This window comes from Phaseolus vulgaris, chromosome 8 (assembly GCF_000499845.2).
Source record: "Phaseolus vulgaris cultivar G19833 chromosome 8, P. vulgaris v2.0, whole genome shotgun sequence".
In the NCBI taxonomy this organism is placed as follows: domain Eukaryota; kingdom Viridiplantae; phylum Streptophyta; class Magnoliopsida; order Fabales; family Fabaceae; genus Phaseolus; species Phaseolus vulgaris.
In genome coordinates this window covers 15,178,516-15,250,604 of record NC_023752.2, presented here as the reverse complement: position 1 = coordinate 15,250,604, position 72,089 = coordinate 15,178,516, and the positions used below count along the sequence as shown (strand labels likewise).

Here is a 72,089-nt window from a genome sequence, read left to right as displayed (position 1 = left end):
TCTGTTGAGCATTGGCCTTCCCAACAGTATGTTGTACGCTGACGGGGCGTTTACAACAAGATACCTGATCTTCTCCGTTCGTGAGGCCAAGCCGTCAGTGAAGGTCGTCCTCAGCTCGATATACCCCCTCACCTCCACTTGGTCACTGGCAAAACCGTACAAGCAGCCCCCATATGGTCTCAGTTGATCGGGGGACAGTTGTAACTTCTCAAAAGTTGGCCAAAACATCACATCTGCTGAACTTCCTTGGTCGACCAGCACCCGGTGGACAGTCCTTCCCGCCGTGACAAGCGAGATCACAATAGGGTCGTTGTCGTGAGGCACCACGTTCCTAAGGTCCCCCTTGGTGAACGTGATGTCCACGTCGGGCGAGTGATCCTCTAAGATTTCCACTGACATTACTGACCTCGCATACCTCTTACGTTGCGACACAGTGCACCCCCCGCCGGAGAATCCGCTAGCTATGGTGTGGATCTCGCCGTGAACGGGCACCTCGTGCTGTTGCCCTCCGCTGCTTGCCGGTTGACACCCTGACGCTTGGTCCGCTTGCTTCTCCAGCAAGTAATCCTTCAGGAAACCACATTTGACTAGCTCGGCGAGCTAGTATCCCAGAGCTAAACACGAGTTGATAGAATGGCCAAAACTCTTATGGAACTCGCACCATGCGTCTGGCTTTGGCCCCAAAACCTTCTTCGTCGTTTTCTCAGGCACTTTGAGCCTGGCAGCAATGTTTGGGATGGCGATCAAATCAGCCAAACCCATTACAAACTCATACCTCGGGGGGCGATTACTCTCCCTGGGGCGCCCTAGTCCCTTGCTCTTACTTTTCTTAGGGTCGTAAGGATGGCGCGTCCTTTGATCCCTCTTTCCCGCCGCCGCCTCCATTACCCTCTGCGGTTGTACCCTTGCTTGGGCGCGAGGTTTAGTTGGGGCCACGTTTCCTCTCTTCTCGGTGACCTCGCTCTCGACGGCGATGTGAGCCACAGCACGTCGCCGGATTTCAGCAAACGTGGCGGGGTGGCTCCTGATGAGCGACTCGCTAAAAGGCCCAGGTAACACGCCCTTTTTGAAGGCGTGCACGAACATCTCTTCGTCCTTTCCTGGCAAACGGACTATCTGAGCTCTGAATCTGTTCAGGAAATCCTTCAGGGACTCCCCTTGGTACTGCCTTATATCAAACAAGTCGTAAGACACCAAAGGTGGCGCCTTGTTCACTATGTACTGCTCAACAAACATCTTGGAAAACTTTTGGAACGTGGTAATGTGGCCAGTGGGTATACTGACGAACCAGTCCAACGCTGTTCCGCTCAAAGTGCTTATGAACACCTTACAGTACACCGCGTCTGAGCCCCCTGAGAGCATCATCTGAGTATGAAACGCCGTGAGATGGGCTTCAGGGTCCTCCACCCCAGTGAAAGACGCTTTCACCGCCACAGTGTTAGCTGGGACCACCGAGTCCATGATCTCTTGGGAAAATGGCATAGGAAAGCTGCGCGGTGGGGATGGGGGTGCAGATCTGTCCCCAGTCGCACGTTCCTCCCGCTCCTGAAGTGTGTTGCGCAGCTCTTTGTTGATCCTGTTGAGCTCTTCATTTCTTGCTTGTGAGGCTACCAACGCCTCATGCATCCTTTCCTGTTCAGAACGCGATGCAGCCACGTTCTCCTGCAGCGTCCTCATCATGTCCATCACTTGTGTCATGGACACAACATCTTCGTCTGTTGATGGTGCGACTGAGCTGGAGCGCGTTGTCCTCATCCTTCCTCAGCAAGCTCAACAACTCAAAGACTCCAAACAAACGGTGAAAACTCCAGGAATCGACTGCGATAGCGAGCAGTCGAACAGAAAACACCAAAAACACCATAAACACGAACTATGGTTGGAAATCACCTTTTACACGGCCCCACGGTGGGCACCAGATGATCCTGCCAGTTGACTTAGTGCAAGAGCGTTGCCTCGTCACAGTCTTCCTCACCAGCTTGTCACCACGTGCCCTCCAAGTCCACACAGCAGATAGCCTCTCTGAGAACCTGAAAAACACACAGTGGCGCCTCTGCGGCCGGTGGCGCTCCGACGCTCAAGTCAGTGACAAGAACACCCAAAAAACTAAGAGAAAAAATGAACTGTAGGACCGTACTAAAGGCACACAACCCTAGCAGAATGAGCCGTATGAAAAACGTACCTCTGCAAATTTTGTTAAGGTTACCTTTATAGCTAGGTTTCTTCTCTCTCCAGGCCGTTATGCTTTTGGACGCGTGGCTTGCATCCAGCCCTGCACGTGTCGCCATCTGGGCTGGGATAGCAAGTAGCGCCCAGCCCTACACGTGTCGTCATCTGAGCTAGGACAACTTGAGCGTCATTTCTCAATTGCACCCAACCCTACACATGTCATCATCTAGGTTGGAGTAACTGGTGACATCCAATCCTACACGTGTCGTCATCTAGATTGGGGCAACTTGAACGTTATTTCTGTGTAGTAACCAGCCGCACAACTAAGTCTTCTACTCAAGGAGCAAGTTAGCGCGCAATGCGCTGTGAAACACCACCTAACAAGGCGAGTATCGGATGCAACAAAGTGCATCATCTCTGTGATACCGCTCGTCGCAAGCGGCACCTTTCTTATTGCTGCGCCGTGCATGTTCTAGCTGGGGAAACCTTGCCACCAACGAATGTCCACTCTGGGAACCCTGTCGCTGATGAGCAAGGTGTTCCCCCCAACCCACTCGACCTTCATGCCCCATGCTGGTGCAACAATTGTCTTACTGAACTTACACGCTTGAAATTACCCTTCTGAGCCTTCAACAGCTTTAAGTAAGTTTACTGGGAGATCCGACGATGTGCTCCTTGTGGCGGCGTGTAAACCACCCAATCTCCTAGCATTCCCCGGCGATCTCTGATCATCTGATCTCCTAGCACTCTCATACGGCGACTGTGACGTAACTCTGGTGACCGTCGGTTACGCACACTAGAGATCGGAGAACGCCAATTCAGCGATCGGCGACTATGCCCACTTCTGAACCATTCATCATTTCTAGCCTACGTGTTCCACTGAGCACGCCCCACCCGAGCCCATGCAAGACACGTCATCACACCCGATGACCTGGTCAGTAGATGTCTCTTCAACACCAGTTTTTTCCTTTCTGGGGCGGGTAGGGCCCCAGAAGAAGTTGGACCTCGGGGAGGAATTTTTCCTTGGGAAATGGCGATCTCCACAACCGAGTTGGGCACAGTTTGGGAGCCCGCCGCAAGTTTGTGGGATCGGGCGATCGCCCTCAATTATGCCAGTTTTCCTTTTCCCAACATTGCGTCTGCACAAGGTAAAAAATATATGAGTATGCCCCAAAGCAGAAGCAGAACATGCAAGTATATACATACAGAAGTCACATAAGCAAATAACACATGGATAAATGATCAAGACCAATACGGAACAAACGGAATGCCAAAGACAGAATGGTAGAAATGCTAAGTCAGTTTCAACACAAAATGAGAGTCTTGGTGTTGGGGGAGGGGGTAACCTATGTGCATTTCAAGTTGGCCCTCGAGGAATTCGAAGGAGATTATTGAAGCAGTGGGGAAGGTGATGTTGGCAGAAGCCACGCTTTTCCAGAAGAGACAAAGGTCTTTGTCCAACTCCCCCATGTTGTCAGGACTTCTTGCTCTCCTGAAGTTGTCCCTGGAATCCTTGTTCCCCTTGTTTACCCAATACAAGGGGAAGCCATCAAGGAGCGAAGGGTCTTGGTCGTTCGGGCACACCTTGACGAACTTCCCCTTTCAGTCTTTGTAGGATTGCTGGAAGATGGAGAGGATTGACCTCCCAGCAATTCCATTCAAGCTGACCCAGAGGCGATCTCCGGGATTCTTTGCCTCAAATAGAAAGAGGAAGACATCAACCAAAACCGGCAGTCCCAAGTGCGCGCAAAGAATTTGAAACGCCCTCACGAATGCCCAGCTGTTGGGATGGAGCTGGGCAGGGGCGATGTCGAGCTCGGTCAACAACTCCCTCTCGAAACGAGTGAAAGGAAACCCAAGTTTCACTTTCTTCAACAGCGTGGCGTAGACGAAGCATAACAACTCGCCGTTGTTCCCCTTGTCATCCGCACAGATTGGTTCTCCAGGGAGGCAAGGCAGCACCGTGACGTTGTCATCGTGCTCCTTGTGAAATGAAAGGTTGGGTCGTTCCCCTTTCTTCAAACGAAGCACCCCCGCCTCAGTATTTATTGACGAAGTTTCCTTCAGTAGAGTTGGGGTGGCCCAAGGGTAGAGCTCTTTGTAGTCTTGTGAAGGAAGGGAGACTCCCCCGGCCTGTGGTGGAGTTGCTTGGGTAGGATTGGCATGGGATGAGGCAGGCCTCTCAGCCTGAGAGGAAGGAGCACCAGAGGCTCGTGGGGGGTTGCGTGTTGGTGGAGGGTTTGTCCCAATGGTAACACTACGAGTTTTGGGAGGAGGGTTTCGCGATGAGGAAAGAGGATTAGCGGTGGACTTTGTCTGAGCCATCGCAGGAACTGCAAAGGAAAGAAAAGGGAGGAGATGAGGATAGCAAGAGAACGACTCGATTGAAGGCGAAGAAGATAGAACGAACGAGTGAGAGTTCACTGGGGTAGACGTTATCAGGAATGAAACTCTAAGTTACGAGAAAAGAGAAACAACCCACAACGTATGCTCCAGACAGTTAATGGATGATGCAAACCGATTAAAATGCAACAAATATCAGTAGAAGGACTAAGGAGTTACCTTTTGATGATCTGGTAAATGTTGAAGGAAGTTGAAGATTGAGGGAGACGAAGGTTTCGTAGTTCGCAGAGAGAGCATTTAGAATGCTTGAAGATGAAGAAAGATAATGAAACGGTGAATAGCGCGAAGGGTTTAAGGGTTTCGAACATTGTAGGAAGCGCAAACGACAATTAAAAACAACCGTTGATGAAGCCACGTGTCGTTTGATCAAAAAGGGGTTGGTGCAGCGTCAGAAAGGAAAAGGAGTACGAACGTACGGAAGTCTGTACAAGGGCCACGTAGATTGAGGATGATTTGACTTCTTAGTCTTTTCGCTGGTCAAGTCTCAGGTTAAGACTGGGGGGCTTGTGTACCGATCAGGTCATCGGGTGTGATGACGTGGCAGCAAGCGATAATATAGGCGTGTTAAACGAGACACCTGGCCGACAGAAGGGAAGTAAATCGGGAAGTCAGTATACTCGCCGATCGCTGAATTGGCGTTCTCCGATCTCTAGTGTGCGTAACCGGCAGTCAACAGAGTTGCGTCACAGTCGCCGTATGTGAGTACTAGGAGATCAGGTGGTTAGAGATCGTCGGGGAATGCTAGGAGATCGGGTGGTTTACACACCGCCGAAAGGGGCACATCGCCGAACGATCAGGAAAGCTTATTTAAGGTTTTCAAGAGGTACAAGTAGGGAAGACGAGTGATATGTTTGTCTCGTAGTAGCGGAGGATGAGGTTATCAGATGATCACACCCTAGCCAGAAGTCGGGTCGAGGGAACAGTTTCCCAGAACATGCATGGTGTGCAAGTGAGGCAGATCGTAATGGCGGCAGGCGAGACTACAGAGATGGTGTACGTGGTGGCACCCAGTACTCGCCACTTAAGGGGGTCGCGCTCCAAGGAAAGCTGTGCACCAAGTTACTCCCTGTATGGATAACTTAGTCGAATGGCGAAAAGAGTAGAAGTAACGCTCAAGTTGTGGAAGCTCCAGATGGTGACACGTGTACAGCTAGATGTGAGCCACGTGTCTGGAGGCGTAACCGTCAGGAGAGAGAAAAAGCTCAGGTATATAAGGAACACTTAACAGACTTTTGAGGTACGCTTTCAGAATACTTTTAGTACACTGAGATTCACTACGCACGGTTCCTTGAGTTGAGATATTCTCTCTGAGTTTTTGGTGATTCTTCCACTGACTTGAGCGTCGGAGCGCGATCGGCCGCAATGGCGCCACTTTGTTTTCTTCAGGTTCTTGCGAGGAATTAAGACGTGAAGAGCAAAAGCTAACATGGAGCGAAGCTGATCCAAAGGAGAGATCTTTGACGTGGCAAGACTCTTGCACTCAAGTCAACCGGCTGGATCAAGTTTCATTATCGGAGAAACTAAGAAAGTTTGGTTCCACTCTTTGTTGTTATAAGTTGCATGCATGAACCATTTGAGATTCAGTTAGAAGTATATGTGTTGTCGCATGCATGTATTAATGATGAATGTATGTGATTATGGTAGATATTATGTTAGAATAATGTATAATTGGTGTGTGAAAATATAGGTGGAGCAGAATCAACGATGAAGGAGAGTGATATGAAGGATTTAGGTGAATGGATGAACATAAAAGATATAGAAGAAAAGAATGTGTATTGTTGTTCAGACAATCGTGTACGAAGTTGCAACCCAGGAACACAAGACGACAAACATTGTAATTCTCTTTGTCTAAACCATCTCTGCGGAAAAGGTGGTCGTTGCAAAGTCTTTGGCCATAAAAATCCAAGACACTTTTGTCATTGTTTTTGTTAAATCTATGCAACATATCAGATCAGATGATGACGAAGATTCTAAATCTTGATATATTATATATATCTTCACTTTATGTTCATTTATATAAATCAGCCACAAAATGTATAATTTTCATTAATGTGTAATTTATATGAAATGTATTTTTAATATCTAATTATAATTTTACACTCTAGAACTTTGTGAAAGTGAATTTTGTGACAGTGGTAACTAATGAACGTGCACCATTTTGAATCCCCAACACATTGAATCAAATTCAAAAAAATATTAACATAATTTTAAAAACAAAGGTACCTTTAATCATTTTATAAAAACATAGGTGTACCGGTCGGCACCACGAGTTAGGGTGTAATTGGGTCGGCTCCACATGTCATCGAAGGGAAGGGTGATACATAAGACTGAGAAAAATGTATTATAAACAAAAAAGAAATCGTGAGATGTTTTTTCCCACCCATGGCAGACTTGGTCGGTGTAGCCGCAGATATTAGCCATTAGTGCATTCGAGGGTGAATCCGGTTTTAAGAAAGCAACTTTGGATAAAAAAATTATCTAAATTGTTGGAATCTCTGAAGCAAGTAGAGATATTCAAGACACGTGGGTCAACCCACTCATAACTCAACCTTCTTACCTCCGATCGACCGAATGGTTCAAGTTACTCATATTTCCCACACTTCCAAATGTAGTATGGGTAACCTTAGAAGACTCAAGATTAACAACACTATCAGAGGAACTGGTAGAAGAAGACATCACTAACCTGAATAATGCACGAAGAGTGAAAGTAAGTTGGAAGACTCGACACTCAGAGCATACGTGGTAAACCTTATAAGCAACAAAGAAAGCGTAAACCTCTCCTCAACCAAATGAAGCCCTATTTATAGGAAACTAATGAGGAGAGAGGTTATCGTGCATACGTCTCAGAACCGTTAGATCCATATCTATCTAACAATTAACACCACTCAGCATACGAAACGACAGACAATGTCAACCATTCGATCCATCTGATTAAATAGTGTCATGTGAAATGGCAGTTTTACTCTGAAAAGTAAACGTCATTTCCGACAGTCACATCTCACCTCGGGAACTCCAACGGTCATTTCCGACTTTTTAAAAATAATTTTTTCTAGCCTGGGGCCAAGTGTACCGGTCGATGCCGAACGAGCTAATTTTTGTACATCGACAGACCACTCGAGTCAAATAACACATAAAGGTACATAATAAATAAACAAGTAACAATAATTATGATGGCGTTGAATGAGTCAATTCATTCCTCAAAATATACAGGAAATATCTCCAACATAACAGATAAAACTGATTAAACTGAAAGAAACACGTTCCTAGTATTAAGGAACCACTATGCATGTCAGTTAACGACTGATATGCGGCCCAGAATGGGCAGGACCCATAAACCGACACTATAAATAGAGTCGTGTGTGGAGAAGTAAGGTACGTTTTTTACATTCTATCAAAACACACCTAAACTAGAGTACTCACTTGAGCGTCAAAGTACCTTCTGCAGGTAACCCCCGACTAACCGAGCATCAACATTGAAGGAAGGAGACTTGAAGGAATTTGGAGATCACCAACACATCAACAATTGTACATCCAGTCATAGGTACTATTTGGACCCTCAGCTTATACATGTACAATAGGAATATGACCAATTAAACTAATCAACCTATCTTCATAAACAAAATCTAATATAAAAAGTACTATGGACAACAATGGTGCGTAGATGCGGAGGAAGTTGTCCATATGACTCAACTTAAAACATAAATACACTACTAGAACATCATTAAATAGAAATCAATTTTAGAAACAAAAAAATAATTAGTTGTTATATTAACTAAATTATATACTATCTTAGAGACTAAAATATTGATTGGTATCTAAATTAGTTTCTATTATTGATAAATAGTTTCAAAATTGGTATCTAATTTTTAAAACTTAGGATACCAATTTAGAAACTATTTATCAATAATAAAAACTAATTTAGATATCAATGATATTTTTAGTGTCTAAAATAATATTTAATTAAGTGAATATAGCAACTATTTATTTTTGTGTTTAAAATTGATTTTTTTTAATGATTTTCTTGTAGTGATATAGTTAAAGAGTAAGAAGATATCACCTATAAATTTCTCCTCTTGTTACAAGTACATGTATCGTTTACTTTGTCACAATCACCTACTTAGCTTTTTACGTTTTATTTCCTGTTCCTGAAATTATGATAGACATGTAATATGTTCCTTTTGTCCATGGTGTTATATGGTTTCTTGAAAGAAAATCATTATAGTGCAAATTAGTTGGGGAAGGTTATTTGTTTTGATGTTATAGAAAAATAGGAAGAAACAACAAGAATACAATGTTGTAACATATCAAACTCAAACAAAAAAGGCGCTTTCAGAGCTTCAAACCTGCTTCTATCTGCAAAAATATGTTCAAGTTTGCTTTGAATCCTAGGTGGAGTGCAGTAGCGAGTGAAGAAAGTAGAGAGAAAATTCTTGAAAGTATAAAAGAAATGATAGTGTCTGAAGCAGTTTATCCTTGTATTTCAGCAATTTCTCCAAGACTTAATGTCGTCAAACACAATCTAAGGATGTGGAAGATGCCGAGTTAACTGCAAAATAATATCATTCATTCATAGACTTGTGGTGGTTAAATTATGTTGATGACTCACAATAGAGGACGTATTATGCATGATCCAATCGTCTAACCTCAACCATGTTTTTTGTATAATTTTAATCAAACAATGTTAAATGGCATTTAAAATCATAGTATAAATGACATTCAAAACTAGAATTAAAGGCAATAATAATTGGCTATTCAAATATCAAAATAAAATTGAAGAAGGCTTTGAGTTTAATGCTAACAAATTCCCCCCTTAAACTCAAACCTTTCATATTCTTCATTCACCATACTCTTCTGGATTAGAAGCAACTTCAGTTTTCTTCACTGCACCAATCCATGCAAAATTTTGATAGGTAATGCCTCAACACCATTCCATACCACTATTTTCAAGTAAAATTGAAAACTTATAAGGGGCTTCTAATTTGGACAAGAATTCATTCTCCTTTTCTTTTTGTGCCAAAAGCAACAAATGGAGTTCTTCTACTTGATTGACTCTACTTTCTTTTTCTTTCTCCATATCAACATATTTTTCTTCAAATTTTGTAAACCTTCTTTCTAGGTTACCAAATTTTTCTTCAACACTCTCCAATGGAGATACCAGGACACTCCTTTCATTCAGACGATTATGCTTTTCATTAGTTAATAAATTGCACAATTCTTCCAAGGTACTTGATTTTGCCCTTGAAACTTCAAGTTCAATTTTTTTCATGACAAAGGACTTCTCCGACAATGTACTCTTTAAGTTGAGTTTGAACATTTGATTCTTTGTCATCTCCACATTTGCAAGAACATGTCCATTTTTGGTCCTTCAAGTTCAAAATTTGGTCTTTCATGAAAATCGAATAACCTTTCTCCAATAGTTGTCCCATACTGAGAATATTATTCTTCAAATCTGGTACATAATAAACATCCTTCATTATACCTTCTTTTCCGTCCTTTTGGGAAAAACATATTTTTCCCCGGCCTTTGATTAGAACTTTTGTTGAGTCTCCAAAGGATATCGGCAGGTCGAGTCGGCTGTCACGGTCGTCCGAGCGAACCTGACCAGGCATGACTCTTCGTCCATCTCGGTCTCCCACGGAGGGAGTCTGTCTCTCGCCCCTTCGGTCGGCCCTGGGTTGGGGGGAGAGGTGTAGGAGCTGCTGACAACGTTGGTCGGCACAGTAAAAGGTCCTCCCTCCCCAGCTTCTTTTTCATCTCTTCGTTCTCCCTGCGGAGAACCTGTAACTCCTGCTCGTTCTTCTGAGAAGTCTCCTCGGTCTTTCTCTTCATCTCGACCATCTCTCTTCGCAGAGATAACAACATCGTCTGGTCGGCTTCAATCATTCTCTCCATACTTCTGGTTGAGACCATCTACTTTCTTTCTTCAGCTAGTTTCTCTCAGCCCCACGGTGGGTGCCAATTGTTCCTATTAGGTAGATGGGACCTAGAGAACTATTGAAGTCTTTGTCTTCCTCCTTCGGTCGGGCAGGTTGTTGGGTGCTTGACTGGGATCCTTCTCGTCTTTGCGCCTCTCCTTCGGCTCTCAGTCTCGGGTGAACACCGAATGGGGGTGGGATACCTCTGGAAGGCACTCCGACGCTCAAGTCAGTAAAGCGGGTGATCAATATTCGGGTAGGTGCACAGTAATAAATTACGTACCTTCGTCATTGGGATGTGTGCTATTTATATTATTTTAATGGGCTTACCTTATTAGGCCTGATTAGCTTACCGTAATGACAAATTAGCTTCACTGACCTGGTTGGAGCGTTAATGGATGTATGGGTCGGTCGACCATGGCGATTTCGCTCGTCTTGGCAAAGTTTTCTTGGTCTCGACTAGGTTTCCCCGGTCTCGGTCAGTAAGCCCGAGTCTCGGTCAAGGTGACCGGATCTTTGGTCTCGCCCATACCAGTACACTTGCCCCCTAGGCTCGAGGACGGTTATGTCCAATGAGTCTTTAATGGTAGGGTGTCGGTCATCTTGGGCAGGGAGACGGAGACACGTCATGGTGTCGATCGTTAATGCTAGGGTATCGGTCGGCCTCCCTTGGGCGCATGACTACTGGGCTTCCCGAGGTGTGATGTCATTTTCGACGGTGTGATGTGACATGACGTGCATTGATGAGGGGTTTTCGGGGGGAAGCGTTGTGGATCGTTGGATCCAAGAGGTCTAACGGTTGAGATTTATCCAATGTTTCGAATTCCGAGGCCCTTGGGCCTTATAAATAGTGGTCCCATTAGTGCCAATACGTTGTGCTTTTCATTTGTGAGTTTGTCTGATAGCCGAGCATTGTCTCGCTCATTGCTCTGAGAACCGAGTGATCTCTCGCCCTCAATCTTGCCTCTCTCTCTTTTTGTAAGGTTAGTTATGTCGATCCTGTCTCGGCCTACGTCTTCTTCTTCCGGTCACCCCTCTTCTCCCCTCGGTCGCCCCTTTCCTCCCCTTTAACAATCTTCCTCCTCTTCTTCTTCTTCTTCTTCTTCATCATCTACCACCAACTCCTTGTCGGTCGGGGTGGCCGAGGCGCCACCCCAGGTAAAGGTCGTAATGGGGGACGATCCGGCCAATGCCATTGACCGGTCGGACTCTCCCCCGACGGCCATTCCTCTGGTGGACCTTAGTTGGGTAGACCCTAAGGTAGTTGAGATATCGTCCAACTATAACACTGAGGCTGCTGTGATCGAATTCTTGGCCAAGCACCCGGTTTAAAGGCAGGCGGGCATTCTTGCTACTTTAGCGTTTTTCCCTGTGAGCCCACCGAGAGGGTGTGCTTGGGGCAATCAGGCATTGGTCCCCTTTTTTTTATATGTATACGTGCCTTTTCTCAGACCTCCATGTGTCTCTTCCCTTTGATGAGTTCACGATGGGCGTCCTTCGGGCGCTCAATGTGGCTCCCACCCAGATTCATCAAAACACCTAGGCGTCCCTTCAGGCCTTTCGCATGTTGTGTGATGTAATGTGCCTGTCGTGTGATGTAACGCCTCTCACTCCGCCCAAAAGGCCTATTGGCACTTGTTGGTCGGTCAGTCGGGGAGCGTGTTATTTGACTCTTTCGCCGTCTCTTATAAGAGGTTTAAAGAGAGGTTTGTGAGGGTGATATGATTCCAATAGCAAGATATAAATGATTCTTTGACATTTTATGGAATCAACTTGAGTTGGAATTTGAATAGGCACTTTTCTATAATTGGATCAATGTTCTATGTTTCCAGAACTCACCAAAACTTGAGCCAACACTCCAAAACTCATATGGAAGTCCATTTCTTATCAATTGAATCGGTTAAAAGGCATAAGAATTGAAATGAACCGATTAAAATGCATAACAATTGAAATGCACCGAACAAAAGCAAGAAAGAAGAGAGATGAACCGATTAAACTCAGCAAGGAAGAAGATGAACCGAACAAAACATGATTTAAAGCTAAAGCACCGAATAGAATTGCAAGAAAGGAACCTAAGACATGTTTAGGAGTTCATATGAGCACGGAAATGGAAGAAATAGATGGATAAGAGAGAAGACTTATGTGGTTGAAGAACTTGGTTGATGAACACGCCACTTGAAGTGTGAATGCTCCAAGATAAGTGTGAATTGCCGCCACTTGAGGAACCAAGGCACTCAAGATGAGACTAGGAAGGGGAGAAGGCAAGTTCTCACTACACTCAATCACCAATTTGGGAGAGTTTTGTTACTTCAAAAATCAATTATGAATTTAGAAGGACCCAAGCCCTCCTTTTACAGGAGCAAGGGCCAGTCATGAGGCTTACAAAACTTGTACCACAAGCTAACCAAAAGTCTCCTAAGCTAACGCCTATAGTGACTCATGAAGAGTCACCTTCTAGAAAATTCTAAACTAAAGCCTAAAGATGCTTTACAAAAGAGGCATCTAATGTTTCCCTCTAAGCACCTTCCTAAAAACTATGTATTTAAACATTATACTTTTTATACAAAAGACACTATAAAAAGAGAAAACAATCTACCACTACTTCCTAATTCTTTAAAATTGCTCCTTGTAAGCCTTTGAGGTAAACTAATGAATTCTTGAGCTTCTTCAACTTCGGCCTCTACCTCCTCTTGTCCTTGATCTTCGGCCTCTATCTCTTCTTGATCTTGATCTCCATCAGAGGGTCATTGTTCGGTCGGAGGCGACGCCCCTTTTTTTTACGAGGCCGGTCGGTCGAGGTTTCCCCTCTACTGGACTCGTAAGCCTTGTGACTTCAAGGTCTGGCCGAGGCTAACAAAGGGCGCCAATGAGCTGGAGGTCCTCTTGCTCTTTGATGCCCTCCCGAGGAAGCTTCCATGCCAGAGGCTGATCGGTGCCTATGCCAAGTCGGCGTGATGGGCGACCGTAAGGGGTATAGGTCTTTGTTTATACTTTTTTGGTCGGTCGTTCCGTTGTTTCGGTCGGTCTTATAACGCTTCTCACACTTGTTTGTTTTGCAGATATCATGGTGTAAGAACGATCGGCTGCTGTGAGCGGTCGTGACATGCACAGACAGCACGCGGCCAAGCAAAAGGATCGTCGTAGCATCGAAGTGATGCCTGCACACAAGGGCTCGACGTCCCGACCCTTTCCAGAAATCCAAAAAACGCCCAAGAGATGGTGGGAACGTTGCCACCACCACCCGTTCCCCTGGGTCCATGCCGACACCTCCCCCGGCTCGCCCTCGCCCAGGTGGGTGGAGAACGTGGTCGGGCCCCCTGAGGCTGGTGCTAGGGCTTCGCCATCGCCCCTCCATCTTCTAAGGGGTGGCCTCCAATTTACGCGAAGAGTTTGCATGGCCCTCCCTGAGGAGACTCGGGAGTCGATCCGAGGCGTCTCCCCTTCGGACTTGCTGAGGAGCGGTTTGGAGCTGATGTGCCGCTCGATCGTCCTCATCGAGCACGGGATTCAAGGCCGAGACTGTCGTGCTGAGGATGTGTCGGCATGGAGCATCAGCTGGTCCAGGCCTCTAAGGACCTAAAGCAGTCTTTGGCTACTAACAGGGAGCTCTCGGCCAAGATTGCATAGAAAGGGGTGAGAGGGAGCTCGCCCAGCAAGACGCTGCTGAGACGAGGCAACATTTGGCGGAGGAGAAGGTCGAAGCGCTGAGAGCAGCGACTGAGATCGTCGAGCTAAAGAAGATGCTTGAGGAGAGAGATGAGAAACTCTCGTCCTCGGCCACAGAAATGGTCGACCTTCGAGCTGCAATGGACGAGGCTGAGGCTGAGCTCGACCAGAACTACGAAGACTCGAAGGGGCTATTGAAGCAATGATTTGACTGAGCCGTGTGCCAAACCCACGTGCTTTATGGGGGGCCACAGGCCACTAGTGGCTTTGACCTCGATTATTAGGTTTACCAGGGTCGGTTGGTGGCGAGTCTTGAGGTGGCTGCTTTGGCCGCACAAGAGGTTGGGTCGGCCGAGGTCGAGGAGGGAGAATGCATTGAAGTTAATCTAGAGTAGGTTAGCCCTTGGCCAGGGTGTGGCCTCCCCTTTTGCAATTATCAATGTATCGCCCTTCCTTTTTGTATCTAAGAAGAATTTTCACAAGTTAAAATGGTCGATCGGCCATTAACTGTGATTGCGTTATTCGAACAAGTTAATATGTGCGATCGACCATTAATTGTGATTGCGTTTGTACTGTTCCGTATCCGGGCGTTAACAAAGTCAAGGTCAAAGTCAACGTCGGGTTCAAAGTCAACATAAGGCGCCGCCTAGGTGAGGAGACACCAAGTGCAAGCATCGCCGAGGCAAGGCGTCGCTGAAAGGAAGCGTCGCCAAGGTAAGGCGTCGCCTAGGTGAAGGCGTCACCAAGTCAAGGCGTCGCCCAGCTAGGGCGTCGCCAAGGCCAAGTGTCACAAAAGCAAGGCAATCACAGTGTCGCTCCCCGATACCCATGGGTAGGAAAGACCATGGAGGGAGCGACGCCATGGGAAGGCCTCAAATCCCGATAATCCGGGGTAGTAATAAAGAGAAGAGAAAGGTGGCTTCAAGGGCATAGTAATAGCGCCAGTGTGGAGCAACCTGACTCGTGAAGTGCCCCTGCCGCCCCAGAGACGCCCTTGGGATAGATACGACTCATGAGGAGGGTCACGCCCAGGGCAGCCGGGTGCAGGGTACGAGAGGAAGGTAGATACGCTCTCAAAGTGAGTGACTAGATGTTTGGGGGCATGTGTTGGCACCCAAAGGGTCACCCCTTGCGCAGATGCACTCCCAGGTAGGAGGACTCACACGAGGAAATACCCTCAGATGGGGTCACGGCGCTGTGAGGCCCTCCACGTGTACAACAGCCAAGTCAGAATAGAAACGCCATTTTGTCAGGTACAAGGTAATTAAGGTTATTTAATACAGTTTCTGTTTCGAGCGTTTAAGGTACTATAAATGCTCCCAAGCGGTTTAAACGTCTTAAATGCGCTTAACGTTTTATAATTAAATGCGCTTTAAGGCGCTTTGAATGCTGGAGTAGCTTAAATAGCGCTTTGAATGTTGGAAACGGGGTTCGAACTTTTGGCAGACTTTCCCAGAGTACACTCTAGTTGCTTGCTCGAGTCTTGAGATTACGGACAAGGGACTAGAGAGAGAGAGGTTGTTTGCCAGAGGGAGAAAATAGACACTAGAGACAGTTTCTTTGACCACCTTCAGAGTGCCATTCACGGTGCTCCGATACGGAGGTGCATAGTTTTGGTGTTTCTTGCTAGCTGACTTGAGCGTCGGAGTGCAAACGGCCGCTAGGGCGCCCTTTTGTCCTTCTTTGCAGGAATCCACAGGTCAACCGGCCGGAACATTTGGCACCCACCGTGGGGCCGATTTAAAACATCAGTCCCATCACAAGAAACGAAAACCTATCAAGCCACCACAACGTTGGAGGAAGTTTGAGGAAACAGTGAAGAATGAGGGCTACCACTAGACAAGGTACCGCACGCGCTGCAAGTGAGGAAATGTCCATACAGCAGGTCCTGGAGATAATGCGGGGGCTGCAGGATGATATGGCCTAGTCGAAGATGGAACAAGAATGCATGCAGGCAGATCTCGAAGCCTCGCATGTGAGGAACGGAGAGCTCCCTCGTGTAAATGAGGAGTTGCGTCGGGGTTTGAGGAACAACCAGGGGCAACGTGAACAAGATGAGATGGAGCACCTCACCCCGTCAAGGGAATTTTCCACTCCCTTCTCGCAGGAGATTCTGGATGCGGCGATCCCCAACACGTTCGCAGGACCCAAGGCGATTTTCACTGGGATGGAGGATCCCGAGGCGCATCTCACTGCGTTCCACACGCAGATGGTGTTAGTAGGCGGCTCCGATGCCGCGAGGTGCAAGCTCTTTATGAGCACGCTGACAGGGATGGCAATGGACTGGTTCATCAGCCTTCCAAATGGCCATATCACCTCCTTTCGGCAGTTGTCGCAGCTGTTTAGGGAGCAATACTTGGCGAACAAGGCCCCGCCGCCGGTTTCCTACTATCTGTTTGATGTGAAACAGTATCAAGGGGAGACCCTAAAGGAATACATCAACCGCTTCGGGGCCTAGGTGGTAAAAGTTGGTACGTCAGAGGAGCCTATGATTGTGTACGCCTTCAGGAAAGGCGTGTGTCCCGGCCCTTTTTGCGAATCTATTATTCGCAATCGCCCAAGGACTTTTGCTGAAATACGGCGTCGGGCAGTGGAACATACCGCCTCCGAAGGAGAGGTGTGCGAGAAGCGAACCAGCGTTGTGCCCTCCCGCTCGAGGGCGCAGACGCGAATTCAGCCCGTCAGGGTCAACGAGACTACGACGGGGAGGAAGAAGCCGGAGGGGAGACGCCCTTATGAGACCAGAAAAACCCAGCCCCGGGGTCCAGCAGGAGGCGATCGCCCCACCAGAGAGAGGGCAAGGCCGGCAAGATACAACTTTGTGGTGGAGTTGAAGGACCTGATCGCCGTGCCTAACATAGCCGAGAGGTTGAGGCGACCGACGAAGACTGATAAGGTGTTAGGGCCTCGGAAAGACTCTTGGTGTAAGTTCCACGAGGCTTTTGGTCATCACATCGACAACTGCCTGTCGTTGGGTTACCAGCTAGATGAACTGGTGAGAAGCGGGTTTCTGAAGGATTACGTCGCAGAACCCGCCACGACCGCCGCCCTGCCGGCGCCAACGGAAGAACAAGCACACGACATGCCTGTTCTCGGCGAGGTCCACACCATCGCTGGAGGTTTTTCCGGCGGAGGACCCACCGCCTCCCAGCGAAAGAAATACGCGAGGGGGGTCAACTCGATTGAGGAGAGAATCTCAGGTGATCCGTGGGAGTCGGACCTCGTGTTCACGAGGGCGGATCTGCGAGATGTCGTGCCGCACGACAATGATCCCGTGGTAATTTCGGTTGTCACGACTGGAAGAAAAGTGCACAGGGTTCTAGTCGACCAGGGAAGTTCTGCAGACGTCATGTTCTGGTCGACATTCAACAAGTTGCGGTTGTCTCCCGACCTTCTGAGGCCCTGCACAGGGTGCCTATATGGGTTTGCTGATAACCAAGTGGAAGTCCGAGGCTACTTGGAGCTGAGGACAACGTTCACAGATGGAGAGGCCTCGCGTACCGAAAGCATCCGGTACTTGGTCGTAAACGCCAACTCCGCCTACAACATTTTATTGGGCAGACCGGCGTTGAATAGGCTGATTGCAGTGGCCTCCACGCACCACATGAAGATGAAGCTGCCAGATCTCAGCGGCAAGGTGATTGTCATCAAGTCGGATCAGGAGGAGGCGCGAAAATGTTACGAGAACAACCTGAAAACGAAGAGAGGCGTGTTCATGGTGTTTGAGCGTCCGCCAAGTGTAGACACGACGATGATTGAGGCGACGCCCGCTGGGTCAACGCTTGACGAGGCCATACCCGTGAGGGCAACGCCCGAGGCAGATACACTCATGGAGGAAGGCCCCGACGATGCGGCGCCCGTGGAAGAGGCGGCGCCCGTTCAGGATAATAGCAGGGATCAGCAGGCAGCTAACGTGGTGGAGCGGGAGATTGGCGGCAAAACGTTTAAGCTAGGGCGTTTGCTGAGCCAAGAGGAGCAGGAGGAGGTGGCAGGGGTGATTTCAAGCCACTTGAATGCTTTCGCATGGTCTACCTCGGATATGCCCGGCATCGACCCTGATTTCCTATGCCATCACCTTAGCATGGACGCCACGATCCGCCCCATGCACCAAAGAAGGAGAAAGTTTAATGAAGAGAGGCAGCTGGTGGTAAGGGAAGAAACGCAGAAGCTGCTGAGTGCTGGTCACATCAGGGAGATTCAATACCCTGAATGGCTGGCCAACGTCGTCCAGGTGAAGAAGGCGAATGGGAAGTGGAGGATGTGCGTGGACTTCACAGCGAGATGAGAGTAAAACTGCGTTCATGACGGAGACCAGCAGTTACTGTTACAAGGTGATGCCTTTTGGGCTGAAAAACGCGGGCGCCACCTACCAAAGGCTGATGGACAAGGTCCTAGCGCCCATGTTAGGAAGCAATGTGTACGCCCACGTGGATGATATGGTAGTAGCGTCGAAGGATAGGGCACAGCACGTGGCGGACCTAGAGGAGTTGTTCGTCACTATATCCAAGTACCGCCTCAAGCTAAACCCCGAGAAGTGTGTCTTCAGGGTAGAGGCCGGTAAGTTCCTAGGTTTCATGCTCACGGAGAGGGGAATAGAGGCGAACCACGACAAATGCGCAATCATCGCCAGGCGAAGCCCGACGTCAGTAAAGGAAGTGCAGTAGTTGACGGGGCGGATGGCGACGCTCTCAAGGTTTGTTTCTACTGGAGGAGAGAAGGGGCACCCATATTTCCAGTGCCTCAAGAGGAATAGTTGTTTTGCATGGACTGATGAATGCGAAGCGGCTTTCATCAAGTTGAAAGAATACCTGGCAACGCCACCGGTCCTCTGCAAACCGGTAGCGGGTGTGCCCCTCTGGCTGTACTTCGCGGTGACAGAGCGAGCTATCAACTCTGTGCTGGTCCAGGAGCAGGACCAGATTCAAAAGCCCATCTATTTTGTGAGAAAGGCCTTACAAGGCGCGGAGACGAGATACCAGGCGCTGGAGAAGGTAGCTTTGGCCGTGGTATTTTCGGCCAGGAGGCTCCGCCATTACTTCCACAGCTTTATAGTGGTGGTGATGACGAACCTCCCTATACAAAAGGTATTGCAAAAACCTGACGTAGCTGGACGAATGGTGCGCTGGGCGGTGGAGTTGTCGGAGTTTGACATCCAGTATGAGCCCAGAGGATCCATCAAAGGGCAGGTGTACGCAGATTTTGTGGCGGAACTCTCGCCCGAAGGTGAACAAGAGGTGGAGGCGGGCTCACAGTGGTTGCTCTCGGTTGATGGCTCCTCCAACCAACAAGGAAGTGGTGCGGGAATAGTCTTGGAGGGACCCAATGGCGTGCTGATCGAGCAAGCTCTGCGCTTCGCCTTCAAGGCAAGTAATAATCAGGCTGAGTACGAAGCTCTGGTTGCAGGGATGCTCCTGGCTAAGGAGATGGGCGCGCAGAACCTTTTGGTGAAAAGCGACTCCCAGCTGATTACGGGGCAGGTATCAGGCGAGTTCCAAGCAAAGGACCCGCAGATGGCGGCGTATCTGAAATACGTCCAACTGTTGAAGGGAGCATTTAGCGCTCTTGAGCTAGTACATGTCCCAAGGGAGCAGAATGCCAGAGCTGACCTGCTTACCAAGCTGGCCAGCTCAGGCAAGGGGGTAGGCAGAGGACAGTAATCCAAGAGACACTCAAAGCTCCGCGTAAATTCATGGAGGATAACAGGGTGGACGTCCTTCAGATTTGTACAGCGAGAGGGAGGCCAAGGAGTCATCGTTCTTTGACTCAAGATACGGTGAAGACACCCCGCATTAGCACATACGCGGACACGCCCGAAGGAGGAAGGCACGCGCAGATTTGTGCTTTAGCCGTGGGAGACACCTGGATGATGCCATACAGGCGGTATCTGGCGGATGGGGCTCTCCCAGCGGAGCCTGAAAGGGTAAGAAGGTTAAGAGAAATGCCGCAAGATACACTCTGGTGGACGGAGTATTGTTCAGGCACGGGTTCACTCACCCTATCTTAACGTGCGTAAGTGGCGACGAGTGTACCAGAATAATGGCGGAGCTCCACGAAGGCATTTGTGGGAGTCACGTAGGGGGAAGGTCCTTAGCCTCTAAGGTGGTACGCGCAGGTTTCTATTGGCCAACAGTAAAGGAAGATTGCGTGTGACACGCCCAGCGTTGCAAGCAATGTCAAAAACACGCTGACTGGCACAAGGCGCCGCCAGAAGAGCTGCGGTCCATATACAGCCCGTGGCCTTTCCATACGTGGGGGATTGACATCCTAGGTCCATTCCCATTGGCGATAAGGCAGATGAAGTACTTGATCGTTGCCATTGAGTACTTCACCAACTGGATAGAGGCGGAGCCCGTGGCCCAGATCACTGCGCACAAGGTGCAACACTTTGTTTGGAAGAACATTGTGTGCCGCTTTGGCGTACCTAGGCGGCTGGTATCCGACAATGGAACCCAGTTCGCCAGCCAGTAGTTGAGAAACCTGTGTACTGAGGTAGGCATCAAGCAAGTGTTCGCATCAGTCGAACACCCCCAGACTAACGGGCAGGTAGAGTCAGCGAATAGAGTTTTGCTGAGAGGGCTAAAGAGAAGGCTAGAAAAGGCCAAAGGAGCGTGGGCGGAGGAAGTGCCAAGGATCGTATGGGCATACCACACCACGCCCCAATCTTCCACCATGGAGACGCCTTTCAGCTTAGTGTATGGGTCGGATGCGATGATCCCGGTCGAGATACACGAAAGCTCGCCACGTTTCCAAAACTTCGTGGCTGAGGAATCCAACGAAGAAAGGCGGGTGAACCTGGACCTACTAGACGAAGCCAGGGAGGAAGCCAGAATAAAGGCTGAAGCAGTAAAGAGAAGAGTAGAGCGACAATATAGCTCTAAAGTGAAGCCACGGGTGTTTCAGATTGGCGACCTAGTTATGAGGAAGGCTCACCCATACGAGCTGGAAAATAAGTTGTCTCCCAAGTGGACCGGACCCTTTAGAGTCACCGACGCTAAGGGAAATGGTTCGTACAACCTAGAGACCTTGGAAGGGGGTCCCATTCCGCGCAGCTGGAATGCAGCCAACTTGAAGTTTTATTTTAGTTGACTTATGTAAGCAGCCATGTAACAATCTTGTTGAAGGGGACACTCTTTTTCCCTTTCGGGGGTTTTTTAACGAGGTGACCCAAATAAAAAGAAAAAAGAAGTTCGAGAAAAACCTTGCCTTGGTTTTTAGTCTTTATCTTTTTCCCGTTCGAAGTGGCGACAGGCATCGCCAAGAAACATAACGGAGAAAATACGCACAGTATATGACAAGCGTGTGCAAAAGTAAAGCGGCGTTACAGAAACCAAGCATGGTACAGTGGAGTCAATTTTACAAGTAGTGTGCGAGATAAATGGGAGTAAGGCGAATGGGGCAAACACTACATGCCCTGTGCTCATACAAAGAATACAAACGAACCACTCTTCAGTGGCCTCCGGAGTCGGGATGGGAGGAAGACGAAGCTCCGCTCTCAGCCCGCAGGGCCCGGGTAAGTTGTGACCTCCGCTGCTGGTTTATCTTCGAACCTGCACCAAGGAAAATGAACATGTTAAAGACACCATAAGGCAAAACATGCAAAGATTTAGAAAGCATCAAAGGCGGAAGTTTGTAAGGCAGCCACTCGTACATATATACTTCTCTAGGGTTCCGGCGTTGAACTCCAAGCTGATCAAAGTGGCGGAGTAAAAACCCCCCGCCTCAGCCAGGATCCGGCCAACCACCTGGTCGTTCGGGGTTAGTTTCTTGAAGGGTTTGGACTTTAGGGCTCTCGTCTCCCTCACCCAGTACAGTGGAAAACCATCTAGGGCGGAAGGCACGAGATCAGAGCAACAGATTTTGAAAAACCTACCCTTCCACCCAGTGAAGGAGTTTTGGAAGGGGGTCAGGAGAACCCTGCCGGGAATATTACTGAAGGTCACCCAGAGGTTGTTCCTTTGCCTCTTCACCTCAAAGAAGTGAAGAAAGATATCAACCGAGGGTGCACACCCCAGAAAGCCAAAAAGTATATCAAAGGCCTTGACGAAAGCCCAGCTATTAGGATACAACTGGGCTGGAGCAGCATTAATCTCCGTCAATAGTTCCCTCTTAAACCTGGAGAAGGGCAGGCGCACGCCGATGCTCTTGAATACCACCTGATAGAAGTAAAAGAAGGGGACCCCGTCGTTAGCCCGTTCGTCCCCGCACACCGGCTCCCAGGGTGCAAGGGAGTACGACAATGTCGTCATCATGCCTCCTAGTGAAGGCACGATGATCGTAGGAACACGAATCCCCTTTGTGTTCCCTTATGGCCCTGGTAGAAAGCAGGCATGAGCACTCGTCAAGAAGCTCGCGCGAGGCCCACGCATACAGGTCCTTGGGGTTAACCCTAGGGGGAGGAACGTAGGAAGACATGGCGCTACGAGAGGGGAACAAAGAGCAGGGAGTTCAAAGAAGAATGGCGCGCTAGGAATACGGGAGGTAAAGCGCCAACCAGGAGGAATGCAGAAGGAACTCTGTGTGTAGCGATGCAAGAAGGGTGCAAAAGGCGGGGTGATAGATGCAGGTTCAAGATTGTAAAGATCTAGATATTGCAGTTAGAGCGCCAAACGACGCGAATGGGAGCACCGTGCGATCGAGCCACGTGGCAGAGGATGGGAGGATGATCCTGGCACCACTGGTTAACATTCAGAAGACGTCGTGTCGACAGAATGCCCGAGGGTACGACGCGCCGTCGAGAATGGGTCAGAAGCTCAAAAAATGTCAGGATCAAGTCAAGTGAGGGAACGTCCCATCAGCCATACGAGAAATGCCACGTGGATGGCGCGGGCGAGACCTTGAGCTCTTCGCTACCCCAGGCGTCGACCAGAGTCAAAGTCAAAGTCAACGCCAAGGTGAAGTCAACGGCTTAACCGCACCAGGCGTCGCCAGTAGAAGGCGTCGCCAACATGAGAGGTCGGGGGCATCGCCATTGCAAGTTACTAGCGGCGTCGCCTCCCCGGCACCCACAGGTAGAAAAGACTGTGGAGGGAGACGAAATCGAAGAAGTCAAAAACAGTCACCAGCGGCGTCGCCCCCCCCGATACCCACAGGTAGGAAAGACTGTGGAGGGAGACGAGATCGCCAAATGCTGAGCAGACCACTGCCGGGTTGTTCCCCGATACCCATGGGAAGGAAAGACCATGGAGGGAATGACCCCCTGGGGGGCTTCGAGCCTTCCCAGTGTTTGGCGTTTGTAGACACCCTGAGGACGATACGGCGCTACTGTAGCAGGCCTCTCCTTGGTCGTGGGCGCCAAGCACCAAGAATCAAGGGACAGATCGCCTCGGTGCGTAAGACACCCCAGGGACGATACGGCGCTGGCAGATAGGCCTCTCCGCGAGCGTGGGCACCGAAGCGCGACCTTGTCCCAAGCGTTCAAGACCCAGAGTAGGTCTCAGCTTTCGCGTTGCAGCAGTGGCGGGGCTGCCATCGCCTTCACGGGGCAGAGGCCTCAAAGGCACGAAGGCGGAACAGGTTTCGAGGCACACGTTAGAAGTAAGGTGCCGGGCGTACACAATCGCCCAATGCAGCGTTGAAACAGGTAAAAGTACAGGCAAAACGATTTGAGCACACAAAAATGAAGAACGAATATGAAATGGCTATACAAAGCCTATTACCCCGACAAAGTGCAAATATTCCGAAAAATTTACAAGTTCAATAGAAGATGGCAAGAGCAAAAATAAAGCGTCTAAGGTAAAGGAGACAGTTGAGAGCCAGCGTGTCAATCATCCAACTCAAGTGGCACGACGCGTCCATCAACGACATGGTGGGTGGAATCGCAGTTAGAAACGTCGATCCCCGGATTCTCGCAGACGGCCTAGGCCAGAGCGTCTTTGAATCCCTCCTCGAAGGTGCCCGCCATGTCGTCGATAAGTACTTTCTTGGCCTTCTCCAACTCCTCGATGGTAGAGTCACCGGAAGCCACCTGTTTCTCCAGAGCCTCCTTCTCCACTCGGAGCCGGCTGACCTCGATTTGCAGTTTTTCGTGGTCAACCTGGAGAAGTTCCAATGTCTTGGCCTGGGTAGCCATCTCCTCCTCCATTCGCTCCAGGTTTTCAGCCTGCCCACAACATTGATCCTTCAAGTCATTCTGAAGCTCTTCGGAGGCTTCGACCATGTCCTAGAGGCCTGTTATTTGAACCTGGAGAGTGACTTCCCGAGCGTAGAAATCAGCTTGAAACTCCATCGCCTCGCCCAACCGCCTTTCAGCCTCCTCCTTGGCCTCTTGCGCCAACTTCAGAGAGGCTTGGTAGGCCTCGTTTTGGTGTCCCAGAGCTTTTTTCTCCTCCTCCAGGGCAATCACCCTTGCTTCCAGGGCCTGGAGGGCTTGTGTGTTTAAGTTCGCATTTCTAGCTTGAGCGCGCCAGTCAAGGGCCACGGCCAAGAAGGCTCCCAAGTAGAAGGGCATCCCTTCCCTCCGGTCGGAACCTTCTGGCATTAATCCCCCATGGAAGCCACTCATCAGGTGCATGATTGGAGGAGGAATAGCAATGAGATTGGGAGCGGCAGAGACGGAGGCAGGATCGGCGGGAACCTCAGCTGGTGGGGGAGGCGGAGCAGACTCGGCCCCTTCACCTTTCTCTTCTTGGACTATACTGGGAGGGGGAGAGGTAGCACTAGGGGGGCTATCCCTGAAGGAATCCCCTCCCGGAAGCGATGCTGCTGGAAGGGAGGGAACTCTCGCAGCTTTCCTCCTCTTGAAGGATACCACGCCATCAGAGTCCTCATCATCGGAGAGGATCTCCAAAACCCTTTTTCCTTTGTCAAGGGGGGTTGGAGCCGGTGATGAAGCCACAGCCAGTGGGACTGCGGCGATGGGCGGAGGTGATCCAGGTGTTTGAAGTGGTTGGGGGCTATGTGGGGGTGGTGAAGATGAGCCTAGTGGGGCTTCGGTAGTGGTCGGTGTTGGTAAGGGCAAGGTTAATGAGAGGTTTGGGTCGGCAGCAGGGGCGGAGGAGGCGCCAGCCTTGGTGGCACGAGCAGCCTTCAGTGCTTTCGCCAAGACCATCCTCTTGGAAGCATCCATCACCGATCCTACATTCATACGAACCAAATAACAGAAGTTAAGGCCAATGCAGTTATACAAATTCACAAAACGCGCAGATGAATGAGACCTAAGGCACTTAGCACAGAGGAAAACAGGTGGAAGAGGCCAACAGAGCAAGCATGATGCAGTAAAACACAGATAACAGAGGGCAACAAGAGAGGAGGCTCCCTACCAAAGTAAGTGGACAGGGAGTGTGCGTTGTACTCGCACGCGATGAGCTTCAGCGTGTCGAAAATGATCCCCAGGCCAGCCAAGGCCTTGCACACCTCCCTATCACCAGAGGACAGCTCATCCAGGGCCTTGGCCTTGAGCAGCTTGGGATGCTCTGTCCAATATAGAGGGAAGCCGTCCAAGGCTGTGGGGTCATGCTTGGCGCAGCACACCCTGAAGAATTTTCCCTTCCAGCTTTTGTACGAGTTCTGGAAGAGGGAAAGAAGGATCCTGCCAGCGATCCCGGAAAAGCTTACCCAGAAGCTTTTCCCCTGCTTTTTCACCTCGAAGAAGTGTAAAAAGACATCCACAGAAGGGAGGACGCCTAGATACCCGCAAAGAATCTGAAAGGCCCGAACGAAGGCCCAGCTATTGGGATGTAACTGGGCAGGGGCCGTATTGATCTCCGTGAGGAGTTCCCTCTCGAAGGGTGTGAAGGGAAGGCGTACCCCGATGCGTTTAAATACAGTTTGATACATGAAGAATAAGGGGTTCCCTTTCCTGGGTCTGTTCTCCACACAAATAGGTTCCCCTAGCCTGCCGGGACGAACGGAAATGTGGGCATCATGGGTGCGGCAGAAGGCATTGAAATTGTACAAATGGGGATCACCGCGATGGTTCTCCAAGTCCTGAAAGGTCGTCAGACTGGTGCACTCATTTAAAAGCTCGTCAGGGGCCCGTGTATAGAGGGCCTTATATTCGGTCTTGGGGGGAGAACCGAACCTTGGTTTCAGGCGCACCATGATGCAGATAAATAACTGGAAAAAGAAGAAAGGAAAAGGGGTTTAACAAGCGATGCCAAGGCAGAAAAGGGAACAAAACCCTAGAAAATGCCACCCACACGAAGAAACCCAGAAAGGAGGAGAAGAGAACGGAGGAGTGAAAGGATGCAGAAACGCAGAAACATAAACAGTCCCAGGCAGTTCAATACACAGCGATGCAATGCGACGAAGAAGAAGAGTCATGGAGATGGAAAAACCATACCTTTTAATGTCGAAGTGTGGAAGGAATGGAAGTGCGAAGGAAAGAGTAGAGATCGCAGAGTAAGAGCTCGAAGGCGATGAACAGTGCGGAAATGCAGAGAGAATGGATGAAACAGTGGTTTGTGCGCGGGGTTTTGGGTAACTTAAACGTTACATTTGCAACCCCAAAGGCGCTAATTGGGGACCGTGTGATCGAGCCGCGTGTCAAAGGATTAAGCGCTCAAGGGGAGCGCAAGGAACTTTAGAGGCTGACTGTGTGATGAGCCACGTGGCACGTGATTAAGCGTGGCCCCAAAAGGTGTTACCTTCCCCGCTTCAGAGGATGTCCAATCAGCCATTAAGGGCACCCCAATGGTTCAGAGAATGTCACGTAAATAGTTTCAAGAAGTGTCACGTCAGCAAAGAATGACACGTCACCAGGGTGACACGTGGATGGCGTGGGCGAGACCTTAGTCTTTGCGCTGAAGACAAGTCTTCAGCTTAAGACTGGGGGGCTTGTGTACCGTTCCGTATCCAGGCGTTGACAAAGTCAAGGTCAAAGTCAACACCGGGGTCAAAGTCAACATAAGGCGTCGCCTAGGTGAGGAGACGCCAAGTGCAAGCATCGCCGAGGCAGGGCGTCGCCGAAAGGAAGCGTCGCCAAGGTAAGGCGTCGCCTAGGTGAAGGCGTCGCCGAGTCAAGGCGTCGCCAAGGCCAAGTGTCACAAAAGCAAGGCAATCACAATGTCGTTCCCCGATACCCATGGGTAGGAAAGACCATGGAGGGAGCGACGTCGTGGGAAGACCTCAAATCCCGATAATCCGGGGTAGTAATAAAGAGAAGAGAAAGGTGGCTTCAAGGCCATAGTAATAGCGCCAGTGTGGAGCAACCTGACTCGTGAAGTGCCCCTGCCGCCCCAGAGACGCCCTTGGGATAGATACGACTCATGAGGAGGGTCACGCCGAGGGCAACCGGGTGCAGGGTACGAGAGGAAGGTAGATACGCTCTCAAAGTGAGTGACTAGATGTTTGGGGGCATGAGTTGGCACCCAAAGGGTCACCCCTTGCGCAGATGCACTCCCAGGTAGGAGGACTCACACGAGGAAATACCCTCAGATGGGGTCACGACGCTGTGAGGCCCTCCACGTGTACAACAGCCAAGTCAATATAGAAACGCCATTTTGTCAGGTACAAGGTAAATAAGGTTATTTAATACAGTTTCCGTTTCGAGCGTTTAAGGTACTATAAATGCTCCCAAGCGGTTTAAACATCTTAAATGCGCTGAACGTTTTATAATTAAATGCGCTTTAAGGCGCTTTGAATGCTGGAGTAGCTTAAATAGCGCTTTGAATGTTGAAAATGGGGTTCGAACTTTTGGCAGACTTTCCCAGAGTACACTCTAGTTGCTTGCTCGAGTCTTGAGATTACGGACAAGGGACTAGAGAGAGAGAGGTTGTTTGCCAGAGGGAGAAAATAGACACTAGAGACAGTTTCTTTGACCACCTTCAGAGTGCCATTCACGGTGCTCCGATACGGAGGTGCATAGTTTTGGTGTTTCTTGCTAGCTGACTTGAGCGTCGGAGTGCAAACGGCCGCTAGGGCGCCCTTTTGTCCTTCTTTGCAGGAATCCATAGGTAACCAGTGGGAAGGAGTCCCTAGCTGACGGGTGAGGTTGCGCACAAAGACGTCCCAGGTCAACCGGCCGGAACAGCGTTATTCGAACAAGTTAATATGGGCGGTCGGCCATTAACTGTGATTTTGTTTGTGCCAAGTTACGATGTTAACTTGGGTGTGTATCGATCGGTCTCGGCAGGGTTGTGCCGGTTAGGGCTTCATCCAGACCGAGCCAAGTGTTAGGTGTTGGCAGGGTATGCCAGATAAGGCTTCCTACAGACCAAACCTGGTTGATCGGTCTCGGCATGGTATGCCGGTTAAGGCTTCATCAAGACCAAATCTGGTTGATCGGTCTCGGCAGGGTATGCCGGTAAAGGCTTCACTCAGACCAAACCTAGTTGATTGGTCTCAGCAGGGTATGTCAGTTAGGGCTATATCCAGACCAAGCCGAGAGAGGTGTTGGCAGGGTATGCCAGTTAAGGCTTCATCCATATCAAACCTGGTTGATCGGTCTCGGCAGGGTATGCCGGTTAGGGCTTCATCCTGACCGAGCCGAGGGGTTGCGGGAGAATAGTGCTAGTACTTTGATGAAAACGCCTCATAAAAACTCCCTGGTAGGGTGAGGAAAGAGTGCGTGACTTTATTAAATTCATATGTAATAAAACTTGAGGTGCGTGGCATTCCACGTCCTCGGTAGAATTTTGCCCGAAAGCCACTCTAAGTGATAATCTCCCCCCTTTGCGACTTCTCAGACTTGAAAAGGTCCCTCCTAGTTGGACGAGAACTTCCCTTCGTTTTTTCTCGCATTGTGCGCATTCTCCAAACAAGGTCTCCTTTCTGGAAGCTCTTCGACCAGAAGGGATCTCCTTGACGCCCGGATCTTGCAGGCGACCTCCTCAATCCCGCTTTTTGTCACGAAACTCACTTACCAAATCAAGGTTGACCGCTAGGCTTTCCTCGTTTAGGGTGAGGTCGAACATCTGTCTTCGTATGGTGGGTTCAGCCACCTCGACTGGGATCATGGCCTCGACCCCATATGTCAGGCTGTAGGGTGTCTCCTGTGTGGTAGTCTGGAGGGTGCATCTGTACGCCCAGAGTACTTCTATCAGCTCCTCGGTCCATCGACCTTTTGCCTTGCCCAGGCGTTTTTTCAACTCATTGAGTATGACCTTGTTGGCAGCCTCGGCCTGCCCGTTGGTTTGCGGGTGTTCTACCGAGACCGTAACAGACTTGATGCCTAGGTCGTCATAGAAGGATTGCAGGCCTCAGTCAATAAACTATCGACCATTATTAGTGATTATTGCGTGGGGGACGCCGAATCGGCAAACAATGCTTTTCCATACGAAATTTTGGACGTTTTTGGCCAAGATGGATGCAAGGGGTTCGGCCTCGATCCATTTGGTAAAGTAGTTGACTCCCACAAGGAGGAACTTGGTCTGCCCTTTTCCTGGAACAAAGGGACCGATGATGTCCATCCCTCAGATGGTGAACGACCATGGGAAGATGATACTGTGCAGCTCTTCCGTCCTTCTGTGATGGAGAGGGTCGAACTCCTGAGACTTGGCACATTTCTTCACGTACTCGGCACAGTCACCCTGGACGGTCGGCCAGTAGTAGCCGGCCCGCAGGACCTTAGCGGCCATCGTCCTCGCCCCAGAGTGGTTTCCGCAGATTCCCTCGTGAATCTCAACCAAAATGTACTCGGCCGTTTGTTGGTGATGCATTTCAGTAGGAGGGTCGAGTATCCTCTTCGGTACAAGTCTTTGTTGATCATGGTGTATCGGGAACACTGTTGTTTCATTGACTTTTCTTACTCTAGCTTGCAGGTGTCGTCCTTCATGTACTGGATGATGGGTGCCATCCAGTTATAGGTCTCAACCTCGACCTCGTCTATTGCAAGACATTCGGTCTCGGACACACTGGGGTGCCTTAGCCATATCTGTATGACTGATCTCTGGTGGCTCTTCTTCTTGGTGACCGACAACTTAGACAAGATGTCGGCCCTTTTGTTGTCCTTTTGTCGATTCCCTCTCCACAAGCCGTTTTCTTTGACGAGCCGTCCACATAGGCGTCCACCCGCCCGAGAGGGGGGGCAGTGGTTTCAGTTCGACCGAGAAGTCGGCCAGGCACTGAGATTTGATGGCGCCCCTCGATTCATAGCGTATGTCGAACTCGGACAGTTCGACCGACCAACCTATCATTCTCCCTGAAAGGTCCGGCTTAGATAAAATTTTTAAAAATGAGATAGTCGGTCGTTAGAGTTATTAAGTGGTTTGGAAGTAGGGGTGCATCCGTCTTGCTGTGAGGAATAGGGCAAGAGCCACCTTCTCAATCATCTGGTATCTCGTCTCGGCGCGTGGAAGGTTTGGCAGACGAAGTATATCGACCATTCCTCGCCCTCGGCCTCTTGCACCAAAGCAACACTGACTGCTTCCTCCGAGACCACCAGATACACCAGGATTGGGTGGTCGGGTCTCGGCTTCTGGATGACAGCTGGGGATGTCAGGAACTCCTTGAACTGTTTGAAGATTTCTTCTCATCGATCGTCCCAGCTGATTTTTGTGGCCTTCCGAAGCAGCTGGACCATGGGTCTCGTCTTCTCGGCCAGACGGGGAATGAACCTGGAGATGGCGGTCAGGCGCCCTAGGAGTTGTTGTACCTCCTTGATGTTCTTCGGACTTCTCATGGAAAGTATGGCTTGGCATTTGTCGGGGGTGGCCTCTATCCTCCGGTGGGTGAGCATGAAGTCTAGAAACTTCCCTCCCTCAACCCCAAATGTACACTTCTCGGGGTTGAGCTTCATGTTGACCCCCCTGAGGGCCTTGAACACCTCGTCGAGGTCCTTCAGATGTTGTTCGAAAGAGTCGGACTTTACGACTATGTCGTCCATATATACCTCTATCGCCCGACCGATTAGGCCTTTAAAGATTTTGTCCATGAGGCGCTGGTAGGTCACCCTTGCGTTCTTGAGGCCAAACGGCATAACCTCGTAGTGGTAGTTAGCGTCGGCCGTCATGAAGGACGTCTTCTCCTTGTCCCTCGGGTGCATGCTTATCTGGTTATAACCAGAGTAAGTGTCCAGAAAGATCAGAATTTTATGGTCGGCCGCCCCATCCACTAGGCGATCGATATTTGGGAGGGGATAGGTATCCTTTGGGCATGCGCTGTTGAGGTTTCTGTAGTTGACACACATCCTCCAGTTACCATTCGGTTTGGTGACCATGACGACATTGGCCAATCAAGTCATGTATCGGGCCTCCGGTATGAATCTGGCCGACAGAAGCTTCTCGGATTCTCCCTTTACTGCTAGGTGTTTTTCATCGCCCAAATCCCTCTTCTTCTGGGAGATCGGTCAGGCTTCTTTGAATATCGACAGTCGATGGGTGATGACGTCAGGGCTCACCCCTGGCATGTCGGTCGGTGTCCATGCGAACATGTCCATATTCTTCTTCAGCGCGTCGTGCATGATCTCGGCTTCGGCAGCGGCCATGGTCGTCCCTACAGAAGTGTTGTGTCTTCGTCCAAGAGGGGTACTCTCCTCAGCTCTTCTCTTGCCTCCAATCTATCCTCAGTCGCACGGGGATCAAGGTCTACCAACACGACGGTTGGCTCGACTGACATTGGTCGAGCCCCCCCTGGGTGAACGGTGCTTTCAGGAGGACTTTCTCTTGGGAGAGGTGTCGTACCTTAAGGGTTCCACCCGGAGGCTTTCGGCATAGCACTCTCGTGCCTCCTTCTGGTCCACATGGATCGTAAGAATGTCCCCCGTCTTGGAAGGGAACTTCATTGCCAGGTGAGGGGTCGATACTATGGCCATCAGCCTGTTGACCGAGGAGGATGTTGTAGGAGGTATTGGCATTGATGACCAGATACCGGATCTTTATAGTCTTGGTGTTCTTCCCCTCGCTAAAGGTGGTGTAGAGCTCAATGTAGCCCTTGGTACCCACCCTCTCACCCGAGAACCCTACTACATGGTCGTCGTAAGGCATCATCTCAGTCTCGGTCATCCTCATGGCCTTGAACGTTTTCCAGTAGAGGATGTCTACTGAACATCAGTGGTCCACGAGGGTCTTTCAGATGGTGAATTAGTCTTTGTCGACTGATATTACCATCGGGTTGTCCTGTTGGCAATAATCCACACCCTTGAAGTCCTCGTCCGTAAAGGTGATAGGTGGCATCCTCGATCGAAATGCCACCGCGTTCACCTGGTGCACCGCCCGCAGGTGTTTCTTCCGGGTGTTGTTGGTGCTCCCTCTCCTGGCAAAGCCGCCAGCTATGGTTTCGATAACTTCTCGGTTACCTCTTCTATCAGTCCTAGGCTGTCGGTCGTCTCTGTGATCTCCATCATTTCGACCGCGCTGTGGTGACCTTGTTCGCCTAGGGGGTTCCGTTGGGTCTCGGCCGTTCCTGACGAATCGGCGGAGGTGCCCAACCTGGATAAGTTCCTCGATCTTATCCTTTAGAGCCTGACACTCCTCGGTCGAGTGCCCGTTGTTTTGATGGTACCGACACTGCTTTCTTCGGTCGACATTATTTGGGTTGGCCACTTTCCTTGGAGGAGGGATCAACTCGGCGTTGAGAGCATCGTCCAGAATTCTTCCCCTCTCGGCCCCAGTTGTCTTTGCGTCGGTCGTTCCTTTGACTCGGTCGGCCTTGGAGGTCTTTCTCCTCCTTGTTCTTATCTCCACTGGCCTCGACACGGGCCTAGTTACGGAACTCTCTGATTTCTTCCAGCTGCATGTACTTACCAGCTCTCTTTCTCAGCTTGTCCAGCCTATCGGCCGGTTGCATGCACAGGTTGTCAGCAAAGGGCCCTAGACGTAGGGTTGTCATCATGTGATGCATGGCAACGTCCGGGCTCAGATTCTGGATGCTCATTGCCACCTTGCTGAACCTGTCAACAAAGGTTCTCAAGGACTCTCCCTTCTTCTGGCGGATGCCCACCAGGGCGATGGATGTCAGGTGGCGCGGCCGGCTGGTGGCGAACTGGGTCTCAAACTTCGCCACAAGTGAGGCAAAACTGTCAATGGAGTTGGGTAAGAGCTTGGTGAACCAACTAAGGGTTGCTCCCTTCAAAGACGTAGGAAACACTCGGCATAACACTGCGTCATCCGAGGTATAGACACACATGTGGGTAGTGTATGCATCAATATGCTCGTCCGGGTCGGTAGACCCGTCATATCGGTCTCGGTTGAAACCCTTCCACTTGTCTGGTAGTGGGACTTCAAAGATAGTGTTGGTAAAAGGATGTCGGCGGGTCGAGTCGGTCGTAACGGTTGTCTGAGCGGACCGGACCCAGCATGACTTGTCGTCCATCTCAGTCTCCCGGGGAGGGAGTCTGTCTCTCGCCCCTTCGGCGGCCCTGGGTTGGGAGGAGAGGTCTAGGACCTGCCGAGCTTCTTTTTCATCTCTTCGTTCTCCCTGTGGGGAACCTGCAGCTCCTGCTCCTTCTTTTGAGCGGTCTCCTCGGTCTTTCTCTTCAAGTTTTCTATGCAAGTAACGCATGTCCCTCTAGCTATACATATCACAATGCTTCTATTATTCCTAAAAAGAAATTAAATAAAAATACTGAAAGATAACTTTTTTTTATTAGTAAGTAATAAAATTAAATAGACCCACTTCAGGGGTGGTTTAACCCTTATACAAAGTAGTGAGTTCAAAGAGTATCCTTCGATATACATATCAAACCACAATATAACCTCCTACTGTCTACCCAACACTACCAACTAAATTAGAAATAGAAATATCAAGGTTCAACCACAACTCTTCTACCCTTGTTGTCATTCTTCTCATCATTTTATAACCACAACTCTTCTACCCTTGTTGTCATTCTTCTCATCATTTTATAACCACAACTCTTCTATCCTTGTTGTCATTCTTCTCATCATTTTATTATCTAGTAAACTCATTTTCATGATTCAGGAATATACTATGATTTCAACAATATATTGATGAATGTAATTAGGGTGAAAACTAAATCTATCAAAATTTTATTCAAATAAAAACTTATTACTCTATTTTATTTTCGAAATATTTTTAAAAAGATAAATATGAGAAATTAAATCATTTCTTAAGTTAATGTGATTTTTTAAATATTAATAGGTGAAATATTTAATTTTGAAAAAAATTTATTGATGAATCATGGTATAAAATTATATCGGTTGATTGAAAAAATAATTATTATGATTATAATAATATTAAATTGATTAAAAATGGATTTTTTCTTATTATGATTTTAAAATATAAAAATGTGATGTGAATTTGGTTGTGAGCAGTTTGTATTACTATTTTTTATTTATTTTGTTTCTAAAATAAAGGGTAATTTATATGAATACATTGAAGATTGTATTAATATGGTTATCAACAACAATAATTTTCCATTATATATATGAATAGTTTTTAGAAGAATTTTAATACACAGAAAACAATTGCTCGTATTTTCTTCTCTTATTGTTTGAGTTTGAAAGTGGGTGAGATATAGTGATAGAATAAAATAAATATGGCAATAGCAGCAAAAACACGTTTACCACTCCTTTCTTGCATTCTGGTCATCGTTTTATTTTTAGGTAAATTGAGTTTCATACTGGAGAAACTAAAAACGTTTGGTTATACTCTTTGTTGTTATAAGTTGCATGCATTAACCATTTTAGATTCAGTTAAAAGTAAATGTGTTGTTGCATGCATGTATTAATGATGAATGTATGTGATTATGGTAGATATTGTGTTGGAATAATGTATAATTGGTGTGTGAAGATATAGGTGGAGCAGAATCAACGATGAAGGAGACTGATGTGAAGGATTTATGTGAATGGATGAGCATAAAAGATATAGAAGAAAAGGATGTGTATTGTTGTTCTGACAACCGTGTACGAAGTTGCAACCCAGGAACACAGGACGACAAACATTGTAATTCTCTTTGTCTAAACCATCCCTGTGGAAAAGGTGGTCGTTGCAAAATCTTTGGCCATAAAAATCCAAGACACTTTTGCCATTGTTTATGCTAAATCCATGCAACATATCAGATTAGATGATGATGAAGATTCTAAATCTCGATATTATATATATATATATATATATATATATTCACTTTATTTTCACTTATATAAATCAGCCACAAAATATATAATTTTCATTAATGTATAATATATATGAAATGAATTTTTTATATCAAATTATAATTTTACACTCTAAAATTTTTGAAAGTGAATTTTTTGAGAGTGGTAGCTAATGAACGTTCACTATTTTCAAGAAGATCTTTCCTATTTTTAAAGATGCACCCTACAATATGGTGCAAAAAGAACCAAAATAAACTATTTTAGTCCCCATAATATGAGACAAATATTTAAAAAAAAAACTATATAAAAAAAAGTCAAAATCCGATTTAATTTATTGTAATTGATTGTTAAATTTGTTTTATTCAACTCTTAAAAAAACAGTATACCACTTTTAAATGTATAAGTTTTAAGTATATAAATTATGCTCCCAATAATTTTATTAAAAAAAATCACATTTAAAAAGTAAAATATTATTATAGTTTATTTTTTTAATATATTTATACCTATTATTGTTGCAATTTTAATAAATATAATATATTTTATAAAACTTAAACATTTTAAACTTACAACAACAACATTTTGTTTTCATTTATTTACGTCTAGTTCTAATGTAATAACACTTATTATAATGGTATACACTAAACATTTTTATCTATTGATTTTGTTTTTCATAAAACAAGTGACACTGTTATAAATAATTAAATAGAAATTAATTTATCGAAAAAATAATTAATTGTTATATTGACTAAATTATATATTATTTTAGAAACTAAAAAAGTTATTGATATCTAAATTTGTATCTAATTATCTACCCGTTATTTAGATTATGAGGTTGGTAGCTAAAACTTTGATAGTTAATTAGATATCAATTTAAAATTTATTTATCAGTAATAGAAACTAATTAAGTCTCTAAAATAGTATCTAATATGGTACATATAACAACTAATCATTTTTTATCTCTAAAATTGATTTTTATTGAATAATTTTCATATAGTGTGTGTCAAATTTATTATACACACATTTATATTTTTTCTACTAATTAAAATCGTATGGACCAAATAAACTTTCATCACAAATGTCATATGCATAGAATTTAGTCAGAATTTGTATATGTCATATACTATTTTTTGAAATTTTCAAAAATCATGAATATGATTAAAGATTTCTTTAAAAAATTTTGAACTCTCCATGTAAACCAAATTCTAAAATAAAAAAATAATTTATCCATTTAAAGTAATATGAAATTAAATTACATACTTCTAATACTCCACTTTTAATTTTATTTATTTTTTATTGATAAAAATATTCATACTTTTGTATTTTTTTTTCATTCAATTGAATATTACCTCATAACTATTAATATGCTCTTTATCTTTCTTATGAGTATGATCTTAGTCCATTTTATGGGAACAGGATGCATGACTGAGTCCACCATGTTCCTATCTCTATGTGCAATCATATTTGTGTTGAAAATGGATGAAGCTTCCTCTCAGCAAGTCTTAGTGTGTGTTTGATGTAGAAAATTGTATTATTTGATATGAAGTTAGTGGTGATGTTATTAGTGGTCATAATAGGTTAGAGTGAGATTAAGGTGACCTTTTGCTTCGTGACCTACTTCATATCCTTAACCAAGGTGGTAAGATCAAGCACAAAAAGTTTTTCAAAACTCTTTTATCAACTACCTTAAGTTTTCTCAAAATCAGGTTACTGCACAAAATTAAATTTATTGATTTGTAAAACAATAGATTTATTTCTGAACTGGTTAATGGTTTTCAAAATTCTGTTACGGCACCAAAGAGTTTGTTGCAACCCGTTGATGAGTTGGAAGTGGTTTTAAAATCAACTTGTGTATTTCATAAAAACAATCCATTTATTTTAATTTCAACTTGTTCTTTTTATAACAGCTTTCAACTATTTTTTGAAAAATTCTTATGAATTGGTTTCTATATAAAGAGAGACACATCTCACATGAAAAATTGACTGATCACGTTTTTGAACACAGATAAAAGAGTTTTCATAGAGAGACAAAAAGCTTTGAATGTTTTCTTGAAAGGTTCTCTCAAAGAATTCAAGTGTGCTTGTTCATTGTGTGCCTTGGTCAAGGGTTGAGGTTTTGTCATTGCTAAACTGCAGAAAAGTGTTGTTGTTTTAGGTTTCTTGCATCTTCTTTTCAAGTGCTTTCTTTCCTTATTCTTTCTTGTGTAAAGGTGGTTGTTGTTCCTGCCGGTTGACTAGATCACCTTTGTACATGTCTACGAGTTGCATTTCAAGGACTCCTTTGCCTTCGTTCCAAAAGGCAAAGGTCTCCTTAGTGTGTCTAAATACTTTGGGACAAAAGTTGCGCTCTGGTGCCCACGCCCATGCAGAGATCTAAACTATAGTACCGTATCGTCCATGGAGTGTCTAAAACACCAGGGTAACTCAGCCCTTATCTTTTTGCATTTGGTGCCCACGACTGAGGAGAGGTCTGCTATTGCAACACCGTATCATCCTCAAGGTGTCTGAAAACACCAAGGTGTAACGTTTTAAACATCAGACGCTGGGGCTAGCTGTTCCTACCTGAGGAGGGGGTGTCCCGAAGGAATCCCTTGACCCCTGCTCAGGGACTAGGCACCCAGATTTTAGCTTGCATCTATCGTCTGATACCGGGGCCAGCTATTCATACCTAAGGAGGGGGCGTCCCGAAGGAATCTCTTAACCCCTGCTCAAGGACTAAGCGCTCGGGTTTTTAACTTATGTCTAGCTGTTCATACCGGAGGAGGGGGCGTCCCGAAGGAATCCGTTAACCCCTGCTCAAGGACTAAGCGCCCGGATTTTAATTCATACTGATATCTGGTACCGGACTAATTGTTCATACTTGAGGAGGGGGCGTCCCGAAGGAATCCTTTAACCCCTGATCAAGGACTAGGCTCCCGAATTTTAACTTACACTAAACATACCTGTTATCTTGCCCTGAACTCGACTTCTGCTCAGTTATCTGGTGGCGACACCTTGTGCTGGCGACGCCCTGTTCTAGTGACACCTTGTCTTGGCATCGCTATCTTGGCGACGCCTTGTCTTAGCGATGCCTATTCTTGGCGACGCTTCATCTTGGCAACGCCTTATCTTGGCATCGCCTTATCTGGGTGACGCCTCTTCTTGGCGACGCCTCATCTTGGAGACGATTCTTCTTGGCGACGACTTGTCTTGGTGGCGCCTCAAGTTTTCGTCTTTGTTTCTTTAACCTTTGATCTTACATTCTAATGAGAGAAAAACTAAAGCGAAAATATCTTAAAGTTCTCTTTTCTTTATTTGGGTGACCTCATTAAAAAACCCCCGGGAGGGAAAAAGAGTGTCCCCTTTACAAACTTCAACTGGAATAACATCGACTGAAATAAAACTTTAAATTCGCCGCATTCCAGCTACGTGGGATGGGGCCCCTTTCTAAAGTCTCTAGCTTATACAAACCATTCCCTTTGGCCTTGGTTATCATGAACGGTCCAGTCCACTTGGGGTGGGCCTGGAACTGTCGCAGCTTCACCTGGGAGCTGTACTGACGCTCCACTCTTCTCTTCAAGGCCTCAGCCTTAATTTTTGCTTCTTCTCTAGCTTTAACTATCAGGTCCAGGTTCACCCTACTTTCTTCGTTGGGCTCTTCCGCCACGAAACCAAGGAAACGAGGCGAGCTCTCGTGGATCTCCACTGGGACCATGGCGTCCGATCCATATACTAAGCTGAAGGGCGTCTCTATGGTGGAGGATTGAGGCGTGGTGTGGTAAGCCCATACAATCCTTGGTACTTCATTTGCGGGCGAGGCCTTTCCATGTGCTCCTTCCATCGGCGAGGCCTCGCCGTTTTTTCCTTCTGCATGTGCGTCTTCTATAGGTGTCGCCCTAAGGTGGCTTCGAGTGGCGTGGACTCTGCGGGCGTCGCCTCTCCCAATGATTCTAATTCTGTAGGTGAATCTGAGACTGGTGGTCGCTCGATCACCATGACTTCGCCTCTCTTTGTTTTTAAACTATTCTCATAGCACTTTCAGGCCTCTTTTTGGTCTGACTTGATGACTATCACCTTGCCACTAAGGTCTGGTAACTTCATCTTCATGTGGCATGTGGAGGACACCGCCCTTAATCTGTTCAAGGCGGGTCTGCCTAACAGAATGTTATAAGATGAGTTGGCGTTAACCACCAAGTACCGGATGCTTTCGGTACGCGACGCCGTTCCATCAGTGAACGTCGTCCTCAGCTCCAAGTAGCCACGTACCTCTACCGGGTTATCTGCAAATCCATACAAGCATCCATTATAGGGTCTCAAGAGGTCAGGGGATAATTGTAGCTTGTTGAAGGTCGTCCAGAACATGACATCTGCGGAACTGCCCTGGTCGACGAGAACCCTATTACCTTTCTTCCCGTCGTGACTACCGAAATGACCACCGGGTCATTGTCATGTGGGACGACATCCCGCTGGTCAGCTCTTGTGAAAACGAGGTCTGACTCCCACGGGTCGTCCGGAAATTCTTCTGCAACCAAGTTTACTGACCTTACGTATTTCTTTCGTTGAGAGGCAGTGGGTCCTCCCCCGGAAAAGCCGTCAGAGATGGTGTGCACTTCTCCGTGAGTTGGGACTTCATGCGCTTGACCTTCCTCTGGCGTTGCCGCGTCTGGGGTTGCAGTTGATCCAGCGAGAAAATCCTTCAAGAAACCATTCTTCACAAGCTCATCCAACTGATATCCCAGCGCCAAACAATTGTTAATATGGTGCCCAAATGCCTCGTGAAATTTGCACCATGATTCCTTGTGAGGTCCTAGTATCTTGTCAGACTTCACTAGTGGCCTCAACCTGTCAGCTATATTGGGCACCACGATGAGGTCTTTGAGTTCCACTACAAAGTTGTGCCTTAGTGGTCTATTTCCCTCTTTCCTCCCTTCTGCCCGACCCCTAGGCTGGGTCCTCCTTGTCTCGTAGGTGCGCTTCCTGTCTGGGTTTCTTCTCTCTGTGGCAGCTTCGTGGACCCTAGCGGGTTGTGTGCGTATCTGCGCCCTTGGTTGCGCAGGTGCAGCAGTCGTGCACTTCTCGTACACCTCGCCCTCTGAGGCAATGTGTTCTACCGCTCGACGCCTTACTTCAGCAAAGGTCTTGGGGCGGCTGCGGTTTAGCGATTTACTAAAAGATCCAGGACACACCCCCTTCCTAAATGTGTACATGATCATGGGCTCGTCTGTGGTACCCACCTTCAACACCTGTGCCCCAAAGCGGCTTATGTACTCTTTCAGGGTTTTCCCTTGGTATTGCTTCACGTCGAAAAGGTCGTACGAAACTGGGGCTGGGGCCCTGTTGGCTAAATACTGCTCTCTGAATAGTCGTGAGAGTTGTGCGAAAGACGTGATGTGACCCTCTGGGAGGCTGACGAACCAATCCATAGCCATCCCAGTCAAAGTGCTCATAAAGAGCTTGCACCTTACAGCATCAGAACCGCCAACCAACATCATCTGTGTGTGGAACGCAGTGAGGTGCGCCTCAGGATCCTCCATCCCTGTGAAGGTTACCTTGGGCCTCGTGAACGTGATGGGGATCGTAGTCTCTAGGATCGCCTGTGAGAATGGTGTTGTGAATTCTCTAGGCGGGGAGTCGGTCTCAGGCGCGTCTACATCGTGCCATCCACGGCGTAACTCCTCGTTGGCACGGTGGAGCTCATCATTTCTCGCCTGAGAAGCTGCGAGGTCCGCCTGCATGCGCTCTTGCTCCGCTTTCGATGCTGCCATTGCTTCCTGCCAGCCTTGCATCATGCCCGCTAGTTGTTGCATGGTCATCTCTTCACTCCTAGAGCGCGCAGGTCTCATCTTCGTGACTTTCTGGAAACCTTCTTAACTTATCTGGGCTTTGAGAACTGGAACTGAAAAACTTGTGTAGTGGGACTGACGTTTTATATCGGCCCCACGGTGGGCGCCAAATGTTCCCGCCGGTTGACCAGGGTCGTCTTTGCGCGTGGCTTGTCCTCACGAGCTAGGGCACCTTCGTTCCGCTCCGTCTGTGAATACCTGAAAAGAAGTGAACAAAGGGGCGCCCTCGCGGCCGTTTGCACTCCGACGATCAAGTCAACTAGCGAGAAACATCAAAGGTGACACACCCTCTCAAGTTGGTCAAAAGCTATCCTGAATAACTAAAACTGTACTGCCCTAATTGTCTTGTGCTCACAGTGGGTGCGCAACAAAAGCAACTAGGGTTGTGTTCTTTGTAAGACTGTGAGAATTAGGTTAAAACTCGGATCCCCTCAAATGACCCAAGGCCCCTTCTTATATGCCTTATGCATTTAAAGCGCATTGAAAGCGTATAAAAATGTTCCTTGGGACGTTCGAATCTTAACTGAATTAACGCGTACCTTGGCAAACTTTCACTGAAACATTTAATCAGCACGTGCTAATTGCCACGTGTCTTTCTGACTTGATCGTTACTCTGTGTGGAGGGCCTCACAGCGCCGTAACCCAACTTAGGGTTAATCCATTGTGTGAGTCCTCCTTCCTTGAAGTGCATCTGGCGCGTGGGGTGACTTTCTGGGCGTCAACTCATGCGCCCAAGGCTCGAGTCACTCGCCATGGGGGTGTATCTACCTTTCTCTCGTGCCATGCACGTGGTTCTCCCCTGGTCGTGGCCCTCTCATGGGTCGTATCTGTCCCAGGGTCTCCCAGCAGTGGCATGGACACTTCACGAGTCAGGTTACCCCCTACTGGTACTAGAACTTATGGCCTTGAGGCCACCTTTCTCTTCTCTTTGTTACTGTTTTGAACTATCGAGGCCCGAAGCCTCCTTGTGGTGTCTTAGCTTGGTGCTTTTGTCTTGGCGACGCCTTTACTTGGCGATACTTTAACCTGGCGACGCCTTAGCAAGGCGACGCTCCCTACTGGCGACGCATAAAACCGGCGATGCCTCAGGCGGTCAATCTGTTGACTTTCTTCTTTGGGTCCCACGAGGGGTCATACCACACGTTGACTTTGACTTTTAGTCAGCGCCCGGGGACGGGACGGTACAGAAATTGATCATTTTTGTTAGGCGGTCAGGATGGTGTATAAGGGTTGGACCACTCTGGAAGTGACCCATATTTATTTATTTTTTCTTGTCGATAAAAAAAGCTTATGTTAATAAAGCTAGTTTTTTTGCAGGTAACGCATGTCCCTTTAGCGATATATATCGCAATGCTTCTGTTATTCCTAAAAAGCAATTAAATAAAAAAATATAGAAATATGACTTTTTTTTATCAGGTAATAAAATTAAATAGACCCACTTCAGGGGTGGTTCAACCCTTATAGAGAGTAGAGACCTCAAAGACTATCTTTCTATATACATATCAAACCATAATATAACCTGTTACTGTCTACCCAACACTACCAACTAAATTAGAAATAGAAATATCAAGGTTCACCCACAACTCTTCTACTCTTGTTGTCATTCTTCTCTTCATTTTATTCTCTAGTAAACTCAATTTTCAAGATTCAAGGAATACACTATGATTTCAACAATACATTGATGAATGGAATTAGGGTGAAAACTAAATCTATCAAAATTTTATTCAAATTAAAACTTATTACTCTATTTTATTTTCAAAATATTTTTAAAAAGATAAATCTGAGAAATTAAAACATTTCTTAAATTAATGTGATTTTTTAAATATTAATAACTGAAATATTTTATTTTGAAAAATAAATTATTGATGAATAATGGTATAAAATTATATTGGTTTATTGAAAAATAATAATTATGATTATAATAACATTAAATTGATTAAAAATAGATTCTTTCTTATTATGATTTTAAAATATAAAAATGTGATGCGAATATGGTTATGAACAGTGTGTATTACTATTTTTGATTTAGTTTGTTTCTAAAATAAAGGGTAATTGATATGAGTACATTGAAGATTGTATTAATATGGTTATCAACAACAATAATTTTCCATTATATATATGAATAGTTTTTAGAAGAATTTTAATACACAGAAAATAATTGCTTTTTTTTCTTTTATTATTTGAGTTTGATATTGGGTGAGATATAGTGATAGAATAAAATAAAGATGGCAATAGCAGCAAAAATATGTTTACCACTTCTTGGTTGCATTCTGGTCATCGTTTTATTCTTAGGTAAATTGAGTTTCATTATTGGAGAAACTAAGAAAGTTTGGTTATACTTTTTGTTGTTATAAGTTGTATGCCTTAACCATTTTAGATTCAGTTAAAAGTAAATGTGTTGTTGCATGCATGTATTAATGATGAATGTATGTGATTATGGTAGATATTGTGTTAGAATAATGTATAATTGGTGTGTGAAGATATAGGTGGAACATAATCAACGATGAAGGAGACTGATGTGAAGGATTTAGGTGAATGGATGAGCATAAAAGATATAGAAGAAAAGGATGTGTATTGTTGTTCTGACAACCGTGTACGAAGTTGGAACCCAGGAACACAGGACGACAAACATTGTAATTCTCTTTGTCTAAACCATCCCTGCGGAAAAGGTGGTCGTTGCAAAGTCTTTGGCCATAAAAATCCAAGACACTTTTGCCATTGTTTATGCTAAATCGATGCAACATATCAGATCAGATGATGATGAAGATTCTAAATCTCTATATATTATATATATCTTCACTTTATTTTCATTTATATAAATCAGTCACAAAATGTATAATTTTCATTAATGTATAATTTATATGAAATGAATTTTCTATATCAAAATATAATTTTACACTCTGAAATTTTTTAAAGGGAATTTTGTGAGAGTGGTAGCTAATGAACGTTCACTATTTTGAAGAAGATCTTTCCTATTTTTCAAGATTCACCCTACAATATGGTGCAAAACGAAGCAAAATAAACTATTTTAGTCCCCATAATATGAGACAAATATTTTATAAAAAAAACTATATAAAAAAGTCAAAATTCGATTTAATTTATTTTAATTGATTGTTAATTTTTTTATTCAACTCTTAATAAAAAAAGTATACGACTTTTAAATGTATAAGTTTTAAGTATATAAATTATGCTCCCAATAATTTTACTAGAAAAAAAAATCACATTTAATAAGTTAAAAAATTATTATAGTTTATTTTTTTAATATATTTATATCTATTATTGTTTCAATTTTAATAAATATAATATAGTTAAAAATTTAAACATTTTATACTTACAACAACAACATTTTGTTTTCATTTATTTACGTCTAGTTCTACTGTAATAACACTTATTATAATGGTATATACTAAAGATCTTCATCTATTGATTTTGATTTTCATAAAACAAGTGGCACTGTTACAAATAATTAAATATAAATTAATTTATCGAAAAAATAATTAATTTTTATATTGACTAATTTATATATTATTTTAGAAACTAAAAAAGTTATTGATATTTAAATTTGTATCTAATTAGCTGCCAATTATTTAGATTAGGAGGTTGGTAGTTAAAACTTTTATAGTTAATTAAATATCAATTTAAAATTTATTTATCAGTAATAGAAACTAATTAAGTCTCTAAAATAGTATCTAATATGGTACATATAACAACTAACTACTTTTTATCCCTAAAATTTATTTTTATTTAATAATTTTCATGTCAAATTTATTATACACACAGTTATATTTTTTCTACTTATTAAAATCGTATGAACCAAATAAACTTTCTTCACAAATGTCATATGCACAGAATTTAGTTAGAATTTGTATCTGTCATATACTATTTTTTGAAATTTTTAAAAATCATGAATATGATTAAAGATTTCTTTAAAAAAATTTGAACTCTCCATGTACACCAAATTCTAAAATAAAATAAAATAATTTATCCATTTAAAGTAATATGAAATTAAATTACATACATCTAATACTCCACTTTTAATTTTATTTATTTTTTATTGATAAAAAATATTCATACCTTTTTATTTTGTTCATTCATTTCAATATTACCTCATAACTTTTAATATGCTCTTTATCTTTGTTATGAGTATGATATTAGGCCATTTATGGGAACAGGATGCATGATTGAGTCCACCGTGTTCCTTTCTTTATGTGCAATCATATTTGTGTTGAAAATGGATGAAGCTTCTTCTCAGCAAGTCTTAGTGTGTGTGTGTTTGATGTAGAAAATTGTATTATTTGATATGAAGTTAGTGGTGATGTTATTAGTGTTGATAATTTTCCAGAAAATAAATCTGTTGAATCAAAATTAAATTTGTTCTTTCTGGGCTTGTTCATATTGTTCTTCAAAGATCCTGAATAAGTTCTTTGTTGTTTGCAAATATCTAAATTTGTGTGTTGGCTGTTTAAAGAGAGTATTAAATCTTTAAAATAAATCTTTTCAAGATTCATATTCTCTTCAAGAGCACTTGTTAATGATTCATAGTTGAAATTCTGGGTGTAAATCTTGTTGTAGTAAAAGAGCCTACATTGTTCTGGAAAAACTATATTTTAATCTCAAGCTAATCTTATTAAGGTTCTGGATTTGAATAAGTAATCAGAAAATAAATTTGCTCTTTTTAGAATCAATCTGTTCTTTTTCTCAGATTACTGGAAAACAATTTTTGTTTGTGAAAAATTTTAAAAGCTCAATTCACCCCCCCTTTTGAACTTAGACACTAATAGACCCAACAATTCGAACACTTCATAATAGCTCAAGAAAAAAATTGCTCAGGTGTATTACTTTAGGCTCTCTAAATATGGAGGAAGAAGACTTTTGTGTATAGGGTAAGGACCCTTTAGGTCTGTTCTCGGTTAAATCCACGTATGAGTGCTTGGAAAGTAAAGCTAATTACAATTTTGATGGCTTCTTCAAACAGTTGTGGCAGGTTAAAGCATTTACCACTGCTTTGACTACTGCATGAAGAGTCCTTTTGGATAAAATGCCCACTCGTAGTAGCTTAAGTAGAAGAGGAATGGTAGTTGGCTCCTCTGGATATGGGTTATGCCAAACTTCGGAAGAGACTTCTCAACACCTATTCTTGGAATGCTTCATGGCATAATAGGTGTGGTATTTATATCTTAGATTGATGGGAATTTTGTATGTCCAACATAAGGATTTGAAGTCTCACTTTGTTAACTTTCACCTGGTGCATTTGAGCACCAAGCAAAATGATGTGAGTTGGCATATGAAAAGGCACTTTCAAGAATTGGATCAAGATTCTACAAACAATTCAAGAACACAAATCAAGAAACCCATTAGAAACCCATTTCAAGAACACAAATTAGGAAACCCATGGGAAACCCATTTCAAGAACATGAACCGAATAGAACGTCAACAAGTAATTCCAACTGATTAAAACAAGAACCAATGAGAAACTATTGATTAGAAACATTCAATAGCAACATTTGACCGATTGAAAATCAAGAAAAAGAAACAAAACATGTTTTAGAGTTTTTGATATAGAATGCGTATGGAAGAAGAAGATGAAAAGTTGAAGAAACTTATGTGGTTGAAGACAATGGGAGTGATCACGCCACTTGGATGATGGAAGGCTCCAAGATGAGTGAGAGTGTCGCCACTTGAGGATTCCCAAGACCCACAAGATAAGACAAAGAGAAGAAGAGCAAGTCTCACAAAGAAACCACTCAAATTCAAGAGAGTAACTTCACTTTTAATTTCAATATTCAACTTGTATTTACTAAAGCAAGGCTCTTGTTTATATAGGAATAGAGGACCGGTCATGAAAAGGTAAAAATACATGAAGAGTCACTTGTAAATGAAAAGGCAAGGCATATGAAAAGACAAGGTAAATGCCACCCCTTTTCAAGTCACTTCCTTATTCTAGAAAAGTGATTTTTCCTACTACTTCCCTTTTAATGTTCTATTTTGAAACTATTCTAAAAATATTACAAAAGATATTAATTGGGCATGGGCCTCATCTTTTGAGAAGACTAATAAGAGGAACTTTAAATGCTTTGGGCCTTGTCCATTTCTTCTATTGATGAAGTCCTTATTTCCTTGTTGAGATTACTCTTCATGTATAGCATCCTTGGTCATCTTTATGTATTTTTGGGTTACATCATGCTCCCCAAGTTGGAGAGAATTCGGCCTCGAATTTAGAAGATATTTCTAAGATTAGGATTTGCAACAAACTTATGTACATGAAGCTTGGGGATTTCATATAGGATAATTCTAGATACATGCCATGATTGTAAAGGATGTTTCGGGAAGGGATGCTTTTTTTGTAAAAATCCTTTTAAAAGTGGGAAACTTTTAGGAGGTATGTCAATAATATCCCTAAACTTTCTTAACAAAAATGTCAAGTATTTAGAATTATGGAGAAATGAAAAAGAGAGGGAAGAAGTATACCGGTTTAGTGAACAAAGTGAGACCCACATGACTTTCCTCTTCTTTTTCATTTGTGTTTTAATCTTTTGTTGTAATAAGGGCTTGATTTACCGCATTTAACATTATGGTTTTTTTAAGTGGACAATTTGCAACGATGTGCCCAAAACTTAAACATTTAAAACATTTGAATTTTGAAGTTTCGGTGGGTGACTTAGGGGTAGAAGGATTTTGTGTAGAAACTTTTTGGGGAGAAATGGTTTCTTTGGAAAAATTTGAAGGAGAAATTTGAGTAGAAATTTTATTTGCATCCTTCCTAGAAGAGTTGTAGAAACCATCATTATGAGTATCTTTGAAAGTTGTTTTCAAAAGGTGTGATTCTACCTTGATGGTTAAGTGAACCACTTCCTTTAATTTCTCTTCTTAAACCACTTACAAACCTTTTTATCTTTGACTCTTCATTAACATGCATATTCATTTTAGTCAAAGTTGTTTCTAAATCTTGAAAGTATTCATCTACCATCCTATGCCCTTGATGAAGCCTTTGGAACTTCAACAAGTGTTCATTCCTATAAGGAGGAGGAACAAACCTCGCGCACATACATTCTTTTAAGTCCTCCCAAGAGACCACGGGTTGTCTCTTGCTTAAACCAATGTCCATTACAAGTTTATGCCACCATTGCATGGCATAGTCTATGAATTCTAGAGAGGCTAATTTCACCTTTTAGTCATCTTTGACCTCATGCACATCAAAAATTTGTTCACATTTAGCCTCCCAACCTAAATACACATTAGGATCACTATCTCCACTAAAGCTTGGTAACATTACAAATGGAAAATAAGGCTTGGCTTCATGGTGATTCCTATCTCCATGATGATGATGATGTTGTCTCCTCCATTCGATTTCCTCTTCATGACTTTGATAATTGCAAGAGCTTCTTGAAGAATGTCTATGATAATGGCGCATTCCATGGTTGGAATGGTTGGACCTCTCATTAGTCACCTAAAGTCTTTGTAATCTTTCCTCCGATTGTCTAATGGCTTCATCTTTTTGTGCAAGGGATCTTTTCGCTTCTTTCAATTCACCAAGGATAAATGCTCTTTGTGGAGAATGTGGCTTGGAAGATTCACCACTTGAATAAGTAGCCATTTTAAGAAAAACAGGACAGCAAACACAATGAACAAACAATTAAAGAAAGTAAGGTTAGAAAACTAGATCAAGTATGTTGCAGTAATGGAAAGTAAGGGTCACTCAAAGCACTCCAAGAAATAAGTCTTTCCTCAACCAAGCTTCTCTTGTAGTTTGGGTAATTCTCAAATGAAAGATGTCAAAGCAACCCACTCTTTCTCAAAGCCAAAACACCACAAAACTTTAAGGAACAATAAAAGACAATCAAGAAAAGTTGTAAACAAGAAAAGGCTATAGCAAGAGGAATACAAGATATATGACAAACTCAAAGAATATTGAATGAAAAGACAATCAAGAAAATAAGGTACTCAATTAAAAGATAGCACACAAAAGGAACCTAGAGAAAAACACTAGAATAGGATGAAGAAAAACAAAAAAAAACAACACTACTGGAATTTGTATAAAATGTGCGTGACTTTACAGATTTATCTGGAACTTGATAATGCAAAATGGAATCTGAAATTTAAGCCACTGAAACTTCAAGATGTTATCTCAATTTGGGCACTGGAATCACACACAAACAGTATACCAATTAATTGTGATAATTTTTTTAAAATCACTGCCCATCACCGTTTTTCCAGAGTCATAATTTTTGCACTCTGTACGTATTTGATTTATCATTTTTTTTTACTTGGAATTTTGATACACTTCTTTTTGTCACTCTATTTTAACACTTCAAACTACATAAACCCATAGTTTCAGATTTTTTCTCCAACAATTGTAATTTTCATAAACGAAAACAGTCAACACAGTTTCATCAAAAACAGAGGAAGCCTAATTTGGAATTAAAAGCAGAATTGAGAACTTCAAAAAAACAAAATGGAATTGATGTATATGGAACTTGTATGGAACTAGCACACAAATGTGAACTCAAATATAAAAAATAAAATGCACCAAAGGATCAAAAACAGAAATATAAAACTGCACTCAAATAAAATCAATCAACCAAAATTATTAAGAAAAGTACTACATAGAATTGATGACATTTTGGGAGAAACATGACTTGACAAAACTTATGTGGATTCAAAAATAAAAATGACCCAAACACAATTAATTTGTTCCAATTAAAAACAACAAGAAAGACTCAAATACAGTAAAAACAGAACAGCACACACCAAAAAGGAACCTAAAAAAATTATGCACAAAATAAGGTGCTGGAAAAACAAATTGCTTCAATTAAAAGTGTCAAATCAACTAAAAACAAGAATAAACCCATGGCTCATGATACCACATGATGTGAGTTATTAGAAGATGATGGAAAGGTTTGTGGGTGGGCATAGTGAGGGGCATATGGGAACAAAGAAATATTCTTATCTTTAAGCAAGGGAAACCTAACACAGAAGAAATCTTCCATCAGGCACAACTCAGATCGTGGCTTTGGATGAAAAACAGGGTATGTGCTTTCAACTTTTCCTTCTCAGATTGGCTCTTTAATCCTAAACTTTGTGTAAAAGGTTACAGGTGATGATCGGAAGTTCTATCACCTATTAATATTCTGTTCAACACAAGGGGACTGGAGTTTTGTTCTGCCTCTACAATTTAGGCTATGAATCATATCAACAAAAAGGGTTAAGGGTGTATGGTAATTTTTGTTGTTTTGTAGAGGCTGTATGGTAGCTTTGTTGATGATGTTGTTAGTCGGTCAGTTGGGACTGCTAGGATGGGATGTGGATGGAGAGGTTTTATCCTTGAATCCTCTGGTCTGTGTCTTTGCTTTCTTTGCTTCCTTAAAGCTACACTAGACAACAAAGGGTGTAGTCTCAAGTAAATGGCAAAGAACATTTGTTGGTAGGGTTTTCTCTCTAGGGCCTGGTAAGTCTTTGTTCCGGTCTTGTAAGGAGTGAACATCATACGCTATGATAGTTTCTATTGTGGAGGGCCTAGAGGCGTGCTGATGTTTTTTAGGGGCATTTGTTATATGGGATGTGTGTCCTACGGCTCAAACACTAGGAAGATAGTGTTATAACTAGTTTTTGAGGAAATGCTTTCTGGTTTTAGTTGAATTTTTAAGCATTGGACTTCTATGATGGCAGAGTTCTCCCCTTGGTGGATGATCAATCATTAGTGGTCATCTCCTTCTAAGTTGGATCCAATGATGTTTGTCTATAGGCATTGTATATCTGGTTTTCTACATATTATGACTGGAGGGGAGCTCCTAATCTTTGGCAAATATATTATCATTTGTAGTGGTTTTGTGGTTTATACTCCAAAAGGGAGCCAATTTTGGTTGGTGTATGTGTTGGTCACCCCTTCGCTAAGGCAGTCTTTCTTTACGAATTAGAGGTGAATCAGAGTATGTGTAGATTCATCCTGAAGTTCCTTATGCTTTGTCTGCTGGAAGATGCTTATTCTTTAGTTTTGGTAGTTTTAGTGCAGATGAAGCATTTGATGACATATATATTTATCCAAGGGTACCTTAAAATGTATAGATTGGAATCTTGGAAGCCGTGAGCATTATCCAAAACGCCAACTCTTGCCTTTAAGTAGAAGTGTTGGCCTCCATTTTGGATGTTGCAGACGCAACCTAAGTGCAACCAGGGTAATATTGTTAAGCACACGGGTTTGTGCAGGTTTTTATGCCTGCTGTCAAAAATGTTTTTTGTACAATTTTTTTTTTGAATAATTTGGCAGCAACATTGGCAACTTTGTTTTCCTTTCTGCCTGTGTTTTGTATATTTGGCTGCCTCTGGCTTTTTTTTGTGAAAGGTGGTTCTTGTATAAGGGTTGAGACACTCTTAAAGTGTCCCTCTTAATTTATTTTATTCTTTGTCGATAAAAAAAATATTTGGACACTTCATTTGATGAGTTTAATTAATTTTAAATTATGTTATAACCATTTTTTTCCTATCTGGATGTTTAATTATTTTTAATCACTAGCCAAATGTTTTCTTGGTTTTATTTTTTTAGCATGTGCAATAGTTTAGTAAATTCGATTTATAAAGATTATCTTAAACCATGATAGGAAAGTGAAGTTTTTTTTAAAAAAAATAATTATAATTTATTTTCTTTCATGATTGTTATTATATATTGTAGATTATATAGATTAAATGACTTTAGTAACTCGTTTTTAAGTTTTATATAAATAATTAACGTTTTAAATTGATCATTTTTGTTAGGTTGAATTAATTGTTAGGGGTTCAGGATGATGTATAAGGGTTGGACCACTCTGGAAGTGGCCCATATTTATTTATTTTTTCTTGTCGATAAAAAAAACTTATCTTAATAAAGCCAGTTTTTTGTGCAGGTAACGCATGTCCCTTCAGTGATATATATCGCAACGCTTCTTTTATTTCTAAAAAGCAATTAAATAACAAAACATAGAAAGACGACTTTTGTTTATTAGTAAGAAGTAATAAAATTAAAGAGACCCACTTCATGGGTGGTTCAACCCTTATAGAGAGTAGAGAGTTCAAAGACTATCTTTCTATATACATATCAAACCACAATATAACCTGTTACTATCTACCCAACACTACCAACTAAATTAGAAATAGAAATATCAAGGTTCAACCACAACTCTTCTACCCTTGATGTCATTCTTCTCATCATTTTATTTTCTAGTAAACTCAATTTTCATGATTCAAGGAATATACTATGATTTCAACAATAGATTGATGAATGGAATTAGGGTGAAAACTAAATCTATCAAATTTTGATTCAAATAAAAACTTATTACTCTATTTTATTTTCAAATAATTTTAAAAATATAAATATGAGAAATTAAAACATTTCTTAAATTAATGTGATTTTTTAAATATTAATAGGTGAAATATTTAATTTTCAAAAAAAAATTATTGATGAATCATGGTATAAAATTATATCGGTTGATTGAAAAATAATAATTATGATTATAATAATCTTAAATTGATTAAAAATAGATTCTTTCTTATTATGATTTTAAAATATAAAAATGTGATGCGAATATGGTTGTGAGCAGTTTGTATTACTATTTTTGGTTTAGTTTGTTTCTAAAATAAAGGGTAATTGATATGAATACATTGAAGATTTTATTAATATTGTTATCAACAACAATAATTTTTCATTATATATATGAATAGTTTTTAGAAGAATTTTAATACACAGAAAACAATTGCTCTTTTTTTCTTCTTTTACTGTTTGAGTTTGATAGGTGAGATATAGTGATAGAATAAAATAAAGATGGCAATAGCAGAAAAAACATGTTTACCACTCCTTGCTTGCATTCTGGTCATCGTTTTATTCTTACGTAAATTGAGTTTCATTATCGGAGAAACTAAGAAAGTTTGGTTCTACTCTTTGTTGTTATAAGTTGCATGCATTAACCATTTGAGATTCAGTTAGAAGTATGTGTTGTTGCATATGAATGTATGTGATTATGGTAGATATTATGTTAGAATAATGTATAATTGGTGTGTGAAAATATAGGTGGAGCAGAATCAACGATGAAGGAGAGTGATATGAAAGATTTAGGTGAATGGATGAGCAATAAAGATATAGAAGAAAAGAATGTGTATTGTTGTTCTGACAATCGTGTACGAAGTTGCAACCCAGGAACACAAGACGACAAACATTGTAATTCTCTTTGTCTAAACCATCCTTGCAGAAAAGGTGGTCGTTGCAAAGTCTTTGGCCATAAAAATCCAAGACACTTTTGCCATTGTTTTTGTTAAATCTATGCAACATATCAGATCAGATGATGACCAAGATTCTAAATCTTGATATATTATATATATCTTTACTTTATGTTCATTTATATAAATAAGCCACAAAATGTATAATTTTCATTAATGTATAATTTATATGAAATGTATTTTTAATATCTAATTATAATCTTACACTCTAGAACTTTGTGAAAGTGAATTTTGTGACAGTGGTAACTAATGAACGTGCACCATTTTGAATCCCCAACACATTAAATCAAATTAAAAAAAAAAATTAATATAATTTTAAAAAGAAAGTACCTTTAATCATTTTATAAAAACATAGGTGTACCGGTCGGCACCACGAGTTAGGGTGTAATTGGGTCGGCTCCACATGTCATCGAAGGGAAGGGTGATACATAAGACTGAGAAAAAAGTATTATAAACAAAAAAGAAATCGTGAGGTGTTTTTTCCCAACCATGGCAGACTTGGTCGGTGTAGCCGTAAATATTAGCCATTAGTGCATTCGAGGGTGAATCGAGTTTTAAGAAAGCAACTTTGGATAAAAAATTATCTAAATTGTTGGAATCTCTGAAGCAAGTAGGGATATTCAAGACACGTGGGTCAACCTACTCATAACTCGGCCTTCTTACCTCTGATGGACTGAATGGTTCAAGTTACTCATATTTCCCACACTTCCAAATGTAGTATGGGTAACCTCAGAAGACTCAACATTAACAACACTATCAGAGGAACTGGTAGAAGAAGACATCACTAACCTGAATAATGTACGAAGAGTGAAAGTAAGTTCGAAGACTCGACACTCAGAGCATACGTGGTAAACCTTATAAGCAACAAAGAAAGCATAAACCTTTCCTCAACCAAATGAAGCCCTATTTATAGGAAACTAACGAGGAGAGAGGTTATCATGCATACGTCTCAGAACAGTTAGATCCATATCCATCTAACAATTAGCACCACTCAGCATACGAAACTACAGACAATGTCAACCATTCGATCCATCTGATTAAATAGTGTCATGTGAAATGGCAGTTTTACTCTGAAAAGTAAACGTCAAATCTCTGTCAGGCATTTAATACTTCCAACAGTCACATCTCACCTCGGGAACTCCAACGGTCATTTCCGACTCTTTAAACATAATTTTTTCTAGCCTGGGGCCAAGTGTACCGATCGATACCGAACGAGCTAATTTTTGTACATCGACTGACCGCCCGAGTCAAATAACACATAAAGGTACATAATAAATAAACAAGTAACAATAATTATGATGGCGTTGAATGAGTCAATTCATTCCTCAAAATATACGGGAAATATCTCCAACATAACAGATAAAACTAATTAAATTGAAAGAAACACGTTCCTAGTATTAAGGAACCACTATGCATGTTAGTTAACGACTAATATGCGGCCCAGATGGGTCAGGACCCATAAACCGACACTATAAATAGAGTCGTGTGTGGAGAAGTAAGGTACGTTTTTTACATTCTATCATAACACACCTAAACTAGAGTACTCACTTGAGCGTCAAAGTACCTTCTGCAGGTAACCCCCGACCAACCGAGCATCAACATTGAAGGAAGGAGACTTGAAGGAATTTGGAGATCACCGACACATCAACAATTGTACATCCAGCCATAGGTACTATTTGGACCCTCAGCTTATACATGTACAATAGGAATATGACCAATTGATCTAATCAACCTATCTTCATAAACAAAATCTAATATAAAAAGTACTATGGACAACAATGGTGCGTAGATGCGAAGGAAGTTGTCCATATGACTCAACTTAAAACATAAATACACTACTAGAAAATCATTAAATAGAAATCAATTTTAGAAAAAAAAAATAATTAGTTGTTATATTAACTAAATTATATACTATCTTAGAGACTAAAATATTTATTGGTATCTAAATTAGTTTCTATTATTGATAAATAGTTTCTAAATTGGTATCTAATTGTTAAAACTTAGGATACCAATTTAGAAACTATTTATCAATAATAAAAACTAATTTAGATATCAATGATATTTTTAGTCTCTAAAATAATATTTAATTAAGTGAATATAGCAACTATTTATTTTTGTGTTTAAAATTGATTTTTGTTTAATGATTTTCTTGTAGTGATATAGTTAAAGAGTAAGAACATATCACCTATAAATTTCTCCTCTTGTTACAAGTACATGTATCGTTTACTTTGTCACAATCACCTACTTAGCTTTTTATGTTTTATTTCCTGTTCCTAAATTTATGATAGACATGTAATATGTTCCTTTTGTCCATGGTGTTATCTGGTTTCTTGAAAGAAAATCATCATGTAGTGCAAATTAGTTGGGGAAGGTTATTTGTTTTGATGTTATAGAAAAATAGGAAGAAACAACAAGAATACAATGTTGTAACATATCAAACTCACAAAAAAGGCGCTTTCAGAGCTTCAAACCTGCATCTATCTGCAAAAATATGTTCAAGTTTGCTTTGAATCCTAGGTGGAGTGCAGTAGCGGGTGAAGAAAGTAGAGAGAAAATTCTTGAGAGTCTAAAAGAAATGATAGTGTCTGAAGCAGTTTATCCTTGTATTTCAGCAATTTCTCCCAGACTTAATGTCGTCAAACACAATCTAAGGATGTGGAAAATGTCGAGTTAACTGCAAAATAATATCATTCATTCATAGACTTGTGGTGGTTAAATTATGTTGATGACTCACAATAGAGGACGTATTATGCATGATCCAATCGTCTAACCTCAACCATGTTTTTTTGTATAATTTTAATCAAACAATGTTAATCAATGATGCAGGAATTGGAATATTTTTTGAAGTAGTGTTGTTAGTCAGATGACATGTATATAATGGGTTTGTTTAAACTATGTATTTTATAAAAGCCATCAATCTGCATTGGAAGTTAGGAGGCATTAGAAATACCATTTTTAGAATGTAATATGTGAACAAAGAAGATAACGTTTATTTCACTGCTACTTTTGATATGAGAATACACTCTTTCTAAATAGTCTTACAATAGACTTTTCAAATTCTACCTTCTCTCTCATAAAACCTATACTATAAATGACATTTAAAATCATAGTATAAATGACATTCAAAACTAGAATTAAAGGCAATAATTATTGGCTATTCAAATATCAAAATAACACTGAAGAAGGCTTTGAGTTTAATGTTAACAAATTCCCCCTTAAACTCAAACCTTTCATATTCTTCAATCACCATTCTCTTCTGGATTAGAAGCAACTTCAGTTTTCTTCACCGCACCAATCCATGCAAAATTTTGAATTGAATTACTTTTAATTTTCCAAACAAAATCTTCTTCACTTTCACCTTTTGAATTAAAAGGATTTAGGAAAGACTCTGGCTTCAATGAGCTTGGAACATAATGATTAGAACATATATCCTTGGTAGGTAATGCCTCAACACCATTCCATACCACTATTTTCAAGTAAAATTTAAAACTTATAAGGGGCTTCTAATTTGGACAAGAATTCATTCACCTTTTCTTTTTGTGCCAAAAGCAACAAATGGAGTTCTTCTACTTGATTAACTCTACTTTCTTTTTCTTTCTCCATATCAACATATTTTTCTTCAAATTTTGTAAACCTTCTTTCTAGGTTACCAAATTTTGCTTCAACACTCTCCAATTGAGATACCAGGACACTCCTTTCATTCAGACGATTATGCTTTTCATTAGTTAATAAATTTCACAATTCTTCCAAGCTACTTGATTTTGCCCTTGAAACTTCAAGTTCAATTTTTTTCATCACAAAAGGACTTCTCCGACAATGTACTCTATAAGTTGAGTTTGAACATTCGATTCTTTGTCATCTCCACATTTGCAAGAACATGTCCATTTTCTATCCTTCAAGTGCAAAATTTGGTCTTTCATGAAAATCGAATAACATTTCTCCAATAATTGTCCCATACTAAGAATATTATTCTTCAAATCAGGTACATAATAAACGTCCTTCATTATACCTTCTTTTCCGTCCTTTTGGGAAAAACATATTTTTCCCCGGCCTTTGATTAGAACTTTTGTTGAGTCTCCAAAGGATGTCGGCGGGTCGAGCCGGCTGTCACGGTCGTCCGAGCGAACGAACCTGACCAGGCATGACTCTTCGTCCATCTCGGTCTCCCACAGAGGGAGTTTGTCTCTCAGCCCTTGAGTCAGCCCTGGGTTGGGGGGAGAGGTGTAGGAGCTGTTGACAATGTTGGTCGGCATAGTAGAAGGTCCTCCCTCCCCCAGCTTCTTTTTCATCTCTTCGTTCTCCCTGCGGAGAACCTACAACTCCTACTCGTTCTTTTGGGAAGTCTCTGTTAGAATATATGGCCTTAAACGAGAGGGGGGGTGAATTGTTTAAGAAAGATTTTCGTACACTTTTAAGCTTAGAATGGAAAATACTTCAAGAAAACCTTGATTAAGAATTCAGTTTTTCAAAACATAAAGCAAAAGCACAATACTGAAAAAACAATCGGTTGTTTTACCGAAACAATTGGTTGTTTATACCAGTTATTAATTGACAAAACTGAATTTAAAGAGATAGGGATAGAGAAATTGTACACTTTTGTTTATACTGGTTCACTCCAAACCCAGAGCTATATCCAGTTTTCTCAGAAACCCTGAGGAAATCCACTAAGCAATCACCACTTGATCACTTACACAACAACCAAGAGAATGACCTTGAACACCTCAAGAAACACACTCTCCTTGGTCAACACACCAACACTAAGATTGCTGATCTTGATCCCCTCAAGAACACACAACCAATCTCTGCAAACACATAAACGAATACTTGTTCAACAGAGTACAAGTGATATGATTCCACTAGCACACTTTGAATGATTCTTGACATTCTTAGGAATCATCTTGAGTTGGTTATGAGATAGGCACTTTATCATAGAATTGGATCAAGGTTCTATGAACAAGAACTCACCAAAACTAGTGCCAAAACACAAACTCATATGGAAGTTCCAATAATTGTCAAATTGAACCGATTAGAATGCAACAAAAGATAAGAAAACTGAATTAGAAGTGCTGGAAATTAAAAGGCACCGAACCAAAATCAAAATAGGAGAAGAACAGCTGCTGGAAAATGAAAGTGCCGAACCAAAATACAAGAACACAAGCTTAAGACATGAATATCAAAAGAGAAGGAAGGAAGGAGAAGAGAAAGCTCATGAAGATGGAAAAATGGTTGGGTGATCACGCCACTAGGAGGATGGAGACTCCAAGATAAGTGTGCAAGCCGCCACTTGAGGTAACCATGGAACCATCAAGATAAGACTAGTGAAGAAGGCACAAAGCTCTCCAATGCTCTCTCAAAAATTGAGTATAGTTTCTTTAGTCTAAATTCAAATCTGAATTGTACAAGCTAAGCACCTTTATTTAATAACCACACCTCCTAAAACTATACAAGAGTATTTCAAAGCTTGGCTTTGCCCCTCATGGGATGGACTTGGGCTCTTTGGGCTTTGGCCTTCTCGGGCTTGGGCTTTGGGCTTGGGCCTCATCTTTATTTTATGTCTTCTTTTAATTTTGAGAAGACTAGAAGGAAGAACATCAAATGTGAGGGTGGATGTCCTCTTCCTCCATTAATAAAAGCCTCCTTTATTTGATTCTCATCAACAAGGATTACACTTGTTACAGAAGATAATCTGAAATCAATACAAGCAGAATCGTATTCCATACACTTTGATCAATCACAAACTCTTAGCAATCTCTGTTCTTTGAAAAACTCAACAACTCTTAAGAAAAACTTGTCAAAGATTCTTAAATCTCAAATATGTTTTTCTGAATATATTCAAAGATGTAGTTTGTTATCAAATCTTAACAAACTCTTAAATTGCATTAAAAGATTGGTCAAAGCATTTAATGACTGGAGCGTAACCAGTTAAATCATTTAAAGCTCAGTCAAACAGAAAACAGTTTTTCTATTATGGTCCCAAAACAAACAATCGGTTGTTTCCTCGAATCAATCGGTTGTTTTGGTACTTAACAGTTCAACCATTTAAAAACAGTTTTCAATATTTTCCTTAAAACACCTAAGTATAAACAATCGGTTGTTTTGACAAAACAATCGGTTGTTTTAACTTAGTTTGAAAAAAATTTAGTTTAACAAAGATTGAGAATGCTAATGCTTTAGATTTAATCAAAGGGTGGATTACAACATATAAACTACCCAGAACTAAGCTAAACCAGCACAACAACATCAAGCACAGCTAAGGCTTCAACATCCTTCAAAGGGTTTGGATTCTTCAAAACTTGAACACCACTTGGTTCAATAGTCTCCTCGGTCTTTCTCTTTATCTCGACCATCTCTCTCTGCAGAGATAACAACATCGTCTGGTCGGCTTCAATCATTCTCTCCATACTTCTGGTTGAGACCCTCTACTTTCTTTCTTCATCTAGTTTCTCTCGGCCCCACGGTGGGCGCCAATTGTTCCTATTAGGTAGATGGGACCTAGAGAACTATTGAAGTCTTCGTCTTCCTCCTTCAGTCGGGCAGGTTGTTGGGTGCTTGACTGGGATCCTTCTCGTCTTCGCGCTTCTCCTTCGGCTCTGGGTGAACATCGAACTGGGGGGGGGGGATACCTCCGAAAGGCACTCCGACACTCAAGTCAGTAAAGCGGGTGATCAGTATTCAGGTAGGTGCACAGTAATAAATGACGTACCTTCATTATTGGGATTGTGCTATTTATATTATTTTAATGGGCTTACCTTATTAGGCCTGATTGGCTTACCTTAATGACAAATTAGCTTCACTCACCTGGTTGGAGCGTTAATGGATGTATGGGTTGGCCGACCAAGCCGACCATGGCGATTTCCCTCGTCTCGGAAAAGTTTTCGTGGTCTCGGCCAGGTTTCCCCGGTCTCGGTCAGTAAGCCCGAGTCTCGGTCAAGGTGACCGGATCTTTGGTCTCGCCCATACCACACTTGCCCCCTAGGCTCGAGGACGATTATGTCCAATGAGTCTTTAATGGTAGGGTGTCGGTCATCTTGGGCAGGGAGACCGAGACACGTCATGGGGTCGATCGTTAATGGTAGGGTATTGGTCGGCCTCCCCTGGGCGCGTGACTATTAGGCTTCCCGAGGTGTGATGTGACCTTCGGCGGTGTGATGTGACATGACGTGCATTATTAAGGGGTTTTTTTGGGGGGAAGCGTTGTGGATCGTTGGATCCAAGAGATCTAACGGTTGAGATTGATCCAATGTTTTGAATTCCGAGGCCCTTGGGCCCTATAAATAGTGGTCCCAACAGTGTCGAGACGTTGTGCTTTTCATTTGTGAGTTTGTCTGATAGCCGAGCATTTTCTCGCTCATTGCTCTGAGAACCGAGTGATCTCTCGCCCTCAATCTCGCTTCTCTCTCTTTTTTGTAAGGTTAGTTATGTCGACCCTGTCTCGGCCTACGTCTTCTTCTTCCGGTCACCCCTCTTCTCCCCTCGGTTGCCCCTTTCCTCCCCTTTAACAATCTTCCTCCTCCTCTTCTTCCTTTTCTTCTTCTTCATCATCATCTACCACCGACTCCTTGTCAGTCGGGGTGGCCGAGGCGCCACCCCAGGTAGAGGTCGTAATGGGGGACGATCCGGCCAATGCCATTGACCGGTCAGACTCTCCCCCGATGGTCATTCCTTTAGTGAACCTTAGCTGGGTAGACCCTAAGGTAGTTGAGATATCGTCCAACTATAACACCGAGGCTGCTGTGATCGAATTCTTGGCCAAGCACCCAGTTTAAAGGCAGGTGGGCATTCTCGCTACTTTAGCGTTTTGCCCTGTGAGCCCACCGAGAGGGTGTGCTTGGGGCGATCGGGCACTGGTCCCCCTTTCTTTTATATGTATACATTCCTTTTCTTAGACCTGCATGTGTCTCTTCCCTTTGATGAGTTCACGATGGGCGTCCTTCGGGCGCTCAATGTGACTCCCACCCAGATTCATCAAAACACCTAGGCGTCCCTTCAAGCCTTTCGCCTGTTGTGTGATGTAATGTGCCTGTCGTGTGATGTAACGCCTCTCACTCCGCCCAAAAGGCCTATTGGCACTCGTTGGTCGGTCGGTCGGGGAGCGTGTTATTTGACTCTTTCGCCGTCTCTTATAAGAGGTTTAAAGAGAGGTTTATGAGGGTCATTGTTCGGTCGGAGGCGACGACCCTTTTTTTTATGAGGCCGGTCGGTCGAGGTTTCCCCTCTACTGGACTCGTAAGCCTTGTGACTTCAGGGTCTGGCCGAGGCCGACAGAGGGCGCCGATGAGTTGGAGGTCCTCTCGCTCTTTGATGCCCTCCCGAGGAAGCTTCCATGCTAGAGGCTGATCGGTGCCTATGCCAAGTAGGCGTGATGGGCGGCCGTAAGGGCTATGGGTCTTTGTTTATACTTTTTCGGTCGGTTGTTTCGTTGTTTCGGTTGGTCTTACAGCGCTTCTAACACTTGTTTGTTTTTTGTTTTGTTTTGCAGATATCATGGTGCAACAACGACCGGCTGTTGTGAGCACTCTTGACAAGCACAGATAGCGGGCGACCGAGCAAAAGAGTCGTCGTAGCATCAAAGTGATGCATTCGCACAAGGGCTCGACGTCCCGACCCTTCCCAGAAATCCAAAAACGCCCAAGAGATGGTGGGAACGTTGCCACCACCACCCGTTCCCCTGGGTCCATGCCAACACCTCCCCCGGCTCGCCCTCGCCCAGGTGGGTGGAGAACGTGGTCGGGCCCCCTAAGGCTGGCGCTAGGGCTTCGCCATCACCCCTCGATCTTCTAGAGGGTGGCCTCCAATTTACGCGAAGAGTTTGCGTGGCCCTCCCTGAGGAGACTCGGGAGTCGATCCGAGCCGTCTCCCCCTCGTTGAGACTGTCGTGCCAAGGATGTGTCTCGGTTGGAGCATCAACTGGTCGAGGCCTCTAAGGACCTAAAGCAGTCCTTGGCTACTAACAGTGAGCTCTCAACCAAGATTGCTCAGGAGGGGGCTGAGAGGGAGCTCGCCCAGCAAGACAACGAGCCAGCATTTGGCGGAGGCGAGGGCCGAAGCGTTGAGAGCAGCGACTGAGATCGTCGAGCTGAAGCAGATGGTTGAGGAGAGAGATGAGAAACTCTCATCCTCAGCCACTGAAATGGTCAACCTTCGAGCTGCAAAGGACGAGGCTGAGGTTGAGCTCGACCCGAACTACGAAGACTCGAAGGAGCTATTGAAGCAATGATTTGACCGAGCCGTGTGCCAAACCCACGTGCTTTATGGGGGACCGCCGGCCACTGGTGGCTTTGACCTCGATTATTAGGTTTACCAGGGTCGGTTGGTGGCGAGTCCTGAGGTGGAAACTTTGTCGCACAAGAGGTTGGGTCGGCCGAGGCCGAGGAGGGAGAATGCATTGAAGTTAATACAGAGTAGGTTAGCCCTTGGCCGGGGTGTGGCCTTCTCTTGTTTTCATATTTTCTCTCTACTCCGAGGTCGAGGTGTGGCCTCCCCTTTTGCAATTATCAATGTATCGCCCTTCCTTTTTGTATCTAAGAAGAATTTTCACAAGTTAAAATGTTGGTCTTTAATTGTTTGGGTGGTCGGCCATTAACTATGAATGCTTAATTGAACAGGTAAAATGGGTGGTCAACCATTAGTTATGATTGCGTTAATCAAACAAGTTGAATGGTCGGTCGACCATTAATTGTGATTGACGTTAATCAAACTAGTTGGGCGGTCGACCATTAACTGTGATTGTTTAATCGAACAAGTTGAAATGGGCGATCGGCCATTAACTGCGATTGCGTTATTCGAACAAGTTAATAAGGGCGATCGACCATTAACTGTGATTGCGTTATTTGAACAAGTTAATATGGGCGGTCGACCATTAACTGTGATTTTTTTGTGCCAAGTTACGATGTTAACTTGGGTGTGTATCGATCGGTCTCGGCAGGGTTGTGCCGGTTAGGGCTTCATCCAGACCGAGTCGGGTGTAAGGTGTTGGTAGGGTATGCCAGTTAAGGCTTCCTGCAAACCAAACCTGGTTGATCGGTCTCGGCAAGGTATGCCGGTTAAGGCTTCATCAAGACCAAATCTGGTTGATCGGTCTCGGCAGGGTATGCCGGTTAAGGCTTCACCCAGACCAAACCTAGTTGATCGGTCTCGACAAGGTATGCCGGTTAGGGCTATATCCAGACCAAGCCGAGAGTGGTGTTGGCAGGGTATGCCAGTTAAGGCTTCATCCAGACCAAACCTGGTTGATTGGTCTCGGCAGGGTATGCCGGTTAGGGCTTCATCCTGACCGAGTCGAGAGGTTGCGGGAGAACAGTGCTAGTACTTTGATGAAAACGCCTCATCAAAACTCCCTGGTAGGGTGAGGAAAGAGTGCGTGACTTTATTAAATTCATATGTAATAAAACTTGAGGTGCGTGGCATTCCACGTCCTCGGTAGAATTTTGCCCGAAAGCCACTCTAAGTGATAATCTCCCCTCTTTGCGACTTCTCAGACTCGAAAAGGTCCCTCCTAGTTGGACGAGAACTTCCCTTCGTTTTTTCTCGCGTTGCTGCGCATTCTCCAAACAAGGTCTCCCTTCTGGAAGCTCTTCGGCCAGACTTTTGTCTTGTATCTCCTTGACGCCCGTCTTGCAGGCGACCTCCTGAATCCTTCTTTTGTCACGAAACTCACTTACCAAATCAAGGTTGACTGTTAGGCTTTCCTCGTTTAGGGTGAGGTCGAACATCTGCCTTCGTATGGTGGGTTCGGCCACCTCGACTGGGATCATGGCCTCGACCCCATATGTCAGGTTGTAGGGTGTCTCCTGCGTGGTAGTTTGGAGGGTGCATCTGTACACCCATAGTACTTATATTGCAAAAGAAGATGAAAGGAATCAAGCTCGGCTGGATTGAGAATTTGGAACTGCATCACGCCACTTGGAGTCTTGTTCCAAGATAAGTGAAAGGAAGCCGCCACTTGAAGCTCTCCAATGGCACACAAGATAAGGCTATGGAAGAAGGAGAAACCAAAACTCACAATTCTCTCTCAATTTGAGTAGAGTTTCTCTATATCCAATTTCCAATTTTGCAATTTACAAAGGCAAGCACCTTATTTATAGCCTAAGAGGTGCTGAAATGAGAAGCTAAATCAAATTCAAATTCCCCCCTAAATGACATTAAAATGGCGCCAACTAGAGCATGAGGAAGGTGTGACTTCCTTCCTCGTTTTGGCACCTCCTATAATACACCTACACCCCCTACTAAGTCACATGGACAATGTGACTCTCTCTAATACATTCACTCCTATTTATTTAATATCCGCACCCCTACTCTATACAATAGAAATAAGAAGAGTCATCTTTTGATACTCTTGTCCCAAAGCTCTTGCCATGCTCCTAGTGATTCTTTCGACTTGGGCCCCTTCTTGGGCTTGGGCGTCATGGGCTTAGGCGTCCTCTACTTGGTTTCCATCATACTCCCCGGGTTGGAGCGAATTCGTCCACGAATTTGGAAAACCTGCATCAAAAGGAGTTAGATCAGTAACATTTAAAGAATTACTACCAAGATAAGTATTAGGCATATCTAACTCATAGGCATTATCATTAATCCTCTTGATGACTTGGAAAGGGCCATCACCACGAGGCATAAGTTTAGACTTCCTTAGAGAAGGAAATCTATCCTTTCTCAAATGAAGCCAAACCCAATCGTCGGGCTCAAAGATTACTGCCTTGCGTTTTTGGTTGGCAGTTGCAGCATACTTACCAACTTTCTTCTCAATCTGTAACTTGATGTGGGTATGCAAGTCTTTAATAAAAGAAGCATTTTCAAAACCATCCTTGCATAGAACCTCATCAAGTATAGGAATGGGAAGAAGATCTAGAGGTGTGAGGGGATTAAACCCATAAACAACCTCAAAAGGAGAATGGGAAGTGGTGGAATTTACTACCCTATTATAAGCAAACTCAACATGAGGTAGTAAATCCTCCCAAACCCTTGGATTCCCGGAAATAAAGCATCTCAACATTTGACCCAAAGTTCTATTAACCACTTCAGTTTGACCATCAGTTTGAGGGTGGCAAGTAGTAGAAAAAAACAAGTTTTGTGCCAAGTTTCCCCCATAAGGTCCTCCAAAAGTGACTTAAGAACTTGGAATCCCTATCAGATACTATACTTCTAGGAAGTCCATGTAAACGAACTACTTCCTTAAAGAAGAGATTTGCAATATGGCATGCATCATCCACTTTGTGGCATGGAATAAAATGAGCCATTTTAGAAAAACGATCCACTACCACAAAGATGGAATCCTTACCCTTCGATGTCTTGGGAAGTCCTAAGATGAAATCCATAGAAATATCAACCCAAGGCATTGTAGGGATCGGAAGAGGGGTATATAAACCATGGGATTGGACTTTAAATTTAGCTTTCCTACATGCTATACATTTATCACAGAAGCTATGTACGGATTTGCGCATGTGAGGCCAAAAGAAATGTTCATGCAATGTTTCTAAAGTCTTAGCTACCCCAAAATGTCCCATAAGCCCAACCTCATGAGCCTCTCTAACAAGAGATTGTCTTATGGATCCTTGGGGAACACAAAGTCTTTTTCCTTTAAAAAGAAAACCATTATGTAAGAAAAAGTCTTTATGACCTCCCTTGGAACACTCTTGATAGATTAGAGACAAATCTAGGTCATCATGATAAAGTTGCTTTATGTGATCAAATCCTAAATATTGAACATTCAAAACATTTAACAAGGTATATCTTCTTGAAAGAGCATCGGCAACCATATTAATTTTACCTTGTTTATGTTTGATCACATAAGGAAATTGTTCAATAAACTCCACCCACTTAGCATGTCTCTTATTAAGCTTGCTTTGGCTTTTCAAATATTTATGGGACTCATGATCACTATGGATCACAAATTCCTTTGGAAAAAGACAATGTTGCCAATTTTGCAAAGCTTGAACAAGAGCATAAAGTTCTTTATCATAAGTGGAGTAATTGATATGACTCCCTTTGAGTTTCTCACTAAAATAAGCTATGGGGTGTCCTTCTTGAAGGAGAACAGCCCCAATGCCTATATTAGAGGCATCACATTCTACTTCAAATGTCTTAGCAAAGTTAGGAAGGGCTAGAATGGGGGCTTTAGTCAATTTTTCCTTCAAAGTTTGAAAAGCGTTTTCTTGCTCTTGTCCCCACTTAAAAACCACATCCTTCTTTACTATGGCATTTAAAGGTGCGGCAACTGTACTAAAGTCTTTCACAAACCACCTATAAAAACTAGAAAGTCCATGAAAGCTTCGTACCTCATTGACATTGGTGGGTGTAGGCCAATGTTGAATTGTTGCAACTTTTGTTTGATCTACATGCACCCCTTTATGACTAACCACAAACCCTAGGAAGTCTATATGATCTAATGCAAAGAAACATTTAGCATGATTAGAATATAACTTCTCCTTCCTAAGAGTTTCTAAGACTTGTCTAACATGTGACTCATGATCTTCTAAAGACAAGCTATATATAAGAATATCATCAAAGTAAACCACAACAAACTTGTCAATGAATGCTCTTAATACATGATGCATGAGTCGCATGAAGGTACTAGGAGCATTAGTCAAGCCAAAAGGCATGACTAACCACTCATATAAACCAAATTTGATCTTAAAAGCGGTTTTCCATTCATCACCATGTTTAATTCGAATTTGATTATAACCACTCTTAAGATCAATTTTGGAAAATATTTTAGACCCATGTAATTCATCCAACAAGTCATCTAACCTAGGAATGGGATGCCTATATTTGATGGTAATGTTATTTTTAGCGCGACAATCCGTACACATCCTCCATGTCCCATCTTTTTTTGGGACAAGTATGACAAGCATAGCACATGGGCTCATGCTATCTTGTACCCACCCCTTAGCTAATAAATCCTCAACTTGTTGTTGAATCTCTTTGGCCTCTTGGGGATTGGTCCTATATGCAGGGCGATTTGGTAAAGAAACCCCGGGCATGAAGTCTATTTGGTGTTCAATCCCTCTTAGAGGTGGTAAGCCTTTAGGAGGATCTTGAAACACATCTTCATATTCCTTTACCAAATTGTCCAAACATGTGGGACTATCCTTAACCGACTCACATTCAATAGTCCTAGGAATAGCTAAAAAAATAGGCTTTTGAGTAACTATTACCTTTTTAACTTGTTGGGTGGACATGAGAAGGCTTCTCTTGGAACTTTTTTTATCATTTTCTTTCTCTCTCTTTTCTCTCATTTTGACTTGGTCCTCATGTACTTCCTTTGGAGAGAGAGACTTAAGAATGACTTTGTGCCCATGGAAGTTAAAAGAAATTTTGTTGGTAAAGCCATCATGAAAAACTTTTCTATCAAATTGCCGTGGCCTACCTAAAAGAATATGAGTGGCTTCCATTGGGACAACATCACACAAGACCTCATCTTTATATTTACCAATAGAAAAAGTAATGAGGACTTGCTTGTTAACAACAATCTCACCTACCTCACTTAACCATTGTAACTTGTAGGGCTTGGCATGAGAGATGGTAGGTAATCCAAGTTTGTCTACCACTCTTGTGCTTGCCACATTGGCACAACTCCCCCCATCCACAATCAAAGAGCATACCCTATCATTAATAAGACACCTTGAGTGAAAAATATTTTCTCTTTGAGTTTTATCAAAAGGTTTTAAAACTTGTCCAAGCATGCGTCTTATTACTAATAGGTCACCCTCATGTGGGCTTTCACTCTCACTCTCACTTGGGGATCTAGAAGGTGAGGAATGTCTAGAAGATTCGGACTCATGCTCACTACCCTCCACCCCATCATGCATATACATATTTCGTTTAGAAGGGCAATTAGAAGCAATATGTCCATAGCTTAAGCATTTAAAACACTTCTTACTAGACAATTTAGTTGGTGATTTAGGCCTAGAAGTGAAAGTGGAAGGCTTAGAATCTCTAGGTTTGAAAGTAGAGTCCTTAGAAGGGATATTTGAAAAGGAGCTATTTTTATTTTTCCAAGAAGAGTGGTAGTAGCTATCCTTAGAAGAATTTTTGAAAGCATTTTTCCTTGCAAGTTGATTTTCAATTTTACTAGCAAGGTGAACTACATTTTCCAATGAAGAATATTCTTGTAGCTCTATCACGTCTTGAATGACCCTTCGAAGGCCACTCACAAACCTAGCTATCTTAGCTTCCTCACTCTAATCCATATGAACTCTAATTAAAAGCGTGTATAGTTGTTTAAAGTAATCATCCACACTTAGCGTGCCTTGATAAAACCGTTGGAGTTTCAACAATAGGTCTTTCCTAAAGTGTGGGGATACGAATCTAGCGCGTAAACAAGCTTTTAAATCGTCCCAAGAGACCACGGGCAGTCTCTTGTGTAGGTCAATGTCCATGAGATATTGATGCCACCATTGCATGGCATAGTCTAAGAATTCTAAGGATGTTAATCTAACCCTATACTCATCTCTAACCCCATTTACATCAAATATTTGCTCAACCTTAGCCTCCCACCCTAAGTACACATTAGGATCACTTTCACCACTAAAGTTAGGGAGTTTTACATTAGGTGAATAAAGGCCAGCCACATGTTGGCGCCTCTCTTCATGGTGATGGTGCCTTGGTCGTGCATTGCCTTCATAATATCCATGGGAAGAATGAGAAGTCCTTGAAGAATGTCGAAGAGGATGATGATGTCTTCTCTCACGGTTTTGATGGACCTCTTCATGGCTTAACTCCAAGCTTTGGGGTCTTGCCTCCATTTGTCTTATCACATCAAGATATTGAGCATTTGATTGTCTAGCATTCTTTAAATCTTCAAAGAGAGCTGCCTTTTGAGGTGAGCAAGGTTTGGAGGATTCTCCACTAGAAAGATTAGCCATGATCATAAAAGTACAAAAACAGAAACAAACAATTATGTACTTAGCAACTCTCTTTCTCAGCTCGTCCAGGCTATTGGTCGGTTGCATGCACAGGTTGCCAGCAAAGGGCCCTGGACGTAGGGTTGTCAGCATGTGATGCATGGCAACGTCCGGGCTCAGCTTCTGGATGCTCATTGCCACATTGCTGAACCTGTCAACAAAGGTTCTCAAGGACTCTCCCGTCTCCTGGCGGATGCCCACCAGGGCGATGGATGTCAGGTGGCGCGACCGGCTGGTGGAGTTGGGTGAGAGCTTGGTGAACCAACTAAGGGTTGCTCCCTTCAAAGACGTAGGAAACACTCGGCATAACACTGTGTCATCCGAGGTGTAGAGACACATGTGGGTAGTGAATGCATCAATATTTTCGTCCGGGTCGGTAGACCCGTCATATTGGTCTCGGTTGAAACCCTTCCACTTGTCTGGTAGTGGGACTTTAATGATAGTGTTGGTAAAAGGATGTCGACGGGTCGAGTCGGCCGTAACGGTCGTCTGAGCGGACCTGACCCAACATGACTTGTCGTCCATCTCGGTCTCTCGGGGAGGGAGTCTGTCTCTCGCCCCTTCGGGCGGCCCTGGGTTGGGAGGAGAGGTGTAGGACCTGCCAAGCTTCTTTTTCATCTCTTCGTTCTCCCTGTGGAGAACCTGCAACTCCTGCTCCTTCTTTTGAGCAGTCTCCTCGGTCTTTCTGTTCCAGTTTTCTATGCAAGTAACGCATGTCCCTATAGCTATACATATCACAATGCTTCTATTATTCCTAAAAAGAAATTAAATAAAAATACTGAAAGATAACTTTTTTTTATTAGTAAGAAGTAATAAAATTAAATAGACCCAATTCAGGGGTGGTTTAACCCTTATACAGAGTAGTAAGTACAAAGAGTATCCTTCTATATACATATCAAACCACAATATAACCTCCTACTGTCTACCCAACACTACCAACTAAATTAGAAATAGAAATATCAAGGTTCAACCGCAACTCTTCTACCCTTGCTGTCATTCTTTTCATCATTTTATTCTCTAGTAAACTCAATTTTCATGATTCAGGAATATACTATGATTTCAACAATACATTGGAATTAGGGTGAAAACTAAATCTATCAAAATTTATTCAAATAAAAACTTATTACTCTATTTTATTTTCGAAATATTTTTAAAAATGATAAATATGAGAAATTAAAACATTTCTTAAATTAATGTGATTTTTTAAATATTAATAGGTGAAATATTTAATTTTGAAAAAAATTTATTGATGAATCATGGTTTAAAATTATATCGGTTGATTGAAAAATAATAATTATGATTATAATAATATTAAATTGATTAAAAATGGATTCTTTCTTATTATGATTTTAAAATATAAAAATGTGATGTGAATATGGTTGTGAGCAGTTGGTATTACTATTTTTTATTTAGTTTGTTTCTAAAATAAAGGGTAATTTATATGAATACATTGAAGATTGTATTAATATGGTTATCAACAACAATAATTTTTCATTATATATATGACTACTTTTTAGAAGAATTTTAATACACAGAAGACAATTGTTCTTTTTTTCTTCTCTTATTGTCTGAGTTTCAAAGTGGGTGAAATATAGTGATAGAATAAAGTAAATATGGCAATAGCAACAAAAACATGTTTACCACTCCTTTCTTGCATTCTGGTCATCGTTTTATTGTTAGGTAAATTGAGTTTCATTATCGGAGAAACTAAGAACGTTTGGTTATACTCTTTGTTGTTATAAGTTGCATGCATTAACCATTTTAAATTCAGTTAAAAGTATATGTGTTGTTGCATGCATGTATTAATGATGAATGTATGTGATTATGGTAGATATTGTGTTAGAATAATGTATAATTGGTGTGTGAAGATATAGGTGGAGCAAAATCAACGATGAAGGAGACTGATGTGAAGGATTTAGGTGAATGGATGAGCATAAAAGATATAGAAGAAAATGATGTGTATTGTTGTTCTGACAACCGTGTACGAAGTTGCAACCCAGGAACACAAGACGACAAACATTGTAATTCTCTTTGTCTAAACCATCCCTGTGGAAAAGGTGGTCGTTGCAAAGTCTTTGGCCATAAAAATCCAAGACACTTTTGTCATTGTTTCTGCTAAATCCATGCAACATATCAGATCAGATGATGATGAAGATTCTAAATCTCGATATTATATATATATATATATTCACTTTATTTTCACTTATATAAATCAGCCACAAAATATATAATTTTCATTAATGTATAATTTATATGAAATGAATTTTTTATATCAAATTATAATTTTACACTCTGATCCTATTTTCAAGAAGATCTTTCCTATTTTTAAAGATTCACCCTACAATATGGTGCAAAAAGAACAAAAAAAAAAACTATTTTAGTCCCCATAATATGAGACAAATATTTAAAAAAAAAACTATATAAAAAAGTCAAAATCCGATTTAATTTATTGTAATTGATTGTTAAATTTTTTTTATTCAACTCTTAAAAAAACAGTATACGACTTTTAAATGTATAAGTTTTAAGTATATAAATTATCTCCCAATAATTTTATTAGAAAAAAAAATCACATTTAAAAAGTAAATTATTATTATAGTTTATTTTTTTAATATATTTATACCTATTATTGTTGCAATTTTAATAAATATAATATATTTTATAAAACTTAAACATTTTAAACTTACAACAACATCATTTACACTAAAGATTTTCATCTATTGATTTTGTTTTTCATAAAACAAGTGGCACTGTTAGAAATAATTAAATAGAAATTAATTTATTGAAAAAATAATTAATCGTTATATTGACTAAATTATATATTATTTTAGAAACTAAAAAAGTTATTGATAACTAAATTTGTATCTAATTATCTACAAGTTATTTAGATTATGAGGTTAGTAGCTAAAACTTTGATAGTTAATTAAATATCAATTTAAAATTTATTTATCAGTAATAGAAACTAATTAAGTCTCTAAAATAGTATCTAATATGGTATATATAACAACTAACTATTTTTTATCTCTAAAATTGATTTTTATTTAATAATTTTCA

At 42.8% G+C, this 72,089-nt stretch overlaps 2 protein-coding genes across 2 annotated transcripts; both read right to left on the bottom strand.

Annotated features, from left to right (window-relative positions):
• Positions 1-32,726: 32,726 nt before the first annotated feature.
• Positions 32,727-33,527, bottom strand: LOC137824636 (uncharacterized). Its single transcript, XM_068630301.1, has one exon. The coding sequence runs from the start codon at positions 33,525-33,527 to the stop codon at positions 32,727-32,729; it is 801 nt and encodes a 266-aa protein (XP_068486402.1).
• Positions 33,528-39,366: 5,839 nt separating this feature from the next.
• LOC137824635 (uncharacterized) lies at positions 39,367-40,482 on the bottom strand. Its single transcript, XM_068630300.1, has one exon. The coding sequence runs from the start codon at positions 40,480-40,482 to the stop codon at positions 39,367-39,369; it is 1,116 nt and encodes a 371-aa protein (XP_068486401.1).
• Between the last annotated feature and the right edge of the window lie 31,607 nt (positions 40,483-72,089).

What these genes read in the sequence shown, in the direction of transcription:
- LOC137824636 (XM_068630301.1), bottom strand. Translation starts at nt 33,527, where the DNA reads ATGCGTTACTTGCATAGAAAACTTGAAGAGAAAGACCGAGGAGACCGC.
- LOC137824635 (XM_068630300.1), bottom strand. Translation starts at nt 40,482, where the DNA reads ATGGCTATGGATTGGTTCGTCAGCCTCCCAGAGGGTCACATCACGTCT.